Source organism: Oncorhynchus tshawytscha, linkage group LG09 (genome assembly GCF_018296145.1).
Source record: "Oncorhynchus tshawytscha isolate Ot180627B linkage group LG09, Otsh_v2.0, whole genome shotgun sequence".
Taxonomy (NCBI): domain Eukaryota; kingdom Metazoa; phylum Chordata; class Actinopteri; order Salmoniformes; family Salmonidae; genus Oncorhynchus; species Oncorhynchus tshawytscha.
The window spans coordinates 32,444,723-32,503,558 of record NC_056437.1 but is presented as its reverse complement, the minus strand read 5'-3'; the positions used below and the strand labels follow the sequence as shown (position 1 = coordinate 32,503,558).

Here is a 58,836-nt window from a genome sequence, read left to right as displayed (position 1 = left end):
CCACAAAATCTATGGGGAGAGCTCGAACTTTCAAGCCCCTTGTGTGCTGCCATAGAGTTATATTAGAAGTGCCCATCCAAGTGACCACCGATAAGATGTTGTTAAATCACGTTATATCTACCATAGCTTTGATTGGACTGATCATGTCAGCATCATCATTTCAAAATCTTAGCTAGCAAACTAGCAGTCATCATCATGAATCAAGTCGACAATCTACTGGCAAATCCTTTTGAAAACATATCGCAGCTCATCCGCTATTGGACATAAACATTACACAACAAGTTGGAAATCGCAAATTCGACAGTGAATCAGGAATCGGTGGCTAACTGGGTGTGTGGTCCAAGTCTGGGTTTAAGGGTCTCTTTTCCAAGCTTAAAAGGATAAACATTCTACATTGGCCATCCTGTCAATGCAGCATGACTTCTGTCACGTTCAAAACAACTGGAAACTCAGAACTGGGAAATCTCAGACTTCAGTGGTTCAAGACAACTGGGAACTCCGACTGGGAAGATACGTTTTGAAAGGTCATCCGACTCGGAATTCCAAGTTGGGAACTCTGGCCTCTTTCTAGAGCGCCGACCTGAAGATCACTAACGTCATGATTCAACCTTGTTTTTTCCCAGTTGTCTTGAAACCACCATAAATCCATAGAATGCCAGACTTTGATGACATAAATAGCCTACTGTTCTGACTTGGTTGTGCACATGTAGCCTATAGCCTGTTTTAGAGAAATGTCATCATCAAATATTGTGAGAGCTTTCATTGTCTGCCTACATATCCCCTTTATTTATCCTACAATTCTGACTTGGTGTACAAGGAGAATACCTTAAGAACGGCCCATGTTCTGAATTCTGTTGCTGTATATTTCAAAAGTGCTGAACAAATAGTTATATTGACTACGTCTGTCCTAGCTCGTTCATTAATGTTTTAATCGAAATTACGGATTCACTCTAATCCGCTCGTCGTCCTTTTTTGCCATAGTTTGTACATCTCAATTATCAGTAGAGACCACATTTGTTTAAGCAAGTCAGCCATACCAGCTATATTTTTTAACCTCTACAGTATTGGTGTCCTGACCTCGGGACAGTTGAGCTAACGTAGGCTAATGCGATTAGCATAAGGTTATAAGTAACAAGCACATTTCCCAGGACATAGACATTTCTGATATTGTCAGAAAGCTGAAAAAAAAGAAATATTCACAATGGTATTCAGTTGGTAAGAGACAGACATTCCGTAAATACTAGGAATAGATTGTCCACCATCTATGCGTTATCCAGACAGAAAAGAGAAATAGACAAAATAACATTTAGATTTAGAGCAATAAAGAAATTGAATGAATTAACTGGGCAAACTAGAAACCTTTCAATATATACATTTAAACATTATTTTAAAACAATTTAAATATAGTATATAGAAATGTTGAATAGTTGATGAAGAATCAATATTTTTTAGATTGAGTATTTATTGGGTCATTATGCTAGTAAATTATGTATGTTTGTAATAGTGTGTTATATGTGAAAGTGTGTTTGTATTATAAATTGTATTTTAATGTTAAGGACTCTTGAAAGATTAGTCCAAATGGGGATTAAAAGAGATCCCAATCAAATCAATGATGTCGCTCTTGCTGCTGGTGAGTATCTGATCCACCTCTACGCAGACGACACCATTCTGTATACTTCTGGCCCTTCTTTGGACACTGTGTTAACAGCCCTCCAGACGAGCTTCAATGCCATACAACTCTCCTTCCGTGGCCTCCAACTGCTCTTAAATACAAGTAAAACTAAATGCATGCTCTTCAACCAATCGCTGCCTTGCACCTGCCCGCCCGTCCAGCATCACTACTCGTCAGGTTCTGACTTAGAATATGTGGACAACTACAAATACCTAGGTGTCTGGTTAGACTGTAAACTCTCCTTCCAGACTCATCAAACATCTCCAATCCAAAGTTAAATCTAGAATTGGTTTCCTATTTCGCAACGAAGCATCCTTCACTCATGCTGCCAAACATACCCTCGTAAAACTGACCATCCTACCGATCCTCGACTTCGGCGATGTCATTTACAAAATAGCCTCCAATACCCTACTCAATAAAGTGGATGCAGTCGATCACAGTGCCATCCATTTTGTCACCAAAGCCCCATATTCTACCCACCACTGCGACCTGTACGCTCTCGTTGGCTGGCCCTCGCCTCATACTCGTCGCCAAACCCACTGGCTCCAGGTCATCTACAAGACCCTGCTAGGTAAAGTCCCCCCTTATCTCAGCTCGCTGGTCACCATAGCAGCACCCACCTGTAGCACGCGCTCCAGCAGGTTTATCTCTCTGGTCACCCCCAAAGCCAATTCCTCCTTTGGCCGCCTCTCCTTCCGGTTCTCTGCTGCCAATGACTGGAATGAACTACAAAAATCTCTGAAACTGGAAACACTTATCTCCCTCACTAGCTTTAAGCACCAACTGTCAGAGCAGCTCACAGATTACTGCACCTGTACATAGCCCATCTATATTGTAGCCCAAACAACTACCTCTTCCCCTACTTTATTTATTTATTTTGCTCCTTTGCACCCCATTATTTCTATTTCTACTTTGCACATTCTTCCACTGCAAATCTACCATTCCAGTGTTTTACTTGCTATATTGTATTTACTTTGCCACCATGGCCTTTTTTTGCCTTACCTCTCTTATCTCACCTCATTTGCTCAGATTGTATATAGACTTATTTTTCTACTGTATTATTGACTGTATGTTTGTTTTACTCCATGTGTAACTCTGTGTTGTTGTATGTGTCGAACTGCTTTGCTTTATCTTGGCCAGGTTGCAATTGTAAATGAGAACTTGTTCTCAACTTGCCTACCTGGTTAAATAAAGGTGAAATAAAATAAATGTAAAAAAGGTGAAAGACCTGGATAACCGAGGGCTCTCACGGACGTAAAGCCCTCCAACCCGCCAGCGTTCATGCACCTCTTTTAGCACACAGCACTGAAAATCATTCCCCTGTGGTCTACAGAGGAGTGTGAAATGAAACTTTTTTTCATTTTGTTTGTAGATTATTTGTTTTTGTACTTACCAATGTGGCGCCTCATCTGGGAATGGAAGGAGGTGGTGTTTGATCATGTCCAATCAAATGTCAATGAGTGATTTCTGCAATCAGTGACCAAAAGAATGATATTGTCTGTCAGTAAGCTTTGAATTTTTACAATTTGATCAATTAAAGATGCATAAATGTGACACATTTTTCCAAGAGCTTTATAGGAGTCAAGATTTCGCAGCCTTGCAACTCCAAATTATTTTTGATGGTTTTGCTTACTGAATACCAAGACGACGGTATGATTTGAACTGGGGGGGGGAGTACTATAGGCAGTGGTATTTAGGGTAGCATTTCACAGAAAAGGACCACAAAGGTTTTTCTAAATGGGTCATCAACATATCTGCGGTTACTCAAGATTCTAAAGCCTTGTTCACATTGGCAGTTTGAAGTGACTTAAACCCATTTTTTTTTGCATATCTGATTAATAATCTGTTATTTTTCCTGCAGTCTGAACAGCCAAAAAGCACATTGAATCAGATATTTCTAGCTGCAGACGGTTATTTGTCATATCTTGTTGCTTGCTAGCTACTCCGTTGACAGTTTGACATGAATATGTGGTAGCTAACTAACGTTAGCTTGTTAATTTTTTACAAACAAATTAGTGATGTGCTAGATAGCTAAACAGATAGCTAGCTAGTTGACTGCTGTGGCTAGCCTAAAAGGACTCGTTTTGAAAGTTGGATCATCTTATCCTTTGAGGCTTTAAGTGTTTTCCCGACACAATGATTTTTAACATTCAAAGCAACTGCCAAAAATCCATGGCAGGCATTGTTGTCACCTTCGCCTGCTATATAACTTCTGACTGATGGGAAGCACGAGCACCACAACCAATCAACCTACAACACTGCGCACACACCCGTCGTTAATATGACAACCAGCGTAGCCATGTCAGCAAATTATTGCTGTCTTGAACACACACTTATCCGATTTGGTCACTTTAGGCTCCAGGAGTGAGCGTCACATTTTATTCCTCTGCTTGCTCTTGCAAGTTGCACAAATGCAGCAAAGATTTTTATAACTAACCCAAGATGGACCACAGCCTTTAATTTCCAATGGCAGCAAATGTATCATAGTGACCAGACAAGCAAGGAGGTGGGCAGAACCAAGCACGAGCTAACGAGATCCTATTGGCGCGTACTAGCAGGTATTTGCACATATCTGTTAGGAAACGCCTACTCTGAAGTGTGCGTATGCAATAACTCAATTCGCACCTTGCACTCCTTTAGAAACTTTGGCAAAGGGTAAAGTCTAAAAAACGTAATTCACAATGATCGTAACTGATTGTAGTTTTGAGAACAGAACACTGTGTTGAGATCAAATGTTTCATTGATGAGAAAATTTGCAGAATGTCAGACAAAATCCATCTGGCTCCATCTTCTTCCAGTGCTGGCCACTGGGCTTCCTCTCATCACCGTATTTGGTGGTGAGTGGGAATTCCAACAGGATGCTTCAGATTTATACATCTGGTGAAACGTCTCGTTTATTGTTCTATCTGTGTATGTGTAACAGCTGTCCAGCGAAGAACAGAAGACTGGTCACGGTAGCAGTGTAACAGATGTGATTGTACTTCGTAACTCTTTTGCGTTGTGCTTTTAACGAAAGCACTGTCCAGCCAGCAATCCCAGTTGATTTGTGTTTATGCTAACGATAGACACAAGGAAGCACATTAGATGTGCAGGACAACAATATGTTAGTGGCCCTAGATTCGTAATTCGTCGCTTGCTTGTCAATATCAGACTGGGAAGAATTTACATTTCCAATGTCTCCCTACCTGCAAGCATGACCAATGCCATAACACATTATTGATATCTAACTTCAACCAACCAATACGAATACATAAACATCAAATGCATATTTCTATAGTGTCAAGTGAAAACATAACCAACCTTGTTACATATGCAGCCTCTTGATCTCTTTGTCAAACCACATGTTGACTTCTTGAATCATTATAAAAAGTATGGAAAAGAACTAGCAAGTATAATTGAAAGAGATATGTTTGATGACATGATCTTTGAATAATGACACTTGATGTGGTATACACATCCCCCGGGCCCCCCAAAAAGAAATATATGACATCAGAATTTGGATATACTTATTTTACAGTTACTATCCTGTCTTTGAGGAAATATAGAAAAAGGAACACTGTATCCCATACATACCTTGCCCTTCTCAGAATTAAAGCATGAAATCAAGCTTTGCATTTGGTTGTTCTTCTTTTGGTACCACTTTTGTTGCATCATGTAGAAACATGGTGTAACTAAGTTTAACAGGGTTTAACCACACAGTTACTATAGTTATAGAATCCACTTTTACAAGGGCATGCAATATAGTTTGAGAGACGTGATCCTTTTCTTTCATAAACTATTCATTCATAATTTACACATTAATTACTCAAATGGTGGCCAGCTGCAGTGCTTTTGACATTTTCAAGGTAAAGTCTAGGAGGATGTTTTACCTATAATTTAGTTTATTAATTTGTACATTAAAAATAAAAACATTTACAAATGATCAGCAGAATATGCAGGAGATTGATATACCCATATACTGTACAATGCTTGATTTCATGCTTTAACTTTGAGAGGGGCAACATTTTGCTGAAGAACATGTAAGTTGTCACATACCATTAACATACATGCTGCATTGGATTCCATGTCCCCTTTTCCACATTTCTTCAAAGACAGGATAGTAACTGTAAAAGAAGTATATCCGAATTCACACTCCAAAAGTCAGGGCCAACACGTTGAATCCCAAAGAAGTGCCTGATGCTCACCTTGCCCCTTCCACATCTCCTTCAGCCAATTTCTTCTTCACCTGAAATTGCAATGCAATAAAGGTGTGTTCGTAACACATACTGAAAGCTCATACATTATGAAGGCTATTAAAAAATAGGATTTTATAGAGACTAACATTTATGGACTGATTGCACGCAATTGATCCAAACAGCAAGCAGGAAAATATCATATTCAGGATGGACCAGCAGTAGTAGCCTGGCACTGATGGCTCTTCAGTGTTGACATATTGGAAGGCTCCTCTTTGCCTTTGGGACTCAACACCATCTTGGGATTGCATGTCAGTTACAGGAGTGTTTGACACACCCCAACAGGCTCTAAAGATGAATGCTTAATACAGCTCATCTCTTACCAATTATACTAAGTAAAACCTTCTTAATATAAAGGTACACCTCCACCAAGGCATGCTACCCACCCGCCGACCACATTTGTGACAGAGCACAAGCCATAACTACGTAGGTAAGGATTCACTTAATTTCTCTGAAACAATCACCAACAACCTAAGTAAACAATTGAACCCTTGCAACAAAGAACCATATTCTGTATGTGCATTTTGAAAAATTCTGATATTGTCAAATATAGTGGTGGAAAAAGTACCCAATTGTCATACTTGAGTAAAAGTAAAGATCCTTAATAGAAAATGACTCAAGCAAATGTGAAAGTCACCCAGTAAAATACTACTTGAGTAAACGTTTTAAAGTATTTGGTTTTAAATACACTTAAGTATAAAAAGTAAATGCAATTGCTAAAATATACTTAAGTATCAAAAGTTTGAATAATTTCAAATTCCTTAAATTAAGCAAAGCAGAAGTACCAATTGTCTTCAAAAAAAATGTTAACGGATAGCCAGGGGCTCACTCCAACACTCAGACATCATTTAAAAATGAAGCATTTGTGTTTAGTGAGTCTGCCATATCAGAGTCAGTAGGGATGCTCAGGGATGTTATCTTTATAAGTGCGTGAATTGGACCATTTTCTGTCCTGCTAAGCATTACCCGAGCGCCAAGTCTAGGTCTAAAAGGCTCCTTAACAGCTTCTTCCCCCAGGCCATAAGACTGCTGAACAATTCATCAATTGGCCACCCGGATATAATAGATTTAATTCTATTTTCTTAAAACTGCATTCTTGGTTAAAAGGGCTTCTAAGCAAGCATTTCACGGTAAGGTCTACTACACCTTTTGTGTTCGGCTCATATGACAAATACAATTTGATTTGATTACAATTGTAACAAGTACTTCAGAGAAAATGTGTGAAGTAAAAGTAAGTTGTTAGAAATATAAATAGTAAAGCACAGATACCCCAAAAAGCTATGTAAGTACTTTACACCACTGGTCAAATATTTATTGGGTGGGGAATGTGTATACCACATCAAGTGTCATTATTGAAAGATCATGTCATCAAACATCTCTCCTTGAATTATACTTGTTAGTTTTCTTATTTCACTCTTTTCCATACTTAAAAAAAAAAAGATTCGTAAAGTCACATTTTTCCCAAAAGGCACATCTGATTCTTCATCTGCAGGATTCGATAGTCATCATTATGATGGAATTCTAAACACAAGAAATGTGTCTCATGTCTATAAATTGTGTTTTGTGAAGAAGAGTGAAAAGTTCAGTCTGGTTTATCCAGGCTGGTGAGTTGTCAACCTGGTCTCAGAGCATTTCATATATGTATGTAAATCCGAGACAATACATTTATGTTATGTTTCGTATGCTATGCATGAATTTAATCACCAATTTTGTATTATATGTTACGAACAACAATATGTTATGAGTTTTAAAAATGTACAATATGTTACACATTTGCAAAACTAACAATACGTTATGAATTGGAAAACATATTACCTGTTACGAACGTTAGCTAGCCGGCTAACGTTAGCTAGGTTAGGGTCAGTGTTTAGCGTTAAGGTTAAATGTAGGAGTTACTTAAAAGGTTAGAGTCAGGGGAACTGTAAATCTTACTGCCGTTTATCCACATGGTTGGTTGTGTTACTGCAGTCAGTCATTTTCCTTGGGGTGGAGCTGTGGTTTGACATTTAGTTCAGAGACTGCATACACAGAACAATGAGTCCGATGTTTCAGCAGATGTATAAATATAAAGCAACCGGTTGGCATTCCCATTCATCACCACATATGTTGAGAGGAAGCCCAGTGGCAGGCAGTTGGAGAAGATGGACCAATATGGATTTTGGCCAACATTCTGCACATTTTCTCATTGATGAAACATTTGCTCTCAATACAGTGTTCTGTTCTTAAAACTAGAATCTGTAACAAACAGAGTGGACTAAGTTTTGTAGAATAAATATTGCTCAGGTTGTAAATCACAGCTGGCCTGGTAGATTGTTTGCTGCGTCTACCCATTCGGGATGCATTGTTTCAGTTTCAATGACTCAATATTTTGAACAAAAACGGACGACAAAGGCAGGAAATGTCAATACAATCAAACTAGCAAGGGCAATGATCACAACTCAGTCATAACGTGGCGAATAGGCTATCGCACATGCTTCAAACACAAGGGCCGCGGGCCGAATAGGACAAACAAGCGAGTATAAATGAGTCGGTGAATTAAACTTCAATTGCACTGCTTTTTTGTGTCCCGTTTACAGACGTGACACAGTATGGCTAGGCTACTAAAATGTTGTAGGTTGGCTTTGGTTTTTAAAGTTTGATAATGAATAACCAAAAAACTAAACCTGCACCAAAACACCATGCAAAGGAGAAACATGTAACGTTAGGCCTATTACAGCAACATCTGAGCAGTAGCCTAGGCTGGCTACTCAAATACAATACATCTGAGCAGTAGCCTAGGCTGGCTACTCAAATACAATACATCTGAGCAGTAGCCTAGGCTGGCTACTCAAATACAATACATCTGAGCAGTAGCCTAGGCTGGCTACTCAAATACAATACATCTGAGCAGTAGCCTAGGCTGGCTACTCAAATACAATACATCTGAGCAGTAGCCTAGGCTGGCTACTCAAATACAATACATCTGAACAGTAGCCTAGGCTGGCTACTCAAATACAATACATCTGAGCAGTAGCCTAGGCTGGCTACTCAAATACAATACATTTTGAGTGCATCATACAGCAATGCTGCATTCAACCGCACCGCTAATCCTTGCAGTGTACATTTAAAAAAAACATGATGTTATTTGGAGTTGTTAAATAGTTTTTGATTAGGGTCTGAAAGCATAACAGCAAAGGCTGGACAAAAAAAAAAATCTCTTATTTTGTTTTAATGTGTTAAAATGCTATATAGAGCATCCTACGTACATAAGTGGACATGATAAAAGGGACATTTTTTTCTAATGAAATCAATGCCCAATTTTTTGGGAAAAGCAAATATGCTATGTCTGGCCCTATAATTCATAGTGTTGTTTTTTTTATATGGCCCGTGCGCTGATTGAGTTTGACACCCCTCGGCTAGTTTATATATTTATATAGCTAGCTATTTATTTAGCCAGCTAAAATAAGTAGCCTAACATTAGCAAGCTGCTAAGTCATTGGAGGGGTGGGTGAGTGACCAACCTTTCCCTCTCATATCGTTTTTAGGTGGCTACAGCTAGAGATCCAGGTGTCATTTGGTTAGCTAGCAAGAAATGTGAATTGCTTTTCTAGCTATGCTGAACTTGAATGACTTATCCATAGTTAGCAGATCTCTTAGTTGTCATCAACTGTATTTGGCATCGGACGTGTTAGCAAGTTTCCATTCAGTTGTCAAAACATGGGTTGAAACAAGCATGCATTGGGAAGCAAACTGCAGAAGGACAAGGAGGCTACTATTCCCCATTGTTAATCAGTGCAATTTTGACAGTCAACTAGATACGTTTATCTAATGTTCCCTCATTACATTTTAGCTCATCTGGCTCTTGCTAGCATTAGTTGATCTTGTTGTTGACGTGATTCAGCAACCGAGGGAGCGATAGTCCGATTGATTAAACAGCCATGAAAAGGTAGGCTCTGAAGTTCCCAAATGTAAGAGGACTCCTGTGGAATTGACAGAAATCCATTCAGGTTTTGTTTTGGCGAACGCGTTCGAGTGATGCTACTGCAAGCAGTCTAGCTCAAAGTGAATAATGAAAGGCCCGTGTGGCAAATGGCTTATTTGCATATATGCTTACCGTGGTTCTGATTGGCGCACGGGTCTGCATAGACTCCAATTCCGGACAAGACAGATGTTTATTAGGTTTTATTTACTGCAGTTTCTATGCAGTTTCTAAACGCATGGCCGCTTTCCCACTCTATATTGCTATAGAATTTGGACAAACGTCTTACTATACGCAATTCCAACATTCTATGGATTTATTTAAACGACCATATCCAAGTGCTCACTTGTCAGGGGTACATATGAAAATCTTTTAATAAGAGTTCATTTTGCTACAAGGCAGTCAGTTCTAGTTTAAGCGTTGTTTACACTGCAGGCCTTATTGCTCAAATCCGTTTTGGAATTACTGACTGTCCAAACAGTGAGTTACAAATGACCAAATCAGATGTGTGTATGTTCAGACAGCAGTATCATTTGCTGACTTGGCTACGCTAGTTGTCATAGTAACGACGTATGTGTGTGCAATGGCATACAGTATGTTGATTGGTTGTAGTGCTCCGTGCTTACCATCACTCAGAAGTTATGTAGCAGGCTAAGGTGACAATGCCTGCCATGGACATTTCCCAGTTTCTTTGAATGTTAAAATCATAGTGTAAGAACACTATGCATCAAAAGATAAGATGAACCAACTTTCAAAAAAAAAATATATTTTTTTTTTGGATAGCCACAGCTGTCAACTAGCTATCTGTTAAGCTTTAACACATTCACTAATTTGTTTGTAAACAATTAACAAGCTAGTTAGCTACCACATGTTCTTGTCAAACTTTCAGAGTAGAGCTCAAGCAACAATATGTGCCAAATAACAGTCTATACTAATTAACCATCTGTGGCTTGTAATATCAGATGTCATGTGTTTTTGGCTGATCAGACTGCAGGAAAAAGAACAGATTAGAATTGGATATGCATTTCTTTAAAAAGTGTCACTTAAACTGCCAATGTGAACAAGGCTTTTGAACCTTGAGAAACTGCAGCTATATACAGTGTTGGTGACCCATTTAGAAAAACCTTTGTGTTCCTTTTCTGTGAAATGTGACCACAGTTACCACTGCATATATAGTACTTTTCCCCCCACAGTTCAAATCATACCATTGTCTTGGTATTCAGTAAGCATACTCATCAAAACAATTTGTGAGTTGAAAAGGTTGCCAAATCTTGACTCCTATAAAGCTTTTGGGGAAATTAATCTGCCAAAGATTGCATTGTACTGTGCAAAGAAAATTCAAAAAAAAAAAAAAAAAAAAGACAGACAACATGCCATTTTGTCACATTTATGCCTCCTTTAATTGACCAAATTGTAAAAATTCAAAGCTCGTTCTTTTGGCCACTGATTGCAGAAATCACTCCTTGATATTTGATTGGACATTATGAAACACCACCTCCTTCCATTCCCAGACGAGAGAGACTCCACATTGGTAAGTACAAAAAACAAACTTTTTTTTTTTCTACAAACAAAATTAAAAAGTTAGACCACAGGGGAAGGCTTTTCAGTGCTGTGTGCTAAAAGAGGTGCATGAACGATGACGGGTTGGAGGGCTTTACGTCCGTGAGAGCCCTCGGTTATCCAGATCTTTCACCTCAAGGGGGTAAACACAGGACAGTGTTAATAATGTGTTTAAAATAAGTGTCTACATCAGGAGGTATTCAACTCTTACCCTAATAGGTCCGTAGCCTGCTGGTTTTCAGTTCTACCTCATAATTAAATTACACCCACCTGGTGTTCCAGGTCTAAATCAGTCCCCGATTAGGGGAGGAACAATGAAAAAAATGCAGTGTGACTGGCTTCGAGGTCCAGAGTGGAGTTTGAGGGGTTTACATGTAATGGCAGGTAGCCTAGTAGTTAGAGTGTTGGGCCAGTAACGGAGACGTCGCTGGCTCGAATACCTGAGCCGATAAGGTGAAAACAACACATTCAACTAGAGACATTTCATATAAATAACCCCCTGGAATGGCCTGGTAGTCTACGGGCGGGACTGAATAAATACAGAGGAGAGTAAGACAGTAGTCACAGAAAGAAAGTTTACCTTGTATATCCTGACCAGCCAGTGCTCTGTAGTGTAGGCCTCCTCCAGCACATCCAGCTCAAAGTCCTTGTTGCCGATCTCAGCATTTCGTACTCTGTCATAGCCAGGGGGGCGCTCTGGAACCAGGGTTAGAAAATCAGGACTAGGGCCAAGATGATAAAGAGGAATATAATATTTTCACACACAGTCCTCTGTGGAGACATGTTATGAGGTATAATACCACTCTGATACTTCAGGAAATCATTGAAAAATCAGGAGAAATAGGATATTAGTTTGAAGGGATAGAGGATGATGTCAGACAAGCATACCTGATACTAGATAGTTTGGGAGCAGACCTGCCATATGGATTATAATCATGCAGGGTTACTCACTGGCCTCTGTGTAGACCTGCCCGAAGCGGTAGTAGCACATCTTGTACATGAGGCAGTTGAGCAGGACGGGGGAGCCCTCTCGGTCCACACGGAACTCTCCAGTGGGGGTGTAGTAGTCGTGCTCCTTGATGTGCTTCCCTGTGTCTGTGCTACCACCTATACGCACCATCCACAGGAACTTGTTAATGTCTGCACAGAGGATAGAGGAAGTGTTAGCAGACCTAAAGCATGATTGACATTCAAGTTTATTTATGGATATGCAAAAGGTGCTCCATCTAATGTATGTATTAGGCATTGACAACTAATGATCATGAGTTAAATAATGTAATATGAAATATGTTAAAATGCTGTAATAATAAGAAGCTGTAATAATTCAACAAAGTGATTATCCATAGGGTGATGGGCATTGATAGTTTCCACTGGCTTTGTAGACATACCATCTGAGGAGTACCCCGTTAGTCCACCAAAGATCACCAGGACGTAGCTGACATCTAGCTCCCGCATGATCTCATAGGCCTTTTCCTCAGTGGACGCCATGGCCTACCGGTCAACAGAAACAGTTTAATTGAAGTTCAGTAGTCACAGGTACCAAGCAGCCATTAACCTCTCTGCGCACCGAACCCGTTAGCGGGATTAAATTCGACAACATACGGTGATCGCTACATAGTCATATTAAACGTTCATGAAAATACAAGTGTCTCACATGATTCGAAAGCCTAGAATCTTGCTAATCCAACTGCGTTGTCAGATTTAAAAAAGGATTTACTGCGAAAGAATACGATGCGATTATCTGAGGACAGAGCCCCATAAAAAAAAACTATTTCAACCAGCACAGGCGTAACAAAAATCACAAATTGAAATAAAATAAATTGTTTACCTTTGACGATCTTCCTCTGTTTGCAATCCCAATGCTCATTGTTACACAATGGTCTTTTGTTTGATAAAATCAATTTTTATAGCCTAACACGAAACATTCTGTGAACCACTTGTGTCGTGAATTCCGTCTCATTAAATTTTCGACGACACATTCGATGTAAATACGCACACTCAACGTGACTTTATCCAGTCATGTTTGGTTTCATTGCAATCAACTGGTTGTTTGTAACACAACCAAACTGATGGGTCATTTCGCGGGACATATCGACTGAAAAAAAAAAACGATTTGAAGACAACAAGTAATGATATCATTGTGCACCAATGATATGACCTCTGTTTCGTTGATGGACTATTTTAACCCAATGACCACTGATCGTCTTGATATCTAGCTTGGTCGATAGCCAATGAGCAGAGGTAAACGGCAATATGTAATGGTTATGTGTTGGAAGACCAACCCATGTAGTAAACTCCGGCGTAAAGAGGGTCATTCGCCATTGAAGATTCATACTGGAAGCCACGCATGTTACGCACAGCACTATTTTGGTAAAGCGCATCTTCAGCTGTTTATATATCAATTAGTATGGCGACTAAGTCAGGGAAAGCTAAATCTAAGTCTAGATATACAGATGTACACACAATTGTAGAAGAAATTGATCGGGTAAGTGAGACAGAGATTGTTGGAGGACGTTTAATTTAGCTAGCATAGCTTTGATTCCCAAATGGAGGAATATTTTTTGAACGGAGAGGACATCATTTTGGACTGGTAAGTTCTTCTCATGCTAATGCTGTTGTTTGAAATAAATAATATAAAATTGTAGCAGTATATAAAAATGTAATGAAATGTGTAAAGTACACGTTGGCTATACATTGTGGGTGGGGGTATGTTTGTATGTATGTGTATGACCCATAGCCTATGTTTGTGTGTGTATATATACACATATTGTGGATTAGAGGGAGCATGGCCGAGATGCGCGTGTCTGCCGCTCCACCTCACCCCACCCCCACATGAAATAGCCTATTTGAGGCTGTTGAGGGGAGGGCAGGCCCACAACAATGGCCAAAGTGAAAAGGAGACAGTAGCCCTAGCTGGTCTGTCATATATTCAACCTTATGTTCCCTGTACTATATATATATATATATATCTGTTGATACAGGGCTCATATGTGAAACTATTCTAACTGAACATTTTCTTTCACAGTGACACTGACTCCGAATGGGAGCCCCCAGTGCAATGGTGTCCATCCCCCACTGAAGCTGGTTCATCCAGCCGGACACCTGTTGTCTCAGCGCTACTGGGGCATGGACCGCAAAAAATGTCCCCATTCCAACCGCAATAAAAGGACTACAACAAGAGCATGGGAGGTGTGGACCTGTCAGATGCGCTGATATGGAGAACATTGTAATAGCCTAAGACGATGAAATTGTACAAGACTTTCTTCTATAATTTCATCGACATTGCTGTGGTGAATGCATTCATCCTACACAAGGAAATGGCTAAGAGCTGTGGAAAGCCCCCCAGCTCACAGCTAGCCTTCAGAGAGTTGCTCATCAAGGAGCTTGCTGGCTACAGCACCACGTTCTGGCCCGTCTACCTCTGTCCCTTCTGCTCCTGCCACAAGTGGTGTTCATCTGACCAAATTTATTTCTGCAGGCATGGATGTGCCTCAGGGCCAAAAGGGAACAGCATGGAGGCGTCGCTGTGTTCTTTGCAAAATGAAGTCCCCCATCACCTGCACCACATGCTTGGTGACCCTCTGCTTTACAGCAGAAAGAGACTGCTATGGCACCTGGCATCAGCAGCACAATATTGTGTGGAGGACGGAGGGTCTTCCAAATATTGAAAGTGTTATTTTGTAAAAATGTATATACACTGCTCCAAAAAATTAACGGAACACTTAAACAACACAATGTAACTCCAAGTCAATCACACTTCTGTGAAATCAAACTGTCCACTTAGGAAGCAACACTGATTGACAATAAATTTCACATGCTGTTGTGCAAATGAAATATACAACAGGTGGAAATTATAGGCATTTAGCAAGACACCCCCAATAAAGGAGTGGTTCTGCAGGTGGCGACCACAGCCACTTCTCAGTTCAAATCAAAATCAAATCAAATTTTATTTGTCACATACACATGGTTAACAGATGTTAATGCGAGTGTAGCGAAATGCTTGTGCTTCTAGTTCCGACAATGCAGTAATAACGAACAAGTAATCTAACTAACAATTCCAAAAAACTACTGTCTTATACACAGTGTAAGGGGATAAAGAATATGTACATAAGGATATATGAATGAGTGATGGTACAGAGCAGCATAGGCAAGATACGGTAGATGATATCGAGTACAGTATATACATATGAGATGAGTATGTAAACCAAGTGGCATAGTTAAAGTGGCTAGTGATACATGTATTACATAAGGATGCAGTCGATGATATAGAGTACAGTATATACGTATGCATATGAGATGAATAATGTAGGGTAAGTAACATTATATAAGGTAGCATTGTTTAAAGTGGCTAGTGATATATTTACATCATTTCCCATCAATTCCCATTATTAAAGTGGCTGGAGTTGAGTCAGTGTCATTGACAGTGTGTTGGCAGCAGCCACTCAATGTTAGTGGTGGCTGTTTAACAGTCTGATGGCCTTGAGATAGAAGCTGTTTTTCAGTCTCTCGGTCCCAGCCTTGATGCACCTGTACTGACCTCGCCTTCTGGATGACAGCGGGGTGAACAGGCAGTGGCTCGGGCGGTTGATGTCCTTGATGATCTTTATGGCCTTCCTGTAGCATCGGGTGGTGTAGGTGTCCTGGAGGGCAGGTAGTTTGCCCCCGGTGATGCGTTGTGCAGACCTCACTACCCTCTGGAGAGCCTTACGGTTGAGGACGGTGCAGTTGCCATACCAGGCGGTGATACAGCCCGCCAGGATGCTCTCGATTGTGCATCTGTAGAAGTTTGTGAGTGGTTTTGGTGACAAGCCAAATTTCTTCAGCCTCCTGAGGTTGAAGAGGCGCTGCTGCGCCTTCTTCACGATGCTGTCTGTGTGAGTGGACCAATTCAGTTTGTCTGTGATGTGTATGCCGAGGAACTTAAAACTTGCTACCCTCTCCACTACTGTTCCATCGATGTGGATGGGGGTGTTCCCTCTGCTGTTTCCTGAAGTCCACAATCATCTCCTTAGTTTTGTTGACGTTGAGTGTGAGGTTATTTTCCTGACACCACACTCCGAGGGCCCTCACCTCCTCCCTGTAGGCCGTCTCGTCGTTGTTGGTAATCAAGCCTACCACTGTTGTGTCGTCCGCAAACTTGATGATTGAGTTGGAGGCGTGCGTGGCCACGCAGTCGTGGGTGAACAGGGAGTACAGGAGAGGGCTCAGAACGCACCCTTGTGGGGCCCCAGTGTTGAGGATCAGCGGGGAGGAGATGTTGTTGCCTACCCTCACCACCTGGGGGCGGCCCGTCAGGAAGTCCAGTACCCAGTTGCACAGGGCGGGGTCGAGACCCAGGGTCTCGAGCTTGATGACGAGCTTGGAGGGTACTATGGTGTTAAATGCCGAGCTGTAGTCGATGAACAGCATTCTCACATAGGTATTCCTCTTGTCCAGATGGGTTAGGGCAGTGTGCAGTGTGGTTGAGATTGCATCGTCTGTGGACCTATTTGGGCGGTAAGCAAATTGGAGTGGGTCTAGGGTGTCAGGTAGGGTGGAGGTGATATGGTCCTTGACTAGTCTCTCAAAGCACTTCATGATGACGGATGTGAGTGCTACGGGCGGTAGTCGTTTAGCTCCGTTACCTTAGCTTTCTTGGGAACAGGAACAATGGTGGCCCTCTTGAAGCATGTGGGAACAGCAGACTGGTATAGGGATTGATTGAATATGTCCGTAAACACACCGGCCAGCTGGTCTGCGCATGCTCTGAGGGCGCGGCTGGGGATGCCGTCTGGGCCTGCAGCCTTGCGAGGGTTAACACGTTTAAATGTCTTACTCACCACGGCTGCAGTGAAGGAGAGACTGCATGTTTTCGTTGCAGGCCGTGTCAGTGGCACTGTATTGTCCTCAAAGCGGGCAAAAAAGTTATTTAGTCTGCCTGGGAGCAAGACATCCTGGTCCGTGACTGGGCTGGATTTCTTCCTGTAGTCCGTGATTGACTGTAGACCCTGCCACATGCCTCGTGTCTGAGCCGTTGAATTGAGATTCTACTTTGTCTCTGTACTGGCGCTTAGCTTGTTTGATAGCCTTGCGGAGGGAATAGCTGCACTGTTTGTATTCAGTCATGTTACCAGACACCTTGCCCTGATTAAAAGCAGTGGTTCGCGCTTTCAGTTTCACACGAATGCTGCCATCAATCCACGGTTTCTGGTTAGGGAATGTTTTAATCGTTGCTTTGGGAACGACATCTTCAACGCACGTTCTAATGAACTCGCACACCGAATCAGCGTATTCGTCAATATTGTTATCTGACGCAATACGAAACATCTCCCAGTCCACGTGATGGAAGCAGTCTTGGAGTGTGGAGTCAGCTTGGTCGGACCAGCGTTGGACAGACCTCAGCGTGGGAGCCTCTTGTTTTGTTGATCCCTGCCTACAGACAGAAACTAAAATGGAGTTGTGGTCGGCTTTTCCGAAAGGGGGGCGGGGCAGGGCCTTATATGCATCGCGGAAGTTAGAGTAACAATGATCCAGGGTCTTTCCACCCCTGGTTGCGCAATCGATATGCTGATAAAATCTAGGGAGTCTTGTTTTCAGATTAGCCTTGTTAAAATCCCCAGCTACAATGAATGCAGCCTCCGGATAAATCGATCCAGTTTGCAGAGAGTTAAATAAAGTTTGTTCAGAGCCATCGATGTGTCTGCTTGGGGGGGGGGGATATATACGGCTGTGATTATAATCGAAGAGAATTCTCTTGGTAGATAATGCGGTCTACATTTGATTGTGAGGAATTCTAAATCAGGTGAACAGAAGGATTTGAGTTCCTGTATGTTTCTTTCATCACACCATGTCACGTTGGCCATAAGGCATAAGCCCCGTTCCTATGCTTCCTGGCTGATGTTTTGGTCACTTTTGAATGCTGGCAGTGCTTTCACTCTAGTGGTAGCATGAGACGGAGTCTACAACCCACACAAGTGGCTCAGGTAGTGCAGCTCATCCAGGATGGCACATCAATGCGAGCTGTGGCAAGAAGGTTTGCTGTGTCTGTCAGCGTAGTGTCCAGAGCATGGAGGCGCTACCAGGAGACAGGCCAGTACATCAGGAGACATGGAGGAGGCCGTAGGAGGGCAACAACCCAGCAGCAGGACCGCTACCTCCACCTTTGTGCAAGGAGGAGCAGGAGGAGCACTGCCAGAGCCCTGCAAAATGACCTCCAGCAGGCCACAAATGTGCATGTTTCTGCTCAAACGGTCAGAAACAGACTCCATGAGTGTGGCATGAGGGCCCGATGTCCACAGGTGGGGGTTGTGCTTACAGCCCAACACTGTGCAGGACGTTTGGCATTTGCCAGAGAACACCAAGATTGGCAAATTCGCCACTGGCGCCCTGTGCTCTTCACAGATGAAAACAGGTTCACACTGAGCACATGTGACAGAGTCTGGAGACCCGTGGAGAACGTGCTCTTCCTCCAGCATGACCGGAAAACAGGTTCCCGACTGCCATTAGGTACTGAGCACAGACCATGTGACAGAGTCTGAATCCGATTGAGCACATCTGGGAGATCCACCAATGCCACGTTGCACCACAGACTGTCCAGGAGTTGGTGGATGCTTTAGCCCAGGTCTAGGGAGGAGATCTCTCAAGAGACCATCCGCCACCTCATCAGAGCATGCCCAGGTGTTGTAGGGAGGTCACAGGCACGTGGAGGCCACACACACTACTGAGCCTCATTTTGACTTGTTTTAAGGACATTACATCAAAGTTGGATCAGCAGTTGGTTTTCTGCAAGAGATTGATGCTATGGACTGGCCAGACCTGAATCCGATTGAGCACATCTGGGACATCATGTCTCGCTCCATCCACCAATGCCCGTTGCACCACAGACTGTCGCCCAGGTGTTGTAGGGAGGTCATACAGGCACTTCTGAGCCTCATTTTGACTTGTTTTAAGGAGAAGCCTGTAGAATACCATTTTGGTATTTTGTATATAGTTATTCCATTCAAAATGTATAACTTCACCAATTTGGCCACTTGGGTACTTTTGGGCTACTTGTGTGGGACACCTGGATAAATGTCATGTAGCACACTCATTTTGGAAGTTATCATTCTGAAACTTTGCACAAGTACTGTTGCCCTCTTGTGTTTTTCACTGAAATTGTCCCCATCATCCTATCTGAATGTTTGTTTTGTCTTGTTCATTTTAAAGATGATACAACAATAAAAAGAAAAAAACATGTTTTTGTTCCATTGTATTATCTAAACTAGATCTATTGTTTTATATTCTCCTACATTCAATTCACATTTACACAAACTTCAAAGTGTTTCCTTTCAAATGAAACCAAGAATATGCATATCCTTGGTTCTGGGCCTGAGCTACAGGCAGTTAGATTTGGGAAATTTTAAAAAGTAGGGGGGTAGCTGTAAGAGGTTTTAACAGATGATAGGATTTTCCCACTTATCAGTCCCATGTTAAGTCATCAATACAAAAAACACCTCACCTGGCCCACTCTGGAGATGTGTGTGTTGTTCCACGTGTTGTTGTCCACTAGAATTGTTCGATTGGCCATGGCCGTTATCTGATAGCCGTAATCCCACCATGACATCACTTTAGCATCTACTGGAGTGTTGTGGCGTAGCCAGTAGTAGGCCTCTCTGAAGTCGTCAAAGATGATGCGGCTGCCGTCTCCACCGCGGGCTGACAGGACAATAGAGGGAGAGGAGTAGGCCTCGCTGGTCACCCAGGTGGAGTGAAAGGTGTAAGTGATGAGGAAGAAGGTCATGACCAGAATCATCCCACTGGCCACCTGGTAGACAAAATGGTACAGGATATCAGTGGAACAAATACTAGAAAGACTTTCAGATCTATACACGTGTCTAAGGTTTAACGGTTGTTACTGGACCGGGCCTAGATCTCACTAGAGGTCCCTTATCAGCCCTTACCAAAAGTTGGAATGACATCCAGTAGCAATGGATACATTCTCAGTGCTGCATTTCAGTAATATAAACAAACATTCACACACACTGCTGCTACTATGCTTATTATCAATGCATAGTCACTTTACCCCTACCTACATGTACATATTACCTCAGCTACCCCATACCCCTGCACATTGACTTGGTACCAGTAACTCTTGTAGATAGCATGGTTGTTATATTTGGCGCATGTGACAAATACAATTTGAAGTATCCTTCCTCTCTTACCTCGTTCTTGAAGGGGTAGGTGGCGTCCTGCTGCTTCTTGCTCTTCTTGTCTGGCCGGCTGATATCCAGGTTCTTCATGTAAGTTGTGAGGACCTGGGACACACCAATGCCTGACAGGATGCACATGACTGGGGCCAGGACCAGCATCAGACGCACCTGAGGAGAGAAGCAGCTGGATCAGTTAAACACACCGGCTCGGCTTTTCTTTCATTATTTTAGGCTATAAGCTTTAGGGCCTAACTGTACATGCACCAAATAGCCTACACTCCAATCGCCAAATGCTTTTAGGAACAGGCAGAAAAAGTTAGTCAATCCATGGAGGCAAAAAAGTAGGAGTTTAATTCAATAAGATAAGCTGCGAAATGGAGAGTTGAAAATAAAGGGAGGGCCAGAAAAGTAATGTTTGGGAAAATATTTGTCGAAGTGGTAAAATAGGATGATAGCATGCAATTGTGAGGCGCTATACAAATTTGAGGCACAAGACGGGGACTTCAAATAGGCCTGTCACATCAAGGGAACTGTAGCCTATTGTTCAGATGGGTTAATTGGAAACTGATATCTGGACGCTGACTATAGCTCTAACCTCTCACATAGCCTTAATATAACTCCTGCAGAAGTAAGCATTTCTTACAGTATAATGATACACCAAATGTAGGCTAAATTTTGACCCTGGAACAGGAGTTGGGAAAGAGGATTTATTTCAGCATCTTGAGATAATGCGAATGCAGTTAGCACATCTACAGATGGTATCTATCTTTATTAGTATCATAAAAGCACAAAATATGCATCCAAGCTGAAATGAAATCTTACCAGAAACATGTTAGGTAATTCTCACAGCTTTCTATTTCCTTTCAACCAGTCAAAATGATGTAATTTGGAAATTTTGCACAGAAAATCTTTTAAAATGTTTGTGTTATTGCATTTTATACCAAGCCCCTAAATGGCTTTGCTCCGTGAAAGAAGCAGAGCTGAAAGAGAACTTTACCCATATCAACTAGATGGAGGCATTCATTCTACTGATTTATGACATTCTGGTGAGCAACGGTTTATTCAGTCTTCTCGGGCAACATATAATGACAGAAGAGAAGCTGCATGTATCTAATTATAGACAAGCTGACTAACAAATAGCCAAACCAAAATGTTGGACATTTTAAATCCGGCAAAAAATAGTTTAAAAAAAATTGCTTCACTAAAATAGAAGTCGGTACTATTTGTGACGATGAATGTGGTGCAAGTCCTGCCTCTCCCATCTCCTCATTGGTTTATAGAAGCAGATAACCACGTGCCATCCCCTCATTGGTTATACCCACATGGGTGATTGAAAGATGAACTGAGTTCGGTCGGTCGTCGTGGTAACTATGAAAGTTAGATGCCAATTTCCATATAAAATCCAAAGAAGAAAAAGCCTGGGAGGAGGAGAGATTACTAGAAACGATTCGGTTGACCGTTTTCTGTGGATTACCTGTCAGAGTAGAGGACCTTATGCATTTCAGGTAAAATGACAATTCAACATTTATATCCCAGGACAAATTAGCTAGCAACTGCAAGCTAGCTAGCTAAATTGCCATAAATGTTTAATGCTTTTCGACCTGTCCCCAAATTAATACAATTGGTTCAGAGTTTGTTTTGATATTTCAACCTGCGTGTCGTGATCGCGTTTGGTGGGGGAGGACAAAATCAATTTGCAGCCGGTTCTGGTGCGGTGTAAGCATTTGTGATCAGTAAGTCCTTCAGATCAGAGGCAGTAGGGATGACCAGGGATGTTCTCTTGACAAGTGTGTGAATTGGACAATTTTCCTGTCCTGCTAAGCATTGGAAATATAACTTTTTCATGTCAAGGAAAATGTATGGAATAAAAAGTACATTATTTTCTTTAGGAATGTAGTGAAGTAAAGGTAGTCAAATATAATTAGTAAAGCACAAATACAAAAAAAAAAAACTGACTTAAGTATTTTTACTTAAGTACTTTACACCACTGGGTACCAGTCTTTTTTAAAACCTAATCCACTCCCTGTACTCCATGTGACGTGGCAAAGAAAAATCACCACCTGCTGGAGAAGACAGATTTTGGGCCCAGTTCCCACTCTAGCATCGCCTCTTCCTCTGGTGTGACACAAATTTCAGTTAATTACTATAGATCCTGACTTGGGCCAAATGGTGTAATTTTGTAAATCCGGATCTCTATGGCAAGACAATTCATTCACCCAAGTTTCATCAAAATCAGGCCAGTGCTGTCTGAGATATCGCGTTAGCCTAACGAAAGGACTGAGAACGATCCACAGTCCCTTCCCCAATGTAATCGTGGGGAACAACGGAAAATATTTTGCTTACAGAGCAGGTGAGGGCCAGCACAGAGAAACCACTATGCAAAAGGTGTTATAAAGCAGCGCAAGGGAGGTTTAGTTGCAAAATGACAAATGATTCTACACATGACATTTTGCATTGTAATGTTATTCTACTAGCAACTAAATTCTAATTATTTTTGAGTGGCAATGACATGAACATACAGTATTTTCAGCATGACATTCATGTGAGAATTATAATACGATTACAACCCAAAAGTAATGTGAAATGCACTCATTTAGCTATGACAGCAATATATTTAAATTAAACGACTTTGTTTGTCTGGGCTTGCTAGCAGTAGCCACTAGCCAACCAGCAGCCCTGGGTGGAGCATTGCACCCTGGGAGTTGAAATGCACTCGGAATGGTAGTATGCTGTATAAAATCCATTCTGTATAAACTTAAAATGAGTTTCAAAGTGTTAGTCGTTTTGGAACTAAACTATTCAATTATTTAACTGTAACGAATCATAGGTCAAATTAATGTAATTTGATCCAATATTATTTTATATGCGCCGAGTCACATTGTTTTGCATAAGGACATTTTACGACATTCTTCTGTTATTTAATATGGTTTTATTTTTGAAAGAAATTGAATAGATATTCTATTTGTTATTTCAGTAGTTCAAAATGTAAAAAAAAGAAAAGTTTTGAAAAATAAAGGACAGTCGGTTATTCAGTGACTTTAGCCAATACACTATTTTTCTTGGTGTGGTATCATTTCGACATTGAGTATCATTTTGGTTGAGTATTTTGCAACTAAACCTGGTATCAGTATTGAATTCTGGTATCATGACAACCCTAGAGCTGACAGTTAGGTACCACCTGCATTGCTTGCTGTTTGGGGTTTTAGGCTGGGTTTCTGTACAGCACTTTGAGATATCAGCTGATGTACGAAGGGCTATATAAATACATTTGATTTGATCTGACCATGTGCAAGTACTACTCACAACAGCAGAAATATTGGAATATTTTAAATGTATGGTGTCAAATATTCCTCTCATTCTAATCTGCTAGCTGACTTACCATGACAGCTGAGAAGTACATGCTGGTGACTCCATACATGATGATGAAGATCCTTGCATCAGACAGGTTATTGAAGCAGTAATACAGACCCACTGTCAGGAGGAAGCAACGCAGGTTCATTAAAGCAAGTGATTTTTGTACCTTTGTCCCAAAGGTATTCTGATCGATCCATTCATCTAAAAATAATTTCACCAGCAAGATTCTGACATTCGAGACTGATTGAGAATAATCTATGTACCTGGGAACATGAAGACGAGCAGCTGCAGGTCAAAGTAGTAGGAGGACCAGGTGGTGGGCTGGTGCTCAGACACAGAGGCGATGATGGGGATGTTGTTCTTGGCGTAAGATGGGTCCAGCAGTGAGTAGAAACGACCCGTCCAGGGAGAGATCTTCCCTGAGAAATACAACAATCACAGTACAGTCAAGTCATGTCAAATAAAAAGGCACTACCAAATCACTTACTGTAGTTCTGATACTTAATGGGTATACTGTTTTGTATTTTCTTAATCTTAACCATATCAGTATGTTCCTAAAAAAGGCATTTTAAATGTGGAGAATCTCAAATTTATAGAGGAATTGTGTTGATAGAGAAATGCAATTACAGGTTCAACAACAACAAACAAGCTTTGAACGACCATACAGGCCTATAAATAGAAGCCTACATTACTGAGTAGAGTAGAGGCATTGCCCAGGCCTGTCTGAGTGGCAGACCTGAATTCAAATACAGCAGTATTGGTTTTCTTTCAAATATTTTAACTGGACTTGAATGAGTGTATTTTACTGAGTGGATCCTTGGCGAGCCTCTTACCGGTTAGCATGAGCACGGTGCCCACAGAGAGCAGTACGAAGCCCACCAGGGAGATGACACTCTTGAAGAGGACCTCAAACTGCTGGGTGTTTAGCTTGCTGCGCAGGTAGTCCACAAAGGCATGAATCTGACATAGGCCAAACACCCCGAATGCCGCCATGTGCTCAGACGACTGCACTGGCTTCAAATGGAGATGAGAGGGAGACAAGGAGTTGAATGAACTGTGTGTTTCCCAAAATCTCTCCACCAGCAAAAATGACTGATCGTACAATATATAATGGCTTAATCATTGTAAATAATCATATTGGGCCATCATATGGACCCATGTTGTCTTCACAAGATAACATGCAACGGACATGCAGTTTAACAACTGACAAGGCAGCTGCTGTGTCTATGCGAATGAAGGGAGAGAATACGTTTTTCTTTTTTTTACTTGGAAGCCGACGAAAGAGATCTGCATGGAGAGGATGGTTCCCAGGCAGTAGACGGTGCAGTAGGCCACGTAGATACGGTGGGAGAAGCGGCCGGTGAGCATGAGGACAAGCACGTGGAGGGGGATGAGGTTGATCAGGAACACATAGCCACCCCAGGAGGACACCTATAGACAAAGACATAAGGGGTGTGTTCAGTTGGTTTAACGTTTTTGCCTCATATTAAATCAAATTTTATTAGTCACTTGCGCCGAATACAACAGGTGTTGTATTACAATGAAATGCTTACTTACGAGGCCCTAACCAACAATGCAGTTAAAATAAAATATGGTTAAAAATAAGAATAAGAAATAAAAGTAACAAGTAATTCAAGAGGGGGGTACTGGTACAGAGCCAATGTGCGGGGGCACCGGTTAGTTGAGGTAATATGTACATGTAGGTAAAGCTATTAATAAAGTGACTATACATAGATGATAACAACAGAGAGTAGCAGCGGTGTAAAAGAGAGGGGGGGCAATGCAAATAGTCTGGGTAGCCATTTTAATAGATGTTCAGGAGTCTTGGGGGTAGGGGGTGGAAGCTGTTTAGAAGCCTCTTGGACCTAGACTTGGCGCTCCGGTACCTTGTCGTAGCAGAAAGAACAGTCCATGGCTACGGTGGCTGGAGTCTGACAATGTTTACAGCCTTCCTCTGACACCGTCTGGTATAGAGGTCCTGGATGGCAGGAAGCTTGGCCCCAGTGATGTACTGGGCCGTTCGCCCTACCCTCTGTAGTGCCTTGAGGTCGGAGGCCGAGCAGTTGCCATACCAGGCAGTGATGCAACCAGTCAGGATGCTCTTGATGGTGCAGCTGTAGAACCTTTTGAGGATCCATGCCACATTTTTGCAGTCTCCTGAGGGGGAATAAGTTTTGTTGTGCCCTCTTCATGATGGTCTTGGTGTGCTTGGACCATGTTAGTTTGTTGGTGATGTGGATGCCAAGGAACTTGAAGCTCTCAACCTGCTCCACTGCAGTCCGATCGATGAGAATAGGGGAGTGCTCGGTCCTCTTTTCCTGTAGTCCACAATCATATCCTTGGTCTTGATCACATTGAAGGAGAGGTTGTTATCCTCGCACCACACGGTCAGGTCTCTGTCCTCCTCCCTATAGGCTGTATTGTCATTGATCAGACCTATCACCGTTGTGTCATCGGCAAACTTAATGATGGTGTTGGAGTCGTACAGTCATGAGTGAACAGGGAGTACAGGAGGGGACTGAGCACGCACCCCTGACGGGCCCCTGTGTTGAGGATCAGCGTGGCAGATGTGTTGTTATCTACCCTTATCACCTGGGGGCGCGTCTGGAAGTCCAGGATCTAGTTGCAGAGGGAGGTGTTTAGTCCCAGGGTCCTTAGCTTATTGATGAGTTGAGGGCACTATGGTGTTGAACGCTGAGCTGTAGTCAATGAACAGCATTCTCACATAGGTGTTTCTTTTGTCCAGGTGGGAAAGGGCAGTGTGGAGTGCAATTGAGATTGCATCATTTGTGGATCTGTTGGTGCGGTATACAAATTGTAGTGAGTCTAGGGTTTCTGGGATTATGGTGTTAATGTGAGCCATGACCAGCCTTTCGAAGCACTTCATGGCTACAGATGGGAGTGCTACAGGTCGGACGTCGTTTAGCCAGGTTACCTTCAAGCTCTTGGGCACAGGCACTATGGTGGTCTGCTTAATACATGTTGGTATTACAGACTCGGACATGGAGTGGTTGAAAATGTCAGTATAGACACTTGCCAGTTGGTTAGCGCATGCTCGCAGTACACGTCCTGATAATCCATCTGGCACTGCAGCCTTGTGAATGCTGACCTGTTTAACTTCATTGAGATAGGGGGCAGCATTGGGAAGTTTGGATGAAAAGCGTGCCCAGAGTAAATTGCCTGCTACTCAGGCCCAGAAGCTAGGATATGCATATAATTGGTAGATTTGGATAGAAAACACTAAAGTTTCCAAAACTGTTAAAATAATGTCTGAGAGTATAACAGAACTCATATGGCAGGCGAATCCTGAGAAAAATCCAACCAGGAAGTGGGAATTTTGAGGTTTGTCATTTTTTAAGTGAATGCCTATCCAGTGTCTGTGGGGTCAGATTGCACTTCCTAAGGCTTCCAGTAGATGTCAAGTCTTAAGAAGTTGTTTCAGGCATCTGTTGTGAAAGGGGAGAGAATAAGACCACTTAGTAAATGGCTCAGCTGAAAGCCATGAGTTGTTTATCGTGCGTGGCCGTGAAGCGCGCCGTTCGTTCTCTTTCCTTTCTAATGACAACGGTATTGTTCGGTTGAAATATTATTGAATATTTATGATAAAAAGATCCAAACGATTGATTATAAACATCGTTTGACATGTTTCGACGAACTGTAATGGAACTTTTTTTACTTTTCATCTGGATGTTGGGAGCGCGTTTTGTGCCTTTTGATTACTAAACGCGAACAAAACGGAGGTATTTGGACATAAAGAGGGATTTTATTGAACAAAACAAACATTTGTGTAACATGGAGTCCTGGGAGTGCCACCAGATGAAGTTCAAAGGTAAGTGATTAATTTAATCGCTATTTCTGACTTTTGAGAGTCCTCACAAAATGTCTGTATGGTTCTGTGGCTAGGTGCTGTCCTAACATAATCGCATGGTGTGCTTTCGCCGTAAATCGGACACTGTGGTTGGATTAACAAGAAGTTTCTTTAAAATGGTGTATAATACTTGTGTGTTTGAGGACTTATTTATGAGATTTCTGTTTGAATTTGGCACCCTGTAATTTCACTGGCTGTTGGCGAGGTGGGATGCTAGCGTCCCACAAATCCCAGAGAGGTTAAAAGGTCTTACATTGGCTGTGGAGAGCGTGATCACACAGTCTTCCAGAACAGCTGGGGCTCTCATGCATGTTTCAGTGTTATTTGCCTCAAAGCGAGCATAGAAGTAGTTTACCTCATCTGGTAGGCTCGGGTCACTGGGCAGCTCTCGGCTGCGCTTCCCTTTGTAGTCTAATGGTTTGCAAGCCCTGCCACATCTGACGAGTGTCAGAGCCGGTGTAGTACGAGTCGATCTTAGTCCTGTACTGACGCTTTGCCTGTTCAATGGTTTGTCAGGGGAATAGCGGGATTTCTTATAAGCTTCCGGGTTAGAGTCCCGCTCCTTGAAAGCGGCAGCTCTAGCCTTTAGCTCAGTGCGGATGTTGCCTGTAATCCATGGCTTCTGTACGTACGGTCACTGTGGGGACGATGTCATCGATGCACTTATTGATGTCGTCGATGCACTTATTGATGACACCAATGACTGATGTGGTGTACTCCTCAATGCCATCGGAAGAACCTGGTTGCACATTTAACATGCTGATAGAAATTTGGTAAAACAGATTTAAGTTTCCCTGCATTAAAGTCCCCGGCTACTAGGAGTGCCACCTCTGGGTGAGCGTTTTCCTGTTTGCTTATGGTGGAATACAGCTCATTCAATGCTGTCTTAGTGCCAGCCTCTGACTGGGGTGGTATGTAAACAGCTACGAAAAATACAGAAACTCTCTAGGTAGGTAGTGTGGTCTACAGTTTATCATGAGATACTCTACCTCAGGCGAGCAATAACTCGAGACTTCCTTAGATATCGTGCACCAGCTGTTATTTACAAAAGTACATAGTCCACCTCCCCTTGTCTTAACAGAAGCTGCTGTTCTATCCTGCCGGTGCAGCGTATAACCAGCCAGCTGTATGTTGATAGTGTCATCGTTCAGCCATGACTCCGTGAAGCATAAGATATTACAGTTTTGAATGTCCTGTTGGTAGTTTAATCTTCCACGTAGGTAATCTATTTTAATGTCCAAAGATTGCACGTTTGCTAGCAGAATGGAAGGAAGTGGGGGTTTATTCAATCGCCTACGAATTATCAGAAGGCAGCCCACCCTCCGGTCCATTTTTTTCCACCTCCTCTTCATGCAAATCACGGGGATCTGGGCCTGATCCCGAGAAAGCAGTATATCGTTCACGTCGGGCTCGTCAGACTCATTAAAGGAAAAAAAAGGATTCTGCTAGTCCGTGGTGAGTAATCGCAGTCCTGATGTCCAGAAGTTATTTGTCATAAGAGACTGTAGCGGCAACATGATGTACAAAATAAGAAAAAAATAAGTTAAACAATGCAAATAAACAAAAAAAAAACAATCGGTTGGGGGCACGTAAAACGTCTGCTATCTTCTCCGGCGCCATCCTATTATAACGATGCACACCGCTTTATATTTTTTCTTCATCTTGAACGCAGTGAAAGAAAGCCTCCTTCAGATGAGCACCATGAGAGGAGTGTCACAACCTTTAGCACGGACTAAGTTACTGTACCTTTCAGTTTGTAAGTTCTCTCGATTGTTAAAGTTCCTCATCATTTCTTTATTTTAGAGGCGTTTGTCTCACCATGTAGAAGTAGGCCAGGGCACACATGGCGGACCAGTATATGGAGCCTGTATTGACTGCCTTGATCCACATGTAGTACGTCAGCAGCATGCAAAAGATGGCAATACCTGGACAGAAAAACAATCAATTATATTAAAGACCACAACATGGGTGAAGTCCTTTAAACTGGCATGTTAAGGGGGATGAGTCCATTTCTGTACCTTCATTGTCATAGGAGCCTGCAACAGAACGGGAAATGTAGCCAGGTACCACTGCTATCATGGCAGCAGCCAAGAGCCCAGCACCTGCATCCTACAAGAAATAGACTGTAGATATGAAAGCCATGGAAACAAGTACATTTCAGAACTCTTGAGCATTTTCAGGTTGTAGGCTACCTCCCTGCTTTCCTCCATTTATTTATGTTTTCTACCCCCTGAACAGGACCCAGGTGTGCTGCAACCTACCTTGAGCTCCTTGGTGAAGTGGTAGGTGACGATTGCAGTGAAGGAGGAGAAGAGGGGAGCCAGAAAGACACAGACGTTACGGATGTCGATGGTGATGTGGAAGAAGTTCAGGACGTGGTACAGAGCAGCAGAGGTGATCATCAGGCCTGGGGGAACAGGGCAGAACAGAAAGAGTTTAACGAAGGGCAAGTATTTTAGCTACTAGCCGTGTCAGCTTGCTGTTACCAAAAAATGTGTGGGATAGGCCAAAACAAAATCACAGAAAGGATCTATATAACAGAGGGAAAAAATGGTGACACAAGGACTTTATTACCCAAAGCCACCTTAACAGGACTTTTTTTAGCTGAACATTTTAATGTCTAGATAATCACCCTATAATGTAAAGTACTGTACAAAGTATTGTGTTGAACAGGTCATCCCATTCCTACCTGGGTAAATAGTGCCACCGATGATTCTCCCCAGAGGGTACCATGCCCGGTCATCAAACCAGTTATGAAAGTTGTAGAACCCCTCTTCTACCAAGAAGCGGGTTGTTCTGTAGTTAAAGTATCTGAGGATGAAGCAGGAAAGCAGTCAAGGTCATGCTCCATTTCTGGTTTTAAACAACATTGAGAAAAAAAATGGTAAACTACCATGAATCTGAGTATTAAGAAACCAAGGCAGTGGACTTACGGATCAAACTCATGGATGACACTCTCGAACCTTAACACAGAGAAAAGCCTGGTGGAAAAGGCTAACAAGAAGGGGGAGAAAGAACAAGTCTAAACCATCTCTACACGTTGCATCATCAGAGTCCGCGACAATGGCCCTAATAATAATAGTATGGAATATAAGTGTAGAGTAACAGAAAGGGATGTAAAGTGTATGTGTTCTTACAGAGGATTGCAGCCATAGACAGGATGAGCAGCTTCAGCAACGTGTCCTGTTTTTCATAGGACAGCCGCAGGAAGCCTAACTTCGTCATCTTCACACGGGGAGTGATAACTTGGCTTATCCCTATTGGAAAGAATCTACATTAGCAGTGAAGGTGCAAGGCAGCAAGCTCCATTCTAGAGGTCGACCGATTAATCGGAATGACCGATTAATTGGGGCCGATTTCAAGTTTTTATAACAATCGGAAATCGGTATTTTTGGACACCGATTTGGCAGATTTTTTTTTACACCTTTATTTAACTAGGCAAGTCAGTTAAGAACACATTCTTATTTTAAATGACGGCCTAGGAACGGTGGGTTAACTTCCTTGTTCAGGGGCAGAACGACAGATTTTTACCTTGTCAGCTCGGGGATCTTATAAAAAACAATCAATCATAATCACTAGTTAACTATACATGGTTGATGATATTACTAGTTTATCTAGCGTGTCCTGCGTTGCATATAATCGATGCGGTGCGCATTTGCAGAAAAAGGACTGTCGTTGCTCCAACGTGTACCTAACCATAAACATCAATGCCTTTCTTAAAATCAATACACAGACGTATATATATTTTTAAACCTGCATATTTAGCTAAAAGAAATCCAGGTTAGCAGGCAATATTAACCAGGTGAAATTGTCACATCTCGTGTTCATTGCACGCAGAGTGAGGGCATATGCGATAATAATAAACGCTTCGTTTTCAAAATGATAGTTTCCGGATTTGACCATATTAATGACCAAAGGCTCGTATTTCTGTGTGTTATTATGTTATAATTAAGTCTATGATTTGATATTTGATAGAGCAGGCTGACTGAGCGATGGTAGGCAGCAGCAGGCTCGTAAGCATTCATTCAAACAGCACTTTCGTGGATTTTGCCAGCAGCTCTTCGCAATGCTTCAAGCATTGCGCTGTTTATGACTTTAAGCCTATCAACTCCCGAGATTAGGCTGTGTAACCAATGTGAAATGGCTAGCTAGTTAGCAGGGTGCGCGCTAATAGCTTTTCAAACGTCACTCGCTCTGAGACTTGGAGTGGTTGTTCCCCTTGCTCTGCAAGGGCCGCTGCTTTTCTGGAGCGATAGGTAACGCTGCTTCGAGGGTGGCTGTTGGTTGTCCTGGTTCGAGCGAGGAGAGGGACGGAAGCTATACGGTTACACTGGCAATACTAAAGTGCCTATAAGAACATCAAATAGTCAAAGGTATATGGAATACAAATGGTATAGAGAGAAATAGTCCTATAAAGACTATAAAACTACAACGTAAAACCTCTTAACTTGGAATATTGAAGTCTCATGTTAAAAGGAACCACCAGCTTTCATATGTTCTGAGCAAGGAACTTAAACGTTAGCTTTTTTTTTACATGGCACATATTGCACTTTTACTTTCTTCTCCAACACTTTGTTTTTGCATTATTTAAACCAAATTGAACAGGTTTCATTATTTATTTGAGGCTAAATTGATTTTTTTATTTATGTATTATATAAAGATAAAATACATGTTCATTCAGTATTGTTGTAATTGTCATTATTACAAATAAGTAAAATATATATATTTTTTCTTATTTAAAATCGGTATCGGCGTTGAAAAATCAGTCGGTCAACCTCTACTCCATTCCAAACTTCCACACTTGCATTGCTTGTGCATGAATCAAAGCAGCACAAAAAGTACACTCCCAACAAGTCAGTTTTTACTAGCTTGGTCAGTAGATTGGCCATGAGGCAAATCTATTCCATAAATTATTTTCATCGTAATTCAGGGTTTAAAAACATGGAGCTTCAGTCTACAAACTAAACCCCAGTTATATTGGAAAACTCACTTGAGTAATGTTAAACACAAAACCGCAATCTATTATTAACAACTTGTCTTACACCAACATTATTTGCCTGATGAAATCACTGACTGGGTTTAAAAGACGTGATTCAGTCTGTTCCAACTAGGTGTGTAAGCATTAGTCCAAGCATTGCAAATAAAATTTAAGTTTATATTGGAAAATTCAGGTAGGACCCTCCCCGTTTGACACGTTTTGCCACAGAATCGGCGTAATGAATCGCCCCCGATAAGGACATGCGCACGTCCAGTTTGATGTGGCGAAGAATGAAACCAGGAAATGGATTGCAACTCCGTCTAGACTGCAAACATTCCTTGTTATTCATACAGTTCTTTCCAACACATCATTGGTTCTTTCTCTGCCTTCATCAACCAACTTATTAAGACATTCGTGTTGTATGTAGAAATTACCAAGAAATAGCAACATAAGTGACACATCTGGCAGCCAGCCTTTGCTAAATAGGTAAAGTTAACTAGCTAGTTAATGTAGCTTAATGTGTTAGCAAATATGCATGTATGTATTGACCTAGCTAAACGCAATACAGTTATCTGATGGGTTTTCCGTTCCTGTAATTAGACAGTGCAGATTCCATTAAACTCAAGGAGGGCTGAGCCTTCTTTTTACATGCTAACTTGCTAGCTAACTTTAGCTGTATGAATGAACAGAAAATCAGCTTTCATTTATTCTCAAAGTTACACCTCGTGATTAATTTCAGAATAGTCATACAAACAGAGCCATAGAGCAGTTCAATTATATTTCTCGTTGAGGTAGCAGCTATTTTGAGCGGCACTTACCACTCGGTTGCTGTTACACATATACTCACAACCTTGTGTTCCCGCCCAATCACACTATGCAACGTGTTTATTGGCCTTGCACCGGCCCTCAGTAAACTCTCATTCCTGATTCGTTCATCAGCTATCATTCAAACAGGCCGCGCAGTCGCTGTTCGTTCCAGTGACGTGTCCTTACTGCTGAGAATAAAATAAGAACTTGCAATTCATGTGTAGTGATTTGTATTTCTTGTTTCTGTTTATTTTATGTTTCTTTAAAGAAAATATACGTGTAGTGATGGCCTGTTTTTTTGTTATTGTAATTTGTAATACATATTTTTAGTAAGACATTTTTTAAAAAAGAGCTTGATAAAAATAGTCTGGAAGTATGAACAGAGAAGCTGTTCTCTCTAAATTATCACCCACATTGGGACATGTATAAAACACCAGAATATTTTTTGTGAATTCACTTACAAATGTTGAGATTTTTTAATTAAATATCCAGGTGGGAAAGTTAAAGTACATTTCCTGCAATTCTACACATTTTGTAATGACTTATGACATGTTAATATGAAATTTGAGTGAGAATGACTAACAAAATCAATAGGGAACCCCTGGAGGTCAGGGCCTCTTGGCATGTGCCCTGTGTGCCCGGTCGGTATTCGGCCATGATTATTACAAGTGTAGATGGCTGGCTAGACAAACTACCAATTTAATTTAATTTTACTCTCAATAGTATGTTGATACCACAACAGAGTTCCTAAAAAATGTAAATACAACTTTATTTATAATTTTTCTCTTGGTTTTGGTTGGGCCCCCTAAGCAACCACTTTTTTTCAATTATGACTGGAGCTGGCCCTGGGTGGGAAACATTGAGCAACAAAGCAGCTAACCATAGAATAACATTTGAGACAAAATAAATTGGGGTCAATCAAGATGACTTCCAAGTAGATGTAGTGTATACTGACCAATTTTATTTAGGCAATACTTTTACTCCAACCTCACAAATATCAATCTGCATACATAAACACTACGCACTTCTTACAATTACTACATACAGTTAGTTTCAAAAACACTTCCCCCTTCCCCCACAACCCATGAGATTAATGACTAGGTGAAAGCTAGACAATGGTAATCCCCTTGGTGAGGTTTGGTTGAACATTAGAGCCAAGTGACATCATGTAAAACAAGAAGCCCCTACAGGCTGTTTGTATTTGCCACTGCTCATGGGGGAACATAAACAGAGGGTTTCTCCCCTGTCTGTTACTTCAAGAGAAAATCTGTCAGAAGTTCAGCTCAGTGACATCTTCCTATTTCCTACACTACAGTCCTTGGTGTGCAATTGATTTGAAGCAGAAGTAAATCAAACAGAGTAGTAAAGAAGTTTGGCAGTTTCATCTGATCTGACCCAGCAGCAGACAGACAGCTTCACCTGTCTGTCTAATGCTGCGTTTACACAGGCAGCCCAATTCTGATCTTTTTTCCACTAATTGGGCTTTCGACCAATCACATCTACTCTTTTTCAGAGATGGTCAAAATACCAATTAGTGAAAAAAATATCAGAATTGGGCTGCCTGTGTAAACGCAGCTTAATACACCCCTATAGAAAACCGCTTCCTTAAAACAGCTAACTTCACTTATCACCACACAACAACCAGTGACTACATATTTGGATTGTTTAGGTAAGGATACTCTTCCTTGGTAGTGTGAGGTTTAGATCAGGGCCTGTATCCACAAAGCGTTGCAGATCAGGAGTGCTGATCTAGCATCCATTTGGACTTTTAGATCATAATGAATATAAGATTGTATGGACAGATCCTAGATCTGCGACACTTTGGCTGTGTTTACACAGGCAACCCAATTCTGATCTTTTTTCCACTAATTGGTATTTTGCAGCCTACATGGATACAGGCCCATCTCCCATGCTGAAAGCGGAAAAATTAAGATTCCTCTAAATAAAGCCCTTATAGGAATAAAGTGTCCCTTTGTTTTCACCGCACAAGCTTATCCCTGGGGCAGAGGAGTAGCAGTGTCACCCTGGCTTTATAGCGAAACAGCTATTCATGAACAAGACAGCATCCTATCAGGGTGAAAGGAATGTCACTTGCAACACAGAAAACATTACACTTGTGCTTTACTTTTGAACATCGCACACATGTCACCCCCTTCAATTGAAAAGCCGAACAGGCGTCTTTGGGTCACACACATTTTCTACTGCTTGAGCTCCTGTTTCTTTTATAAAATATTATCTCAGAAGTATTGTGGAGCTCCTGCACCGAAACCGTACCGTCACCCAAAATGAACACAGGAACGGCACGTATTTCAATCCAAGTCAATCATTGATAACATCAGTCCTGGCAAAATGTAACCTTTTCCTTTTTCTCTTCCACATCCAGTGTTTTATACAAATCAGTCTGGGATCAGTCACTGGGTTATAAACATATTAAACAAACAATAAGATAGCAAACATTGGAGTTGGAATTGAAAAGAGCAGAAAAAACAAACAATGTATATGACAGCTTGTGCTGTATTTAAAGCTCTCAAATGGCACATCATACATAAAAAAAACTTAAACAAAATAAATGAGAAAAATAGATAACTTGTGTGTTTGAGTGTGAGGGACAGGGCAGTCAAATCTCATTTGTCATTCACATTAAAAACACACCTTGCAGGTGCTCCAAAAGAATATGAAGGGCTGTGGTAGAATCATTAAAAATCACATAAAACCCCCCTTTTAACCAAACAAACATCATCTCTTCCTGTCCACAGAAAGAATCAACTGCTCCTCCATTTGTTTACTAAGCAGTTGCTGAGCTGCTCCTTTGTCGCCCCCTAGTGGCCATCACTGGGAGGGTAGGGGTCTCTGGCGGCCAGGTGAGGCGTGGGGAGAGGGGGGCAGCTTCTCGGTGGAGGTGGACAAAGTCAAGGACGACTGTAGGTGGACCGTTTTATGGAACAGCTTGTTGCTAATCAGCACAACCAGAGAGAAGAGGCGCAGCTGGAAGTGACTGTGTGGAAAAGACACGGGACGAAAGAGAGTGAGTGAGCAGGGAAGAGGATTTCACTGGTTCTTTTTACACAAGTGAATCTGTTTGATCACTGGTCATTGTTAGGGCTTGCAGTGCACCATACTCACTATAACTTTGTTGGGGTCTTGGCCTCGTTAGCGCTGATGATGAACAGAGGGAACAGGATGGAGAACAGACAGCCACTAAAGCAGAAAAATATATAATTTGAGTGGATCATTCAAAATGATTTGGTATATCAGTAGAACTGAAAGTCTGCATATTGGAAGAGTCTCGTGTTTGGATTGAAAGAGGGGCTACAAGTGGCGTTACCTTATAATATATGAAGAGGGGAGGGCAGTCAATAGAGCCATGGGGAGACCAAAGCCAAAGTAGTAGGGCCAGTTCCTCTCAATGTTGGACAGCCGTTGGTGCATCTCAATGCCTTGGATGAAACGGTTACAAATGGGTTGAGATTCTGCTCAGTTCCTATTACCTAAAATGAGCAAAATACTTTGAGAAGAAAAACATCTGAGTAGAAAGGAGGCACACCATGGTTGAACCAGCGATACTCAAAGCAGTAGAGGGAGTAGAGCAAAGACATGTGAAGAAGGCTGACCATCTGTCCAATGGCATCGATGGGGAAGAGACTCACAACCATACCCTAGTGGACCACAACAAAGACAAGATGATGAGCTAATAGATTGACTATTAACTTCAACCAATGGATGTAATGAATTAGAGCTCTCAGCGTTGATCCCAAAGACCCCTGTATGTTTTAATTTCAATAGAACCTTAGTGAACCCTTCTTTATTAACTTGAAGACACATGGGAACGTCAATTGCTGTACTACCTGAATGAGGAAGAGGGCCTGGAGGAGGAGGTTGAAGAGCATGTCAGCGATAATCTTACTGACGCTGGGGAAGGGCTGGGCTTTCCGACCAGACACCTCAAACGCCAGGTCAGCTATGTCCTACAGCAGACAACCAGAGGGCATGTTAACCTCCTGTTTCACTGTGTGACATATGTTGTCATCTCAAAAGATCCTCGGGCAATAACAGTGTAAAAACACTGGAAGGGAATATAGATAGCATAGCAATAACACATTGGAAATCCATTACTGCTGTGAGACAAAAAGGAAAGCATAGCCAAGCATTCATTTAACTGTATTAAAGCCACTACTCCATCGCCTGAACATTGCTGGAAAGCTATAAACATCGTCAATAGAGACCGTAATTGGTTTATGATAAAACTATGTATATACAGTGCCTTGCAAAAGTATTCATCCCCCTTGGCGTTTTTCCTATTTTGTTGCATTACAACCTATAATTTAAATGGATTTTTATTTGGATTTCATGTGATGGACATACACAAAATAGTTCAAATAGGTGAAGTGAAAAAAATAACTTGTTTAAAAAAATTATAGAAAAGAAAAAACGGAAAATTGGTGCATGCATATGTATTCACCCCCTTTGCAATGAAGCCCCTAAATAAGATCTGGTGCAACCAATTACCTTTAGAAGTCACATAATCAATTATGTGCAATCTATGTGTCACATTGTCTGTCACTTGATCTCAGTATATATACACCTGTTCTGAAAGGCCCCAGAGTCTGCAACACCACTAAGCAAGGGGCACCACTAAGCAAGCGGCACCATGAAGATCAAGGAGCTCTCCAAACAGGTCAGGGACAAAGCTGTGGAGAAGTACAGATAAGCGTTGGGTTATTAAAAAATATCAGAAACTTTGAACATCCCACGGAGCACCATTAAATCCACTATTAAAAAAATATTAAAAATATGGCACCGCAATACACCTGCCAAGAGAGGGCCACCCGCCAAAACTCACAGACCAGGCAAGGAGGGCATTAATCAGAGGCAACAATGAGACCAAAGATAACCCTGAAGGAGCTGCAAAGCTCCACAGCGGAGATGGGAGTATCTGTCCATAGGACCACTTTAAACCGTACACTTCACACAGCTGGGCTTTACGGAAGAGTGGCCAGAAAAAAGCCATTGCTTTTTGGCGAACCTTTTGGTGGGTCACTTTGCTCCAAACCTGTTTCAGTCCTCCAGAGATTTGAGACGGACGGAGGTTCACCTTCCAGCAGGACAATGACCCTAAGCATACTGCTAAAGCAACACTAAGGGGAAACATTTAAAATGTCAACTTGAAGGAGCTGGAGCAGTTTTGCCTTGAAGAATTGGCAAAAATCCCAGTGGCTAGATGTGCCAAGCTTTTGAGACATACAGCTGCAAGTCTCTTGGCGTAATTGTTATGCACGCTCAAGTTCAAGTTCTTTGTCTTATTTATTGTTTGTTTCACAACAAATATTTTGCATCTTCAAATTTGTAGGCATGTTGTGTACATCAAATGATACAAACCCCAAAGAAATCCATTTTAATTACAGGTTGTAAGGCAAAAAAAATAGGAAAAATGCCAAAGGGGTGAATACTTTCGCAAGCCACTGTACGACTAGTGCTCTCCGGTGCCAACTGAGCAACAGTTGTCCTTGACCAGCTATATCCCACCCTTGTTACAACGACAACCACAAAACATCTACGTCATCACCTGTGTACTAACAGAGGCCTCACCTGGAACCAAATGGCGTTGACTATCTTGCTGAGCACAAACAGAGGGAGCACCCAGAGAGCACTGAACACGGAAGTCAATATGAACTCCAGCCAGGACCACACGTTACCATGGAGTGAGGGGTCACCTGTCAAGAAATGTCTCTTTGAGTGACAGGTTTTACCACTTTTATTAACAAATCACTATGAAGCACCATAGTTCCAGGCAGGCATACCGATAATTCTTGCTGTCAGAGTCTGCAGCAGTGGAATAAACACCCGATAGAAGAGGAACAGACTGAGCTGCAAAAATATTTGGAGGGATTACTAACATGAACAATGTCGTTGTAGTATTACTTCTCTGCCCCTCTCATAGAAAAATCAGTATTTGCATGATATGCATTTTTCAAACAGTTTTAAAATATAGAAAAGTATGTTTCTTACCCAAAACACTCCCCCATTCCACGCACAGCACTGAAAAATCCTACTGGCTAATTTGGGTTCACTGAAAGAGAGAGTATGATTACACATTATCACTCACCATTGTCATTAATAAGCACAAAAAAGGTATAGGCCTAAGCCTACTGTTCACACTGGACAGCACACAACGATCCATGTTAAAGTTTTTTAATATGAACCCGTTACAACTAGAAAGAGCATATCAGGTTAGATAGGGAGGAATGTTAAATATACCCTTTTATGATATGTATCAAATAGCTCCTCGGGCTGAGAGAGAACACATTACCCTTTTTTATACCCACAATATCGTGCCAACCAAAACAGAAATGTGCTGTCTCTGATTTTTTCTTCTACACTACCCCTTTCAGCACGGTTCCAAAAACTGGGGTTTTTTAAACCAGTCCAGCTTGGCTCGGCAGTGTGAATAGGGTATTAAAGTCGTAATTGCCAGTGTCTACCTCTCCTGTTTGCGTTCCTCACTCTGGGCCCGTCTCTGAGCCAGGGCCCCGCTGGCTCTCCTCTTTCGCTGCTCCTCCCTTTTCTGCTGGATGCGGGCATCCAACTTGGAGATAGTTCCAATCCCCAAAATGGAGTCCTTAATCCCCTGTAGGACACACAGAAAATTCAAAGTGAGACTGGGGTAAATGCCTTATGAAGAAAATCAACACAGCACATTCTTCTAATGTTGAACACTACACTGTATGTTAGACTTGGTATGTGTATACGTACATGGGTGGAAAAGTTCCTTTTAAATCCAAAGCAGTGTTGCAAATACAAAATGTATCTTAATATCATTGAAGTCAGGTAACTTTTGCTTAAATTCACTTGCTTACCTAGTAGCACAGTTGAAATAAAAACACTTGAACTATACCAAAAAAACAAGGCTAATCTTTGTACTGCTTTTGTGGAGGAGATCTTCATCTGGAAGTAAGGTAATGAGGGTCAAGGTAAACAACACAAGGGTAAACATTTGGTTAAGCCATTAAATGTAGGCTACTATGGTTTTGCCCGAAAGCAACGTTTGCTCTAAAGCAAATAAGAAAAAACACGAAAGAAAAAGCTTAAACTTTATTATAATGTTTAATTTGTCTAGTGTAAAAACATACTAACTTATAAGACGAAATGTCTAATGGGCCGAGTGGATGGCATCAATTTAACAAGAAAATAATTCCCAATGGATCTAAACAGAGCTTGCTAGTTGGTTCACCAGCTCATGATTCAGACTCATGATAGCTGTACCCTCCTAACCCCATGTGTAGGCCTATCACTTGTGTGTGGACAGACGGGGTGTGTTGGGTTGCTGTCTGACCGTCGCAACATTACGGAGGAAGGCCCTGACACTGTCTGTCATCTCCAGACCAGCTGCAGATCCATCAACTGCAGGAGGGGTTGCTGGGGACCTGGTCAACTCTCATCGCAGGGAGGGCACACCTAGCAACCTGTGACATTACACCACACAGGAGAACAGTTACGGAGAGCAGCAGATTCACTTTGCTCCAAGTCTCATGTTAAAGAGCATGTTATTCAGCCTCTATTTAGGGAAGTTTTTATTCATGGCAAGGAGGAGCAGACCAAGCAACCAGTGACATCACCAGTCACATCACACAGTTAAATATTTAGAGCAGGGCTCTCCAACTCTTATGCTGCGTTCTGGACAACTGGGAACTCGGAAATCTCGGACTTCCGACTTCAGTGCATTCAAGACAACCCAGGAACATACAGAGATGTATGTTCCTGGAAGACAACTGGGAACTCAGGAAAAAAAAATGACCTTCGACTGGGGAAAATAGTTTTGAACGGTTATTCAACTAAGAAACTCAGGCTTCATTCTAGAGCTCCTACTTTCCGACTTGAAGATCACCGCAGTCCTGATTTGACCTATTTTGTCATTTATTTTGTCCAGACACAGCAGGGGTTCAAGCTGAAGAAACCAGTTCCTACATTTGAATATAGAAATGTATTCTATCAAACAAAACTATGCTACATTTTATCTCTGGGACCCTCAGGATGACAAATCAGAGCAAGATTACTGAATGTAAGTACTAGAGGTCGACCGATTAATCGGAATGGCCGACTTAATTAGGGCCGAACAATCGGAAATCGGTATTTGTGGGCGCCGATGTGCCGACTGTTTTTATTTTTTAATACCTTTATTTAACTAGGCAAGTCAGTTAAGAACACATTCTTATTTTCAATGAACAAATACCGTGCTATTGTTTGAGAGTACACAACAAGAAACCTATCATGGCAACTGGTTTGATACATTCACCTCTGAAGTTAAATAATGTACTTACTAGAGGTCGACCGATTATGATTTTTCAACGCCGGTACCGATTATTGGAGGACCGAAAAAGCCGATACCGATTAATCGGACGATTACATTTTTATTTATTTGTAATAACGACAATTACAACAATACTGAATGAACATTTATTTTAACTTAATATAATACATCAATAAAATCAATTTAGCCTCAAGTAAATAATGAAACATGATCAATTTGGCTTAAATAATGCAAAAACAAAGGGTTGGAGAAGAAAGTAAAAGTGCAATATGTGCTATGTAAGAAAGCTAATGTTTCAGTTCCTTGCTCAGAACATGAGAACATATGAAAGCTGGTGGTTCCTTTTAACATGAGTCTTCAATATTCCCAGGTAAGAAGTTTTAGGTTGTAGTTATTATCGGAATTATAGGACTATTTCCCTCTATACCATTTGTATTTCATTAACCTTTGACTATTGGATGTTCTTATAGGCACTTTAGTATTGCCAGTGTAACAGTATAGCTTCCGTCCCTCTCCTCGCTCCTCCCTGGGCTCGAACCAGCAACACAACAACAGCCACCATCGAAGCAGCGTTACCCAAGCAGAGCAAGGGGAACAACTACTAGAAGGCTCAGAGCGAGTGACATTTGGAACGCTATTAGCACGCGCTAACTAGCTAGCCATTTCACTTCGGTTACACCAGCCTCATCTCGGGAGTTGATAGGCTTGAAGTCATAAACAGCACAATGCTTGACGCACAACGAAGAGCTGCTGGCAAAATGCACGAAAGTGCTGTTTGAATGAATGTTTACGCGCCTGCTTCTGCCTACCACCGCTCAGTCAGATACTTAGATTCTTGTATGCTCAGTCAGATTATATGCAACGCAGGACACGCTAGATAATATCTAGTAATATCATCAACCATGTGTAGTTAACTATGATTGAATATATATATATATATATATTTTTTTTTTAATCGGCAAACCGGCGGCCATTCCGATGAATCGGTCAACCTCTAGTCCAAACACACCAAGACAGTCGCGAAGAGGGCACGACAACACCTTTTCCCCCTCAGGAGACTGAAAAGATTTGGCATGGGTCCCCAGATCCTCAAAAACATATACAGCTGCACCACTGAGAGCAGCTGGTTGGCATCACCGCCTGGCATAGCAACTGCTCGGGATCTGATCGTCAGGAGCTACAGAGGGTAGCGTGTACGGCCCATAACTGGTGCCAAGCTTCTTGCCGTCCAGGACCTATATACTATGCAGTGTCAGAGGCAAGCCCCAAAAATGGTCAAAGACTCCAGTCACCCAAGTCATAGACAGTTCTCTTTGCTACCACACAGCAAGCGGTACTGGAGCGCCAAGTCTAGGACCAAAAGGCTCCTTAACAGCTTCTACCCCCAAGCCATAAGACTGCTGAACAATTCATCAAATGGCCACCCGGACTATTTACATTGACACCACCCCCCTATTTATTTTCACACTGCTGCTACTGGCTGTTTATGGCAAATGGAGCATCACGTTAGCCTGTTACAATCTGCTAGTTATCCAACCCTGTTCCTGGAGAGCTACCCTCCAATCCAATCCCAGTTGTAACTAACCTGAGTCAGTTTATCAACCAACTAATTATTAGAATCAGGCACGCTATATAAAATAGCGTTGGAGTGAAAAACTACTGGACAGTAGCTCTCCAAGAACAGGGTTGGAGAGCCCTGATTTAGAGAGCATCAGGTTTGCTTTGCTCATAACATTGTTAGAAAGAGCATGCCATTGTATATGGCCTATACTATTATTCAAACAATTTTCTAAAATGGTTATAGCATATTTCTGAACAAGTATAGATCTATCACTCTCACTTTGCAGCTAACAACATCTATATGCAAGCCCAAAATCCATGCCACATTTGAGCATGTGGACACCTCATGTACAGGCCTAGATCGAGGGACTTAGTGTCTGCAAATCCCTTGTTCACTTTGGCTGTTAAAGGTTTCAGGTTAATGTCACATACACAACTACAGTGAAATGCCTTTCTTGCAAACTCAAAACCCAACCATGTAATACTAGAAAAAAAGAATTAAGCAAGCATACTATATACAGGGTCAGTTCCAATACCATATTTACAACGTGCAGGGATACTGGAGTGATGGAGGTAGATATGTATAGGGGTAAGTTGACTTGGCAACAGGATATAAGATAAACAGGGTAGCCCGAACATGTATGTGAGTGTGTGTGTGTAGAGTCAGTAGAAATGTATGTGCATGGCATTCTTATGTTGAATAGCCAGTTACATTATCAAGTGATGTTAGAGACACCGTTATCTAGCTAACTAGCCATCTGTTGTTAGCCAGTTATGATTGAAACGTTGTTTTGCCTCAATTCTAGGAACCCCAAGGGTCCCTGTGTCTAGGGGCAGACAACACTGAAACGTTAGCTAGCTGCAAGAACATTATACAACCAACTGTTGTTAATCACATACCTAGCTACTTGCAAAAACGTTAGTACACAGACGTTCAGTAGTAACATTAGCTAGCTACATTAGGTGTCAAAACAAACAATTATAGCTACCTAGGCAAATCGTCCAAATGCAAAAGGTGCAAGCTAACATGACCGGCAACTGTCTCGCTAGCTAACAACGACTTTAGATGATTTAGCTAATTGAAAACAAGCCAGATAATCGATTATTTAGTCAACATGGCCTACCTCATACGACAGCTTCACTTAAATAATCTCTTCGCCTCTTTTTTTCTGCAACAACAAACCAAACCCTGCCCCGTAACTTTGTGTAATGCGCAAACTCCAACCTAACGGATTGTGGGAGATGTAGTGTGGTGTCTGGGACGGCTAAAAATTGTGTCATCTGCTTGCTCTTTTGGGGTTATGCCCTACGGAAGCACCCGTGACAACTATTTGTGTAAAGGGTTTTGTAAAGACAATTTTCCAGTGAATCATCACTCATGGATTTCATACAATTAAACACTGTAGTAGACCAACATATACTAGAAAAAATAGAAACACAAGTGTTGGTCCCATGTTTCATGAGTTGAAATTAAAGATCACAGACATTTTCCATCTGCACAAAAAGCATATTTGTCAAAAATGTTGTACACAAGGTTGTTTACATCCCTGTTAGTGAGCATTTCTCCTTTGCCAAGATAATCAATTCACTTAACAGATGTGGCATAATAAGAAAATGATTAAACAGCATGATCATTACACAGGTGTATCTTGTGCTGGGGACAATAAAATGCCATTCTAAAATGTGTTGTTTTGTCACAACAAAATGCCACAAATTTCTCAAGTTTTGAGGGAGGGTTGGGAAGTGGATATCGCAGGTCCCTGAAAGATTGCGGAAGTGGATGCTGAGTTTGAATTAAGCAGCGCATCGAGTAAATTTGGTGAAGACAAATGTTCTGAATGGACAACAGTAGTATAAAAAACTGGAACAAAAAGGAAATTGTCAAACCTTTTATTGAAGGATACATGTGTAAATGATAATGAATTGCTTCTTGTTGGGATGTGTTTGTTGAGTAAGGATGCATATTTGGGAAACCCGTTTGAGGTGTCGAAAATGGTGAAGTATGCACTTGGAAAAGTGGTCTGTCAGAGTGACCCGGAGTGGCCTTATTTTGATTCATTGTATTTCTGAAGAGCAAATACCTACACATGTGAAGCTTAGTTATGTAAGATACGCCGTAAGAGCTTTCGTCCCCAAACCACTGCAGTGTAAGAATTGTAAAGGATTTGGCCATGTTTCAAGTGTTTGCAGACGAACAGAGTATACTGAAGAACGGTATACTGAAGAACAGTATACTGAAGAACGGTAAGGGTGAAGGAAATTGAGGTGGCAAATGTTAGAGCGGTCAATCGAATCTCCTATAAGGAGGCGATTAAAATAATTGAGAAAACAAGTGTTGCTCTTGAAGATATGGTAGTGGATACACCACAGCCTGTAGTAAATGTTTGCTGCCAGACAGCAAACCTGTGTTAAAAAGGTGGATTTTGTTGTGTTCATTGCCACAGTTATAAACTCTTCAGCACAAGTCTAAAAGAAGTGGAAAAAAACTGGACATTATTCTGGCTGTGGCATAAACGTTTTTGGGACTCAAAGATTTTACATCTGAAGAATTGCAAGGGGTACTGGAGCCGGAAGACCCGCCCTCCCAGGTTCTCCTTGAACCTGTGTAGGGATCAGATCGGTTTTATTTTTTGTATTTTTTTTTTTACAGAAACGTTGTATGATTTATTTAATTTATAAATTTTTTGGTAGTTTTTTGGTAGTTCAGTTTTTTGGGGGGAATCCTGTTTCCATCCCGCAAAGTAGGTGGACATTAAATTGTGTGATTGCCAATATACCATAGATGTCACAGAATTCTAGGAGTGGTGGGTGTAGAGTCAGGCCCAGAGAGCAATACTTCCAATGGATGCGTTTATTTCGCTTGGTCTAGCCAACAATCAGGCAATGACCATAAATCAGGTATGTCTCCAAAAAACAGGAAATAACATACAACAAATTACGTAGGAGAAAACAACTTCACCACTGACAGTAGGAATAAGCCCGCACAAAAGCAGACGGGCACTGGAAGTTGAAATAGACCATTGATGAACCAAAAAAAGCAACAGGTGAAAACAATCAAGACAAAACCAACAGAAAAGAAAAAGGGATCGGTGGCAGCTAGTAGACCGGAGATTTTTGAGTGGCCTTATATTGTCCCCAGCACAAGGTTCACCTGTGTAATGACCATGCTGTTTAATCAGCTTCTTGAAATGCCACACCTGTCAGGTGGATGGATTATCTTGGCAAAGGAGAAATGCTCACTAACAGGGATGTAAACCGATTTGTTCCCCAAATTTGAGAAAAATAAGCTTTGTGGGCTTGGAAAATTTCTGGGATCTTATTTCAGCTCATGAAACATGGGACCAACACTTTACATTTATTTTTGTTCAGTGTATATGTAGCCTACACTTTCTCGTTTGGAACTTCCAATGGGGTGGGATATTTGGATGGGTGTGGTTTCAGTGACAATGACCATAAAAGCAGATGATCACCGATTTGACAGCTCCAACTCAGTTACATCTCCGACTGCCTAAACAAAAGCAATGATAAGCTATGTGTTTATCGGTTAACGTGGGTTACCGCTGAACCTGGCCTTAAAATGGTGCAAAGTGGTAGTGCTTAAGTGCTTAACAAAAGTTGCATGCATTTTTATCATCCACATCATCAATTATTCATGTTTCCACTTACGCCATGGAGTTGTGGGAGGTGGAATGTGCTATTTCTTCACATTCATGACCAAGCCCTTCTCCCCCGATTGCTCAGTTTGTCCGGGCAGCTAGCTCTAGGAAGAGTCTTGGTGGTCCCAAACTTCTTCCATTTAAAAATGATGGATGCCACTGTGGGACCTTATATAGACATGTGTGTGCCTTTCCAAACCATGTTCAATCAATTTAATTTACCACAGGTGGACTCCAATGAAGTTGTAGAAACAGCTCAAAAATAATCAATGCACCTGAGCTCAATTTCGAGTCTAATAGCAAAGGGTCTGAATACTTATTTAAATAAGGTATTTCAGGTTTTTTTAATGACATTTTCCAAAATATCTAAACCTGTTTTTGCTTTGTCATTATGGGGTATTGTGTGTTTATTTTAATTTATTTTATTTCACCTTTATTTAACCATGTAGGCAAGTTGAGAACAAGTTCTCATTTACAATTGCGACCTGGCCAAAATAAAGCAAAGCAGTTCGACACATACAACAACACAGAGTTACACATGGAGTAAAACAAACATACAGTCAATAATACAGTAGAAACAAGTCTATATACGATGTGAGCAAATGAGGTGTGATAAGGGAGGTAAAGGCAAAAAAAGGCCATGGTGGCAAAGTAAATACAATATAGCAAGTAAAACACTGGAATGGTAGATTTGCAGTGGAAGAATGTGCAAAGTAGAAATAAAAATAATGGGGTGCAAAGGAGCAAAATAAAATAAATTAAATAAAATAAATACATTAGGGAAAGAGGTAGTTGTTTGGGCTAAATTATAGGTGGGCTATGTACAGGTGCAGTAATTTGTGAGCTGTGTGTGTAGATTGATGATAATTTTTTATTTATTTAATCTACTTTAGAATAAGGCTGTAATGTAATGTAACAAAATATGAAAAAAGGGAAGGGGTCTGAATATTTTCAGAATTCACTGTATGTTTGATTATGGGTCCTCTGGAGGTTTCTTCCTTCTAGGGAGTTTTCCTTGCCACTGTGCTTCTGCTTGATATTTTGGGGTCCTGGCCAGGTTAGGCCCTACTAAAGCACTTGTGACAACTATTGGTGTAAAGGGTTTAATTGTGTAAATTCCATCTTCCAATGAATCATCACTCATGGATTTAAAACAATTTAACACTGTAGTAGCCCAACATAATTTTTCTATTCCTGTCTACTACTTTGAATGACAGGTTTTTTGTCACTTATAATTATCATGCTGGGAAGGAATGGTACCAATAAAGTATAACATCAATGGAGAGGCAACCACTTTTCCAGGATATCAACAAGGTCACTGTCTATCTTTTCCTCTGTGCCAAAACCACATGAAAACTTTGATAAGAAGTTGAGACCTGAAAGGTAGGGCAATATATAGGAGGAAGAATAATGATAAGAAAAACATTTAAATGTTGTCCCTGATATACCAGCTTCCTGTTTTCAATTTGCTTAAATAAGTTCCTCAATCACAGAGCTTGTCCATTGTGGAGAACCACACTGTCACCACGCATACTTCATCACAAGAGATGGAAGACATTGTCAGAGCAGGAAATTCTGAAATCAATGTGAACCATGGACACCTTTCCGAGGATACAAAGGATATACACATGAACACTGCAGCTAATGATTCAGAGGAGGCAGAATAAAACAGGTAAGAGAGCTTATCCAAATTGCATTGTACTTTTAAAATGCAGAGTACAAATGTTAGGATGTTGGATTCAAACCAACATCTTAACATCCTGTCAGGCTAAATTCCTCTTCCATGGACAAATGGATGTATAACCTGTTATAATGTGTCATGATAAGGATGCGTTTTGTTTTTAGGGACCACACAAATTAGGTTACTACCTTGCTAGTTGTGCATTCAATGTCATTGTCAAGAAGTAGACAGGCGTTATTCAGTGCCTTCCTCTGCTGTTTCCTAACCATCCCAGGAGCTGAGAATACAGGGCCAGGGAGAAGAGTCTACAGACTGGTCACTGTGAGTTTTGGTCTGCTGTGCATTGTACAATTAACACTCAATGTCTCCCTGCACCTCTTCTGTGAGTGAAATTATTTCTGACAAAATAGCTTTGAAATATAGTTAGCAAAATCAGGAAAATTATACAAACTACAGTAATGACATGCTTGTAACTGGAGAATCTTAAACTGCATGTTTTTCAAAAGATAAAGGAGTTGTACATATAATGCTGAAAATAACAAACAGCTCATGAATCATAGGCTCTTTCTGCCATCTAAATCCTAGCTTCTCTTTTTAGAGCCAACTCTGCACTGATACACTGGTTACAGACCAGTTACAATAACCTAACTGAAGAGACTGACCAGCTACGGACCCTTTTCAATGTCACTTTAAAAGATAGAAACCAACTAGAGACCAGTTTCACTGCCATGTCTAACGAGAGAGACCAGGCACAGACCAGTTTCAATGCCGTGACTAATGAGAGAGACCAGTTAATTAACGAGAGAGACCAGTTAATTAAAGCTATAGATCAGATGAAGACAAATTATGATACCATGACTAAAGTGAGAGATCAGTTTCAACTGTGTGCTAGGTGAGTTGTACTTTATCTGAAAAAGGAGAGCGAGAGTGTAAACAGTCATCGATTCACCATCTTGGAATCCTTAAACAACCATAATATTTATATATCTAAATGGATAATTCACTAATGTTTTTGTGTCAATATGGACATGAGTGCTACTTTTCTACTGCTCTATTATGCTGCTTTTCATCAGGGATGGTAAGACGGGGATGGAGGTTTTTCAGCTCCAGTTGGTATTACATCTCTACTGAAACTAAATCCTGGGAGGAGAGTAGAAAGGACTGCAATAGGAGAGGAGCAGACCTGGTGATCATAAACAGCAAAGAGGAACAGGTGAGAGAAAGAAAGGAGGGAAACTAGTGTGGGACTGTTGATGCCAGTATGCCAATATATTTTTTTCTGCCAATATGCTAGGAATTTAACAATGGATTCCAAAAGATGAGGTACTGGATTGGTCTGTCTGACATAGAAATGGAATCGACCACGACATGGGTGGATGGCACACCACTGACCATAAGGTAAGACAATTATTTTTCTGTCTTTTACAGAATTGGTGCAACATTGACAATCTGATTGTATTGTGTGCTTTTAGGTTTTTAGATGCTTGGAGAGCCTAATAACATGCATGGAACTGAGGACTGTATATAGCTGATGCACCCTGATGCACCCTGCTACCTTCAATGATCCCTTACAGAGCTAGAATGATGAAACATGCAGCAATTTGTTCTTCTGGATCTGTGAGACAGTAACATGTCTGTAGGCCTAACTCAAACACCAGACCCACACAACGTGAAATGCATGTCAATTGCTTCACCATAGATGAGAACTTTAGCATTATTTGCTAGGTAAATGGTAATTCATAGTATGCCTTCACAAAGTTAAATGAATGTTACTGAATGTTAACACAGTGTTACGTGTACTCCCGCTCCCCCTCTCCAGCTCTTGACATCGGCAGATTATTACGCACACCTGCCACCATCGTTACTCGCACCTGGGTCTCATGAGATTCACCTGGACTCCATCACCTTCCTGATTACCTCCCCTATATCTGTCACTCCCCTTGGTTCTTTCTTCGGTCGTTATTGATTCTGTTTCTTGTCTGTGTGTTTTTCGCGTTTCTTGTTTTGTTCCATGTTTCGTTTATTTATTAAATGATTCACTCTCTGTACTTGATTCCCGACTCCCAGCGTACATGTTACACACAGCAGATTACGGCCGGATACATTTATTAACAGTACAACATGCTAATACTCCTTTCCCCTCTATCATGTAGACATTCCTTAAAATTGCCATTTAATGTTGAATGAACCATTATTACTTCATTTCATCTCTTACAGACTTTAACAAACTTTTCTGTAGTGCTCTCATGAACCATATTTACATATTTATTTATGTATATTATTTATGTATATAAACACAGTGCCTTCAGAAAGTGTTAACATCCCTTTTTCCACATCCTGTTGTGTTACAGCCTGAATTTAACAAGTATTACATTTAGATTTTTTTTGTACAAATGAATAAAAATTGAAAAGATCAAATGTCTTGACTCAATAAGTATTCAACCCCTTTTATGGCTAGGCTAAAACGTTCAGGAGTAAAATTTGGCTTGGATGACAGCTTTGCACACATTCTCTCACACAGATTCTCCTGGAATGCTTTTCCAACAGTCTTGAAGGTGTTCCCACATATGCTGAGCCCTTGTTGGCTGCTTTTCCTTCTCTCTGTGGTCCAACTCATCCCAAACCATCTCAATTGGGTTGAGGTTGGGTGATTGTGGAGGCCAGGTCATCTGATGCAGCACTCCATCACTCTCCTTCTTGGTCAAATAGCTGGAGGTGTGTTGGGTCATTGTCCTGTTGAAAAACAAATGATAGTCCCACAAAGCGCAAACCAGATGGGATGGAGTATATCTGCAGAATTCTGTGGTAGCCATGCTGGTTAAGTGTGCCTTGAATTCTAAAAAAATCACAGACAGTGTCACCAAAAAAGCACCCCTACACCATCACACCTCCTCATTGTAACGCTCAATGAGTGAATGCGTGTGGAGTCAGGCGCAGAGAGCAAAGGATGTGGGAAAAAACACACTTTAATGTCCCAAAAAATCACAGGAACAAAATAGTATACCCAACACAGGTGTAACTATAAACAAAATAGTACCCTCATGTTAAATACTAGGACAGCGAGAAAACCCAACAAAAACACTAACACCTCTCACAAATACAGAAGGACAAGCCCGCACAAACAGAAGCGGGCTAAACGAACTTAAATAACCCCACCCTAACAACCAAACAATGAACAGGTGAAACCAATTAGACAAAACCAAACGAACACGGAACAAAGGATCGGTGGCAGCTAGTAGACCGGCGATGACGACCGCCGAGCGCCACCCGAACAAGAAGGGGAGCCACCTTCGGAAATATTTGTGACACTCATCCATGCTTTATGGTGGGAACCACACATGCGGAGATCATCTTGACCTACTCTGCGTCTCACAAAGACACGGCGGTTGGAACCAAAAATCGCAAATTTGGACTCATCAGACCAAAGGACAGATTTCCACCAGTCTAATGTCCATTGTTTGTGTTTCTTGACCTAAGCAAGTCTCTTCTTTTATTGGTGTCCTTTAGTAGTGGTTTATTTGCAACAATTCAACCATGAAGGCCTGATTCACACAGTCTTCTTTGAACAGTTGATGTTGAGATGTGTCTGTCACTTGAACTCTGTGAAATATATATTTGTGCTGCATTTTCTGAGGCTGGTAACTCAAATGAACTTATCCTCTGCAGCAGAGGTAACTCTGGGTCTTCCTTTCCTGTAGCGGTCCTCATGAGAGCCAGTTTCATTATAACGCTTGATGCTTTTTGAGACTGCATTTTAAGAAACTTTCAAAGTTCTTGAAATGTTCTTTATTGACTGACCTTCATGTCTTTAAGTAATGATGGACTGTAATTTCTCTTTGCTTATTTGAGCTCTTTTTGCCATAATATGGACTTGGGCTTTTACCAAACAAGGCTATCTTCTGTAAACCACTCCTACTTTGTCACAACACAACTGATTGGCTCAAATACATTAAGAAGGAAAGAAATTCTACAAATGAACTTTTAACAAGGCACACCTGTTAATTGAAATGCATTCCAGGTGACTACCTCATGAAGCTGGTTGAGAGAATGCGAAGAGTATGCAAAGCTGTCATCAAGGCAAAGAGTGGCTACTTTGAAGAATCTCAAATATAACATATATTTTGATTTGTTTAACACTTTTTTGATTACTACATGATTCCATTCGTGTTATTTCTTAGTGTTGAAGTCTTCACTATTATTCTACCATGTAGAAAATAGTACAAATAAAGAAAAACCCTGGAATGAGTGGGTGTATCCAAACCTCCCACTAGTACTGTATATAATTTACATATTTACAAAAGTATTTGGGGGATTGGAAATGATGCAGACAATTACATTGATGGAAGCTGATCTACCCCCCCCCCACACACACACACAAAGCAGACATTGAATAATATCCCTTTGAACATGGTGAAGTTATTCATTACACTTGTAATGTCAATACAACCAGTCACTACCTAACCCACTTGCCGGAGAGGAAGGAAACAGCTCAGGGATTTCAACATGAGGCCAATGGTGACTTTAATACAGTTACAGAGTTTCATGGCTCTGTTGGGAGAAAACTGAGGATGGATCAACAACATTGTAGTTACCAGTGATGTAGGAGTCTTGTATCGAGACCACATTTTGAGTGTCTCGGTCTTGTGTCGGATACAGTTGTATTCGGTCTTGACTTGGTCTCGGACAGTGAGGACACGTCATTTCTTCCAGAGACCAGCCGAGATCAGTGGAGTAAAACACTCATAATTATCAGGTATGTAGGAAAGGCGTTTCAACTTATGATATCTACAAGTAAATGCTAACTAAGGCAACAATGGGTATGCAAACCAGGTATTGAAACAGTTTAGTCCGAAGTCTTGGTTAGTTATTTGTGATGCACAATTCAGTCATCATGCCCCATTTGCCCACCCTCTGAGGAGCCAGGCCCACCCAATCAGATTGAGCAAAAACAAAAAAAGAATACATTATTATTACAAAAATACTTCTCAGCACCCCCCACCCCCCAAAAATATATTTTTGTAGATTTTTCCCAGGCCTCCAAAATGGTCTCCTGATGTAGTTTAAGCATTGTTGTGGACTTAGAACATGCCATTTTTATTGTTTTTCTATAAAACAAAAAATATATTTTTGAGAATGCAAATCTGAAAAATATATAGGAAAAATAAAAATAACAGAAAAACATAGGAATTTTCACACAGGGTGCCTTTCCTTCGTTGTGCAGGCTGTTAGGGAAAATGCCAAATCAGAGTATACACACTTCTCCAAGCACCACTACATAGGGCTGATGGAAAGACAGCAGCCACACACAGCATGGTGTTAAAGATAAGCAGTCCATTCATTCTGACATAATAAGCCAGTAGTGCAAAAACACAACCATTAGGCTAATTATTTCCTTATCGAAATATACAATAATTACTTCCCATTGCAGAAAATATTTAATGTTTAGCACAAAGTAACCTGTGACCTTAAGTTGAAATGCATCAATGTTTCACACACAAGTTATTTTCAAAGAGATGGCTATCAGCGAGCTCCAATTAAAAAAACAGTTCCACTCACCAGATGATGATCATTTATACTTAACTTATTGTTGAAAGTTATTCTTGCAAAGGGAGAAGTTAACAAATTAGCAACAACATCCTCTTCGATAACACCTGCTGCTGCCGCTGCAAACTGGCTTTCAGCAAAAGATAGCTAGCTAGACCATGGGAAATCTACTGCTCCTGTGACCTGTTGGCCTTTGAGAAGGCTGAAGTTTCCATATTCTTTGTAAAAACTGTCAAAATGTGATTGGTTGATTCCACTGTCACTCCAAAATGTGGACCTAATACAGTTACATTTTAAATTTAATTGAACCTTTATTTAACTAAGCAAGTCAGTTAAGAACAAATTCTTATTTACAATGACGGCCTACCAAAAGGCAAAAGGCCTCCTGCGGGAATGAGGGCTGAGATTAAAACGATTTTAAAAATATATAAATATAGGAGAAAACACACATCACGACGAGACAACACAACACTACATAAAGAGAGTAGATGGCAGATGCCTTCTATCTAGCTTCTGATGGACTAGCCAATGGCTGATTTAGCTAGCTAGATTTATCGCCCAAGAGACCACCAAACAAAACTCAGTGTTAACCCTTTCCTTTCCAACAAAATTGGCTCTATTTTCCATCAGCATGCGTATATATGTACATTTATGTATATCATTGGTCACACCTCATTGTCAAGTAGAAAGTCTTAATAAACCATTTGCTGTTTCATACCATGCCATTTGCAGATTTGAAATAGATCCATATATCCTTTTCAGGGTAGCCTAGTGGTTAGAGCGTTGTAACCGGAAGGTTGCAAGTTCAAACCCCCGAGCTGACAAGGTACAAATCTGTCTTTCTGCCGCTGAACAGGCGGTTAACCCACTGTTCCTAGGCCGTCATTGAAAATAAGAATTTGTTCTTAACTGACTTGCCTAGTTAAATAAAGATAAAATAAAAATACATTTCAGTTCACAGATTGGTAGTCTCCTTCACTGCCTGTGTGTCTGAAGCCTGGCACGCGGCGATAACAAACAGGTGGTGCATGGGCATCTTCTTGAAACAACAGTTCCCTGTCTGCCTGTGGTTATGTCTAAAACAGCATCATTTACAGAGATGCAGTGACAACGTACAGAAAGAAATCTGCAGGTTGGTGAAGCACAAAGACCAACATAGACCTACAGTATAGCAGTAAATAATTATACAGTATCATCATATAGAAGCCATATAGAATTGGTCTGCTCATATTACTGCAAATGGACCAATGATCAAAGCCAATAATTAGATTTGACGTTAACACAACACAATACAGATGAAGTTCTTGCACATTGTGTCATAAAACATATGATTTTCATGTAAATGAGTGCCATTCAAGCAATAATAATAAGTCATAAAAATGACAGTGCCAAGATTAAGGGATGAACTGAGTTTATGAGACAATATGTTTCATATTTCAACAGACAGATATTGGCAGATGTTACTCCGGTCTATTTAATAAACAAATCAGAATTAAAATGTACATTCTTAAAATACTTACATTGAGTTGTGCAGACTTTGTGCAATACTGTATACATGTATATTTCTTATAGACCCTGCGTCACCACTAGCATTTTACACTGTGCAATGGGGCAGTGCTTTAGTGCAAAACAAAAGTTGCATGACATTTCTTCTTCCACATCATCAATTATTCATGTTTCCACTTGCACATCTTGAAAACTGCGGGTAGCACTGCTGCGTTTCAGCCTTTCACTGATCTGCTATTAGAGGGCTAAAACATTTTTATTTTGTACCAAGCAAAGATTTCAAGCTTAATGATCTGAAGCGTTATTAACTCTAAACAGAAAACTTTTTTTTTTTTAAAGACCAGCCCTTCAGTTGACATCCATCACTGACTTAATCACTTAGGTTATCAGAGCTATGTGGTTCTGTTACTATCCCCAGATGGCATTATGAATACTACAAGGTGTGGAAGACACTGACAGCATTTTTCTTCTTACAAAAAATAAATCAAATGACTTAGTTAAATACAGGGAATACTTTAATTAAAAGTGTATGCATAACTGTGTCATTATGCCTATATAAGTGTATCATCATGACACATGACATTTTGCTCCATGTGTTAAATGCACAAAGGCATTAAAAAAGTGGAGATTGGAGCATGGAGCTCATAGCTGGTCATATGGATTAAGTCCATGAATTCTAATAAATGTTTTCCTATGCTAATTGGTGATTATGTCATGAGGTATTATAATGACAATATGTATACCCCCTCAAAATCATGATAATGGACTTTTATGAAAGCTTATCTCAAAAATTGTACTCTTTTATTTATTTATTTATACTGAGTTTAATCCCTTACACAGGAATCTCTTAACTTTCTCTAGTCAATCAAGTAAATTGACTTTGATTGTTATACACTGTGAATGGCTGCAACGTCAGGAATTTCTTAATCACTCCCACTACTATATAGACTGCATCATGTGTCTAGTGATCTGTGGAGGATGGTTGATGTTGACTTTTAGAAAACATCTTGGCTTAACACCTCTGTGTCAAGCATACATCAATGTTCATGTCAATTTTGCATCAGCAAGTAAGGAGATTTACATAGAGGAAATGGCATAGCAGCAAAGTATAGGTATCATTAAGGTACACTGTATCTGAGACAAGAAAAACACAAAAACACAAAATCACAAAAACACTTCTCACCAGCAATGAGGTCAAGAGCTTTGTTTCTGTGGGTTTAGTAGGTTTTGTAGTATTTTTGTTTGTTTGGTAGGTACTGTAGTATCATTAACCTGTTTTATTCATGAAGTGACAGGATTTCTCATTGTCTAACGTCAGATCGTGTCACTCCAAACGCAACGCTCATCAGTGCAGGCGGAATCGATGTGCTAAGACAATGGGGATTTCTCTGATAAGAATGTAGATGGAGGAACCATAGAATTGGAATGAATAGAATTACAACCATATAATTATCATTATAATTATATTGGAGGAACTATACATCATGTGCAAAGTAGAGCCTCTCTTTCCTTCCACAGAGGAGAATAAAAGAAACAGCTACTAGTGTTTAACTAACTAATATGTATTGCAATGAAAGGCTCAGTTCCGGAGGGGTAGGTTACACTAAAAACAACTGGCTATAGGCCTACAAATAGATGACAATTTTAGGTACCATTAGTTTTTAAAGCCTGTAATATAGAATGGTGTGGTACCTATAATAACCACCTACAATAGACAGTTTGTTGTTATACTGTAATTGACAGTTTCGCAAAAGTTTCTTTCCCACGTTGTGACAGAGGACATAACACATATATTGTGACATTTTCAAGTGTTACCAATAAGTTAACTGCATCTAATCAACAAGCTGCAGTTAGAGTCCTGACTGTTGCGTGTGTCATAACACTTTAATGCCAAAGTCAATAAGTGCCAGTATTTGCATCCTGAGTCAAATGGAACAGTCTGTATTGTGTCTTTTGTTAAATTAATTCATTTTCAAAATACTGGTTTCCATTGTTTTGGGGATAAGGCTTGATAAGGTTGTATTTTTTATATTTGTTTTATATATTTGGTTATAACTAATACTACATTACACACAAACCAGTTTAAGCAGTAATGTTTGATTTGGCAGGTCCATGATATGGGGCATTTGGGAATCAGATAAAACATATCTGTAAAAAGTGGACCATTTGAAACTTGGAAGTTCAGAGTGACATAAAAAATAAACACAGTCGACCAAATGTCAAACTATGCTGGCTGTTGAAGTTTATGAGTTGTACAGTACTAACTAACCTTACATTTTCTTTGTGTTTATGAATGTTCTTGTCAATATGTTTATAATTAATCATCCAATATGACCGAGGCTTAAGCAAAAAAAAAAAAATTGTGGGATGTATGGTTGTATTTAGCTTTGAAGTCACAGCCCAAGAGTCACAGCTAAAACGTGTGTAGCCTGGATACCAGACTGATCAGCTGCAGAGTTAACAAATAAACTACAGTAGCATTTAGTCTACCAAGTTCTTTGTTATCATTCAAGCCATTTAACCCGTACAAGTAAATGGTCTGTAGACCTATCCCTCGCAACAGGACTGTTCTTATAATATTTCACTTGCCTGACTGGATTCAGCTACTAATAGAAAAAACTGTCTGTATCAAGTCCGTATGATCAGTTCATTGAAATACGCACATTTATAAATACACAACAAATGTACCTGTCCAGCACTCTTTTCCCTTGTAAAGTGTAAAATGTAACTAGATATTGGTGTATATATCCTTTGAAAGATTACTCCTAATCTGCATATTTTCATTTAAATGGAATAAACAGTAATATCGTAATTGACTGATGAGTTTTCCCCCATTTCATTTGTGTGGAGTTAAGAGAAATGTTTTAACCTTAACCCACTTCAGTACATAGAACTCCGTTAATTAGAGTATAGAATTTATTAGTAAACATTCAAAGATACACTACATGTCCAAAAGTATGTGGACACTGGACACCCCTTGATATTTAG

The 58,836-nt window shown here is 40.8% G+C and overlaps 2 protein-coding genes across 4 annotated transcripts; both read right to left on the bottom strand.

Moving 5' to 3' along the window:
• Window positions 1-11,236: 11,236 nt before the first annotated feature.
• Window positions 11,237-33,710, bottom strand: LOC112257821 (dolichyl-diphosphooligosaccharide--protein glycosyltransferase subunit STT3A). 2 transcript variants are annotated; one of them, XM_024431693.1, is made up of 17 exons: window positions 33,608-33,710; window positions 30,949-31,068; window positions 30,745-30,805; window positions 30,501-30,622; window positions 30,073-30,218; window positions 29,830-29,920; window positions 29,630-29,736; window positions 25,210-25,374; window positions 24,777-24,957; window positions 24,207-24,362; window positions 23,969-24,060; window positions 20,602-20,757; window positions 19,899-20,204; window positions 12,811-12,913; window positions 12,374-12,562; window positions 12,003-12,118; window positions 11,237-11,555 (listed from the first exon to the last, which is right to left on the bottom strand). In XM_024431693.1, exons 2-17 carry the CDS (start codon window positions 31,034-31,036, stop codon window positions 11,517-11,519), a joined length of 2,118 nt encoding a protein of 705 aa, XP_024287461.1. In that variant the 5' UTR covers window positions 31,037-31,068; window positions 33,608-33,710; the 3' UTR covers window positions 11,237-11,516. The 2 variants fall into 2 exon arrangements, with proteins under 2 accessions (XP_024287461.1, XP_024287460.1); XM_024431692.1 differs by lacking the exon at window positions 11,237-11,555 and having other exon boundaries at window positions 11,562-12,118.
• Window positions 33,711-34,535: 825 nt separating this feature from the next.
• LOC112257819 (etoposide-induced protein 2.4 homolog) lies at window positions 34,536-44,721 on the bottom strand. 2 transcript variants are annotated; one of them, XM_024431690.2, is made up of 11 exons: window positions 44,586-44,721; window positions 40,927-41,056; window positions 40,076-40,221; window positions 39,603-39,663; window positions 39,395-39,461; window positions 39,183-39,307; window positions 37,442-37,561; window positions 37,141-37,252; window positions 36,922-37,033; window positions 36,720-36,794; window positions 34,536-36,591 (listed from the first exon to the last, which is right to left on the bottom strand). In XM_024431690.2, the coding sequence occupies exons 2-11, from the start codon at window positions 40,966-40,968 to the stop codon at window positions 36,426-36,428; spliced, it is 1,026 nt and encodes a 341-aa protein (XP_024287458.1). In that variant the 5' UTR covers window positions 40,969-41,056; window positions 44,586-44,721; the 3' UTR covers window positions 34,536-36,425. The 2 variants fall into 2 exon arrangements, with proteins under 2 accessions (XP_024287458.1, XP_024287459.1); XM_024431691.2 differs by lacking the exon at window positions 44,586-44,721 and adding an exon at window positions 44,451-44,579.
• Window positions 44,722-58,836: the final 14,115 nt, after the last annotated feature.

Coding starts and splice junctions, on each gene's coding strand:
- LOC112257819 (XM_024431690.2), bottom strand. CDS start 40,968: ATGACAGACAGTGTCAGGGCCTTCCTCCGTAATGTTGCGACG. Junction 36,795..36,921: donor CCCTCTTCATATATTATAAG/GTAACGCCACTT, acceptor TTTCTGCTTTAG/TGGCTGTCTGTTCTCCATCC. Junction 36,592..36,719: donor AAGACCCCAACAAAGTTATA/GTGAGTATGGTG, acceptor TTTTCCACACAG/TCACTTCCAGCTGCGCCTCT.
- LOC112257821 (XM_024431692.1), bottom strand. CDS start 31,036: ATGACGAAGTTAGGCTTCCTGCGGCTGTCCTATGAAAAACAGGACACG. Junction 30,806..30,948: donor GTCTATGGCTGCAATCCTCT/GTAAGAACACAT, acceptor CCTTCTTGTTAG/CCTTTTCCACCAGGCTTTTC. Junction 24,061..24,206: donor GCTCGTCTTCATGTTCCCAG/GTACATAGATTA, acceptor TCCTCCTGACAG/TGGGTCTGTATTACTGCTTC.